This window comes from Eutrema salsugineum, unplaced genomic scaffold, assembly GCF_000478725.1.
Source record: "Eutrema salsugineum unplaced genomic scaffold, Eutsalg1_0 scaffold_12, whole genome shotgun sequence".
In the NCBI taxonomy this organism is placed as follows: Eukaryota; Viridiplantae; Streptophyta; class Magnoliopsida; order Brassicales; family Brassicaceae; genus Eutrema; species Eutrema salsugineum.
In genome coordinates, this window is record NW_006256895.1 from 8420799 (window position 1) to 8491448 (window position 70650).

The 70650-nt window shown below is 45.0% G+C and overlaps 3 protein-coding genes and 3 non-coding genes across 6 annotated transcripts; 4 read left to right on the forward strand and 2 right to left on the reverse strand.

Moving 5' to 3' along the window:
* The first annotated feature begins 5827 nt into the window (after nt 1–5827).
* LOC112089514 lies at nt 5828–5934 on the forward strand. Its single transcript, XR_002901152.1, has one exon. It is a non-coding gene; the product is annotated as a small nucleolar RNA R71 (small nucleolar RNA).
* Nucleotides 5935–18579: 12645 nt separating this feature from the next.
* LOC112089179 lies at nt 18580–23360 on the forward strand. Its single transcript, XM_024160155.1, has 6 exons — nt 18580–18864; nt 18933–19043; nt 19257–20213; nt 20292–20569; nt 20631–22383; nt 23292–23360. The coding sequence occupies exons 1-6, from the start codon at nt 18580–18582 to the stop codon at nt 23358–23360; spliced, it is 3453 nt and encodes a 1150-aa protein (XP_024015923.1).
* Nucleotides 23361–27365: 4005 nt separating this feature from the next.
* LOC112089590 lies at nt 27366–27473 on the reverse strand. Its single transcript, XR_002901223.1, has one exon. It is a non-coding gene; the product is annotated as a small nucleolar RNA R71 (small nucleolar RNA).
* Nucleotides 27474–43264: 15791 nt separating this feature from the next.
* LOC112089180 (uncharacterized protein At3g60930, chloroplastic-like) lies at nt 43265–44463 on the reverse strand. The gene is made up of 2 exons (XM_024160156.1): nt 43965–44463; nt 43265–43875 (listed from the first exon to the last, which is right to left on the reverse strand). Exons 1-2 carry the CDS (start codon nt 44461–44463, stop codon nt 43265–43267), a joined length of 1110 nt encoding a protein of 369 aa, XP_024015924.1.
* A 12177-nt stretch (nt 44464–56640) lies between these two features.
* LOC112089444 lies at nt 56641–56747 on the forward strand. The gene has a single exon (XR_002901082.1). It is a non-coding gene; the product is annotated as a small nucleolar RNA R71 (small nucleolar RNA).
* Nucleotides 56748–62503: 5756 nt separating this feature from the next.
* Nucleotides 62504–65113, forward strand: LOC112089181 (uncharacterized protein At3g60930, chloroplastic-like). Its single transcript, XM_024160157.1, has 4 exons — nt 62504–63347; nt 63484–63947; nt 63989–64270; nt 64343–65113. The coding sequence occupies exons 1-4, from the start codon at nt 62504–62506 to the stop codon at nt 65111–65113; spliced, it is 2361 nt and encodes a 786-aa protein (XP_024015925.1).
* The last annotated feature ends 5537 nt before the right edge of the window (nt 65114–70650 follow it).

The following is a 70650-nucleotide window of genomic DNA, read 5'->3' on the forward strand; positions in this document are numbered from 1 at the left end:
ATTAAAATGATCCATAAAAATGGTCAAAATCCGGTGTTATCAACTCCCCCAGACTTAGTCTTTTGTTTGTCCTCAAACAAAACAAGGCTAAATCTTGGCGAGAGGTTTGAAAACGTAGGAACTAAACAAAATCTCAGAGACCAAACTTCTAGACCAATATCAATCAGTATGCATCAATCGGGAATAGCCTAGAAAATTCTCACTAGCAATACAGGCATAACTAGTCCGTTAATCCGTCATGCAGAAATCTATGCACTAAGATCTAACTTCCAGTCAACTAGCTCTTAACATTCATTAAAAATCTCTGTGGTTCTCATCAAAGAAAATCTAGGCAAGGCGATCTAGGCTAGGTGTCAAGAAGGATTATTTTGGGGGGTAAGGCTTAAAGTGTTTATGGGTTACCTGAAGATTTGGAGGATGCAGGATATTATGCAAAAACGCAAGAGAGAGTGAAGCTGTTGGTATCCACAGTTTTCAGTCACTTTCTTCTTGACATAGATTCATGGTCTTCTTCCTCAGGTTCTCTCCAAACTCCCCCAGACTTAGAGTTTTGTAAATATTTCAAAACAATAGCTCCTTAAACGAATAGTGGTTGCTCATTGCTCCACAAATTTCGACAATCTAAGACTCATTAGGCTTTTTGTTTCCCTTTCTCTTTTCACGTTTTTTTTTTTTTTTTTTTTTTTTTAGAGAAAGGGAACACCTTTAGATATAGAGTCTTAGAGAACACAAATTTACCAGTTAATATCTGTCTTGTAAAGCTTTATTATGTTTCTGATACTCTTCCTTCCCAATTCCATTCAGTCTCCTTTGTGAGTGACTGAAAACTGCGTCGCTCCTCTTCTCTCCGACGTTTTTGCACATATCTGCTTATATAAACTAAAGAGAGAATGCATGAGGGTTGAAAACAAGGGTTTTGGGTTTAGGGTATGGTACCAGATAAAGATAAACTGGTCATCTAGGACGACAAATAGTGGTAAAAGTGATGGTAAAAGACGTCCTAGATGTGTATGTCGATGCCTGCCTAAAATCAATGATGAGAAAATTAGATATCAATATTAAGTCCAAATAAAATGAGCTAGTATATCCTGTCAGAAAGAATCTCCATGAATAGAAGTCCTCTGGTGGGAGTTCGTAGTGCAAGTACTCTAGCTACCGCCTAGTCTAGTGCTAACCACAAATGAGCTATCATGCATAGTGTAGAAGTGTGCAGGTCTAAATCATCATAGTTTTGCGTCAAACATTCCTGAAAAATAATTAATGTCGAATAGGTTACATATTAAAATTTAAAAAGTACTTGAAATTTAAAAGCAAAGCAGGGAAATGATTAGTACGGATAGACATCCTCCCCCAGACTTAAATCACACTGTCCCCAGTGTGAAAAAGTTGGTGAGAAGATGGTGAATAAAAGCAAAATAAAATAAAATAAGATAAAAGAAAAGAAAATGATGATAGAACCGTGATGGTAGTGAAGTGCTGATCAATCACTCATCCTCCGAAGTGTCGTCTGCGAACTGGTGCTGCTCCTGTAAGAAGGTGACAACGCGCTCAAAGCGTCGTCCCTGTCTCTCAACTCTGCGCTCCAGATCGGAATGAGTGTGTGATGATGTAGATGATGAGGTGTGGCCAGTCGAAATAGATGGCTGAAAATGAGCACGGGCCGCAGCTGCATCACGCTTCGCCTTGGCCACTATGTATTGGCAAATGGTGAATGGTAGATGAGGTACAGATGGCAGAAAATCATCGGATACCGGAGTCCATCGTGGGCATCCTTCATTGCAAAATCTCGGGATATATGCTGAAGGTAAGCGGACTCGGTGCTCCTCGGTGCCAGTGCAATACTTGTAACCAAACCTTTCTGGATCGAAAGCGGCACGAGAAATAGTGTGATCACGAGAGAGATAAAGTAGATCATACCAGACATCGGGAAGTGGATCATCAGATTAGAAATCGAATCCTAGAGCCTGTAGTATCGCTGTAATAGCACTCCTGAAAGCTGGAGTAGCGTCCTCGCAACCATGTAAATCATGCTTCACCTTTACCATATTCTGCGCTATGATCCATGCGAAGCAGGCAAGTCGTGGATCATCCATAAACGGAATCTGAAGTGTGATGAGCTCAGTCTTCAAAACACTTCCCATGTTGGCTCTAGAGAAGATCATGTGTGCTAAGAGTTTGTGCACAACTCTCACTGCTGGGTGGCTAAGAAGGGCTGACTTCGATCTCCCACTATCATAGGTTCCATGACCCATCTCTCTCCACAGGTTAAGATCAGGTTCATCTTCAAGGTAAATGCCATCAGTGTATGGAAGCTTAAGAGCTTCACAAACCTCGGAAATGGTGAGAAAATAAGGCTGTCCGCGGATAGAGAATGACAAGATGCCATCTGATGCTCTGGGGTTCCTCCTCTTCGTGTGGTGGAGTGTAATAGTCGCTAAAAGCTCACGGACTAGCTCAGGATAAGTCGGAAGGTTCAGCTCCATGTAGGGTCTCAGCTTAAGTGCATCGATGTACCAGATCACATCCTCTCTGATTCCAAGCATCTCGAGTGTATGATAATCAATGCAAGGAGTGGGTTTGATGTTCAGCTTCTTGAAACGCCTTGCATAGTCCACTCTCGGGTTTGTCTCCCTTCCAATGTATCGATTTTGTGGTGGCTCGGGAGCTGCTCGTGTTTCTCTTGAGTGCTGGAGCAATCTCATCACATAGCTTCTTCTTCTTGGTCTGGCTTGGTTCAGCATGTACTCTCCTAGAGTAGCATCATCGGGAATGTCCTCGGAGCTGCAACCAGTGCGACGGCTCCTTCGGGATCTTGTTTCGTCCATTTTCTGCAAAATGAAATGATTCTTGGAAAAAGAATGAATATGGATGCTGATTTTAACACATTAAGATCTGTTATACTAATACTAGTACAAAGAGATTAATTAAAACCATGAGCAAGCAAAATTTATATTGAATTAGAGAAATCAAGTAGTTCATGACTAAATTCGGATTTTTGATGTTCTTAACATAGAAATCTTCTAAAAATCGGTTTTGATGAGCAATTTCCATGTAAATTCTAAAGATTACCCAATACTAATCACTAATCACACAAGACTAAATCAAATTCATCAATTTTGCTGTTCCAAATTCGATTTTTATTAAGCATGTAGAATCCAAATTTCAAAAATCTCAATTTCTCTTAAGCTAGGTGCTAAAATCGATTTTTAGATAACCTAAACGGATAATCTATCATTCTTAAGCTATTTCCACCATCAATAGACCAAGATTTTGGGTTTTTAAAGAAAACCCTAAGTTCAAAATCGAGTAAGAATAGTGAGTTTGAGGTTCATACCTTGCTGGAAAGAGAGAATTGATGGCAGAATTGAAATCAGTTTTGAAAAAGAGTGAGGTTTGAGCCAAAAATCTCTTAAAAAGCTTAACAATTGAAAAATGTGTTCTTTCTCCTAAATCTCTAAGTCTTTTGGAAGAGAAGAGAAGAAAGAGTTTTGATCCAAAAAGTTTGTTTCTTTTCTTTAAAAAGCGTTTTTGAAGCAAAAACGGAAAATTTCTGGAAATTTTTAAGTTTACGGGAACTTACCTTTTCTTGTTTGCACATTAGAAAAGTTTAAAACTTACGGAGGATCTTTTCGGGTTTTACCGGGAACATTTCGGGAAACACCGGGAATCACCGGGAATCACCAGGCAACACCGGGAATCACCAGGTAAACACCAGGCAACACCGAAAAGCGGCAGAAATCCGCGGCGTCACCTCAACGACCAACGGCCGCGGTCAAGAGACGCGCGACCACGGTGATTGAGGGCTCGGCCGCGGTCATGTTCACGGTGCCGCAGTCGATGCACCCTTGGCCGCGGGTCGAACGGTCGCGACCGCGACTCTTCCTCCTGCGGCCTATTGTCCAATCTTCTCGTTTTTGCCGGGCCGAGCAGCTAAAAACCTACATTTTCTTCTTGGTTTTTCTAATTTTTTGATTTTTTGTGTTTTTGTTTTATAGCATACCTAAAACTTAAAAAGAAGAAGAAAGCATGAATTGTAAAAAGGAAAAGAAAACTAAAAGAAAGAGTACCTAAATGGGTTGCCTCCCATTAAGCGCTTTTGTTTTAAGTCGTTTAGCTCGACATAAGCATTAGGAATCAGGCTGATTTAAATGGCACTCCACTTGCTGTGCCTTTATTACTTCCGGCTGCTGGAGGTTTTATTTCTTCTCCTTGAGGAGCCGTCTTCTTCCCTTTATTCTTCTTTCGGACTTTAATGTTGTTTAAAACCCTTTTTGTATTTTCGATCAGCTCCTGGATTTGGTCTTCACTAGTTTCTGTTGCATCTGGTGGAATGATGATCTTGATCTTTGCAAAAGCTTTCGGCTTCTCCTTTTCTTTCTCTTTTGGCCTGTTTCCTTTGCTTGGAAATTCATCTAAGATAGTAGGATAGTACCTTTTTCTGTCCACATTGAGGAAAACAGCATGCCGGTTTGCGTGATCGATAGTTGCTCCTACTGTAGCTAGGAATGGTCTCCCGAAAATGAGTGGCCTCTCCTTGTCTTTATCCATCTCCAGGACTTGGAATTCTGCTGGAACAATCTTATCTCCCACTAGAACTTGTAGATCATGAATCGCCCCTTCAGTATCTTTTTGAGATGAATCTCCAAAGATAACCTTAACCGTCCATGTCCTTAAGGTTTTTATGCCCAATTTTTTGGCAAATGCCTTAGACATGATGTTAACATTGGCTCCGGAATCGCACAAGCAGTCTGTAAACTTGATTCCTGAAATGAAACACTGGAAAACAAAACGTCCCGGATCGTCGGCTTTGGTAAGCCTTTGAAACGGTGATCGTTCAGGTACCTTAAACGGTGGCTGCTTGGGATCGATATCCTTGTACAGTGGTACAAAGATTGGGGTTTCTTCTTTCTTTCCATCGGTTCCGGCCTCTTCTTCGGGCAATGTGGTTATGGCGTTGCAAAACTTCTTAGGGTTATCTTCAACTCTTCCTGGAAGAACTCCACTTTGCCTCTTCATAGAGTCGGCTGTTTGAGCGACTTGCACATCTAACTTTTTTACGTGCGAAGATAAAGATTCAAACTTACCATTCAGATCATTGTACATGCAGTCCATTTTCACGTTCACGTCTTTAGATGCTTTTTCGTTCGTCATAACAAGCTGTTGGATTGACTGTTCAAGTCTACCGATTTGTGAAGCTAGCTGGTTCGTCGTGACTCCCTGCTGTTGTACAAATTGATTGTTAAAACCCGTACCTTGGTAGTTATATGGCTGTCGCGGTTGATATGGTACTATTCCCCCAAAGTTTCCACCTTGAAACTAGTTTTGGAAGGATTTTTGCTGAGGTGGGTAGTACTGATCTTGAGGATTCTCCACATTTGGATTGCGGTAAGAGAGATTGTTGTAATTTGCATTCCGGAAGTTGTTGTTGAAGTTGTTGTTGGAGCGATTTTGGTATGGCACCAATGCTCCTACGTAGTTCACATCTTCTTCTTGAAATGCTTGATTAATGTGATCGATATCACTAGGTCCTTCATCTTCTGCGCCATTGTTGGTTTCACAGGCATGGATCGGGCGATTGGTACTCTTCAGAAGATGGCTCACCATGTTCTTCAACTCGGTTATGTCCTTGTTGTCTGTTCCGGCTTGCTTCATCGATCGATCGTATTCAGGACAGTCATTGCTATTGGCTTGAGCCAAATTTTCGATGAAAGCTCTTCCTTGGGTTATCGTCTTTTGCCCAAAATCTCCATTGCTAGCTGTATCAAGTGAAAGTTTGTATTTTGGTTGCAAACCTCGATAAAATGTGCTCAGCAGGCTTGATCCATGAAATCCATGGTGAGGGCAATCACGTTCATACTCCTTAAAACATTCCCAAGCTTCATAGAAAGATTCAGTTGGCCCTTGTTGAAAGGTTGAGATCTTCGTTCTCAAATTGTTCGACCTTGACTTAGTGTAGAAGTGGTTTAGGAAAGCAGTTCTACATTCTTCCCAATTGGTAATCGATCCTGCAGGCAAAGACTTCAACCAACGGTGAGCTTTATATGCTAATGAAAAAGGGAACAACTTACACTTTAAATAGTCAGGTGGAACTTGGTTTGTTCTCATCATGCTGCAAATTTCTTCAAAAAGCTCGATATGGTGCATTGGGTGCTCAGAAGGAACTCCATGGAACTGGTTTTGCTTCACCAATGAGATGATTTGAGGCTTGACTTCAAACTCATTCCGGTTTGGAAATGGTACTTGAATTGCAGATCGATTCTGAAAATTTTGAGTAGGTGCATCAAAATCAGCTATGCGATGGTTCCTGGCTTGTCTTCGGTGTTGATTTGCTGGCGGAATGGGGCGGTGAATGCGTTCATTCGGCTGCATTGCTGGGTGGTCACCATCGGCTGCATTGATGGGTGGATCAAGGTCTTCACGTCCTTCTCTCTCCCGGTTCTGGTGGTTTCTGGGAAGAACCTCATCCTCCTCTCCATCTTGTCGAGCATGATCACCTTCTATGTGATCATTCTCTTCGTTTTCTCCATGTTGGGACCTGTCTTGGTCCATATTTAAAGTTCGATTAATAGGATCTCCAGGCTGGTCGTCGTTGGCCATTCCTTGCGTTCGTCTAAGTCTTCGAAGTTCTCTTTCGTGTCTGTCTATCTCGTCTAGAATTGGAATGTCTCCTGCAGGTCTACGCCTGGTATTCATGCAATTCAGAGAAAAACAAAAGAAGGGAAAGATATTTCAGAAAAACTTTAAGAAAGAACTAGAGATCAGGTGTCTAGAACAGAAGTTAAAACAAGAAAAATAGCAAAAGGCAGTGAAACAAATCCCCGGCAACGGCGCCAAAAACTTGATGGTCGTGTCAACTGCGTGAGGGAACAAGTTTTACCCTTAACAAAACAAATGAAAGCCGCAAGTGCACAGCTGATCAGTTGCAGTATTTAGGGATCGAATCCACAGAGATTTGTGTGCCTGGTATTCTTCTACGGTTTTTTTTTAACTTTATGTCTAGACTAAATTGGTTTTAAAGGTTGGTTGTTTTTCTTGCGAATTAAACTAAAACAAAAGAAACCAAATCAATCTATCCTAAAAAGCATGTAAGAAAATCGAATGAAATGCAATTAGAATAAGCAAATATCGAATGAAAGACTAATAAGGCAAGTAAAATATCGCATGAAAGGTAAATAAAGCAAGTAAAAATCGATGGAATTGTAAACTATGGCTAAAAACGCTGAGCTTTTGGGAACTCTAAGGGATCATAATCGGTTTTAACACTAAGGTAGATAGATTGGGATTGACGGATAACGATATATGGGTTCTAGAGCTAGAGTACGGCGGTATGACTACGTCACTGTCGTGATCATAACCAACTGTTTCTCGCAACCTTGACCAATAGGTTTCCACTCTGGCCCTGGAAGGGAGAGAACGCAAGAGCTGCACAAGACTCGTCAATACTCACGATCTCGCCGCAGGTAGGTTTCCACTCCTACGGAAAAATCGCCTGTTTCATTCTAGGACTGATACTTAATGAAAACTTTCGCAACACTAACTATCTAGATCAGATACTAGGTGATCAATCAAGCATACATGCAATAAGAACAAGAATAAACAGAGAACAGGTCGAAATCCCATATCTATAAACCTAGATGTCTTAATCGATTATGATAGCCCCTTTCGGGAACCCTAAGCCCAACTCGGGATCTACTCAGACATGGCTGAGTTCGACATCATCATTGGTTTTAATAAAAGTAATGAAAAACAGTAAAGAAAAGAGATAAAGAAAGCTTCTCTATTGAAGAACTCGGACTTGAACAATCTTCTACAAAAATCTCATAAAAACGGCTAAAGGAAAAAGGGTTTCTGTAAAGTATGAAGGGTTTTCTCTAAAAACGACCTAAATGACATGTATTTATAGTCTCCAATACTCCATGGTCTCTAGGGTTCCGGAATTGAGGCTGAGAATGACTTTGGGCTTCAGATAAGTGGGCTTTAACTCGGAGATTGATTGCCGCGGTCGGGAGTGTTGTGACCGCGGCAATTAGCTTGTTGGCCGCGGTCGGGAAGCTTCTGACCGCGGCAAATAGCTTGTTGGCCGCGGTCGCGTGAGTTGCTAACCGACTTCGAATGTCTCCAACCGGGGCTAATAGAATATCTTGAGATCCAACCATTGGAATGTCTCCAAACCAAGTGCATTTGAAAGCTGATTGATTCTTCTATAAGTTGTCCAAATTTGAGGGTGATCAGACGGTGAGAAGGTCTTTGTCTCTCTATGAGAGTTCTGATGGTCTGCATTTATCCAAAAGAGTCTTTTTGTTCCATTTTGTGTCTCTTTATCCCAAATTACCTGAAAAGTCTTTTAAAATCCGGAAACATAGAAATCCTTTGAAAACCTTTGAAAATGGAGTAAAAACACCTGTAAAAGATATTAAAATGATCCATAAAAATGGTCAAAATCCGGTGTTATCAGTATCTTATGCAGGTGTTTTAACTCTGTTTTCAATGGTTTTTAAAGTGTTTTCAATGTTTTAGAGTTTCAAAAGACTTTACAGGAAACTTGGGCAAAAGATATGCAATTTGGAACAAATGAGCAATTTTGGATAAATGCAGACCGTCAGAAGTATGACAAGCGATGAAAACCTTCTCACTGTCTGATCACCCCCAAAGGTTGAGACAACATAGAGGATCCAACCAGCTTTCTAATGCACTTGGTTTGGAGACAATCCAACGGTTAGATCTTTAGATACTCCCGGTGCAAAAATGATAGATAATGCAGTTCCGGAAGAGAGCCATGTGCTGGGACCGCGGCCAACCCCTGTTTTCCCGTGGGTAGAGCCACCGCGACTGCGGAACTTGGTCGTTCACTTTCCAGACGACTTAATTAAAGCTCAGATCAATTCCTTTCGTTATTTTCGAAGCCCTAAGTGTCCAAGACCACTGCAGAAAGTATAAATACCCTCTTTAGGTCATTCTAAAGATGAGAGACTGAAACTTAGACAACTTAGAGAGAGAGAGAGATTTTCGTGGGAGCAACCCTAGAGGCCGCCGCCGTCTCAGAAGGAGGAGCCACCGCTGGAGGAAGCGATCGCGCCTCCGTCTGCTTCTCCGTTCTTCGTTCTTCTTCCCTCTTTTCTTTAATTTCCTGCAACTTTCAATACTCTGTGATGATTGTTTACAATATGTTTGAGTGGTTACCCATTTGGGTTTAAAGGGATTGTTAAAAGGGAATTTCATGTGTCTTTGCTTATGAATCGATAGATTTAGGATTTATAATCTTCTAGATGTTCTTCGTTTGCCTTTAATGTTACTGCGTGATTCTCTACTGGCCACTTAGAAGCCGATCTGATATGATATGTTGCGAAAGTTTTCATTGATTGTCTGAACTAGGGTGAAACGAGCAATTCTTCTATAGGAGTGGAAACCTACCTGTAGTTGAGTTGTGAATGTTGATGAGTCTTGTTCTGCTATTGCATCTACTCCCTTCCAGGATCAGAGTGGAAACCTACTGATCAGGGTTGCGAGAGATAGTTGTTTAGTGCTGCGAAAGTAGGCTATTCATACTTCTGTGCCTCGAGTTCTAGAACATACGTAGTTGATTACCTTTATCACTTGTTTAAAATCGACATAGCTTAGTCCATGAACCCCTGCGAAACCCCTTGATGCCCAACGTTTGTCTTTCATTGCTTACAACCTTCGATTTTATTTGCTCATCATTCGCCCTTGGTTTAATCGCTTTTTACTTGCTTTTATTTGCTTTCGTTTTCAATTGCTTTTATTTGCTTTGCTTTCTAGTTTAGATTTCGTGACAACCAAAACCCAAAACCAAAACCCAAACCATATTAGTTATAGTTTGATTTAAGCATTGCCGTGAATTCGTACTGAAACAACTAAGTCTCTGTGGATCGATACCCTAAGTACTACAGCGCACATCTGTGCATTTGCAGACATTTAGGGGTTATAAATTTAAAACCTGGAGCTTAGTAAAAACGAAAACAACAATCATGCTTTACAATCGCATCAGAAGGACGCTTATATGTTGGATTGTTAAGCGGAGAGTTTTTAGCGGAAGATTTTTGCGAGGTCAGCCTATTCCTTCGCGTAGTAAAGTAAATATCTGCTCGGCTCAGGTGAGATTTACCGCGTAAGTTTGTTCTTCGTTTCTGAGGAACCAAGCCGAACCAAATACTCATTGTTCCTACTTTCCGAGCTGAACCGAATGCTTGTTGATTCTATATCTCCGAGCTGTGATCGAACTTATGTCATCAAAGAATTCCTTCGAGCCGAGCTCCTTGGAGAACGTTTCAAGGCGTTTTTGAGAAAAGGTGATGTCGTCGAAGCGGGTTCGTGAGGAGGCGATGCCGAGCCAAATTTATCGAACTAGTATCTTTTGTAGTTCCAGTTCGTTGGTTCGGGTTACTGTTAAGCTTATACTTTTTTCGCGTAGGTACGCAAGATGGGATATTTGAATCTTTACGCGCATGACTGTTATTGCTTGGGGGCCCGCATGTATTTGCTACTTCTCGGGGTTACACGGATTTCACGTGCTCATGTGGGACCCATGCGCACCAAACCCTCTATATATATTCGAACTATTCTTCTCCATTCTTCACAATTCACTACTCCAAAAATTCACCAAAGGTAGAAACTCTCTCCTATCTTTTTTTATTTTTTATCTGTTTAACACCGGCTAGGGTTCCTCAGTCTGTTTGCTGTGCCATTCAAGAGATTCTGGCGAACCTTTGAATTTTCTGACCCACCTTTAAAGATTTCAATCCGTTTTTGATGATTTTCGGTTGATCTCCAATGATTTTCTCAAGTTTCTGAACTCAGATCTGGGTTAGATCTTCTCTTCTATTTCTTCAGCCGTTTTGGTCAGTTTCTTCGTTCCTCCGCGTTCATCATGTCTTCCAAGCGGACATTTACGCCGATCCGCTTGATAATTTATATTGAAGCGAAAAGGATGATTATGCGAGCTGTTCGGCTGGTTCGGACAGCTTCCGAGGCGAGAGTGAAGTGTCCTCATCTTATATAGAGACCGAGGTAATTCGTTTGGAGCCTCAAAGTGATTTCAAAGATTCGTCGCCCTCACAAGTTGCCGAGGAGAACTTTGTTGATGAATCCGCCAAAGTGAAACCCGTAAAAGAGGATTGGACTTTGATCCACTTGTGGCGAGGCGAGACTTAGAGCATATGATGTCCGAGCCAGACCCTCCAAGAGACGTTCCTTAAGGAAGCGAGAGAGACCGGATCCTCTCGGTTCTACCCTATCGACGTTCGCAACTCTTCAAGCGTTGAGGCATCGTTTTGGGATCTCCAAAGCGGTGGAGTTTGTAATGCCCAACTCTTCTGATCGGGCAATAACCCTCCTCCGAACCACCTAACGCTGTATGAGAGCTTTCCAAGCTGTGTTTCCTCTGGTTCCCGATTCCCGAACCAATCCTGCGGCTCCTTTGCAAATTGAATATTTCCATTGGAAAGATTTTGCCTCGGGGACTTTGACATTTGATTGGCATTTCGGTCCGGAGTTATGAATGCGAAGTGGAGGTGGGCGTTGATCATTTGATGAACTTCCTCGAAATTAGCCGTAGTCGAGAGGCTGGGAAATACTATACTTCCAAAAAGAAAATATGGAGGATCATTCAAGGTTTACCGACCAAAGATAGCTTATGGGAAGAGCGATTCTTTTATGTCTTAGTAAACAAGGCAACAGTCAGGCACGACCTTCTCGACCTAACCAAGACGGATTGGGGGACCCTTGGTAGCCGACCTCTCGTGCCCAATGCACTGATGGAACAAATGTTCCTGAAATGTCTGAGCGTGATCCCTTTCTAGATTCGGAGACGCGTGAGAGAGCTCCTTTGGCTGCCTCAGAAGTTTCCGCATATGGCGAACTGGTTTCGGCGTTACCGCGCAATGCAAGACCCATTGAGTCGTCCCTGTCGAAGCATACGGATACGACAAGCAAGAAACGCCCCGCTTGGGCTGACAACAAAGACAAGGGAAATGGACTTGCCAAGGACAATCTCACGCCGAAGAAGAAGCGCACTACTCTCGTCACTGAGTCAAACTTTACAATTCCAGTGGTTGACGATGCGACAGCGTCTGCACTCCTAGTCGCCTTGGTGACAGGTGCGAATGCCCAGCCTCTTCTTCTGGAGGACCTAGCTAAGTCGAAGAAATGTGATGGGATGTCGCAACGTAATACTAAGGTACGATGATCTCTTGCAATTTTGTGCAAATATTGTTGTAATTTCTGGCTGATTGACTAAAAACTATTTATGGTGCTTATAGTTTTTGGCTTCGATCAACGATGTCATTGCGAATTAGGACTCCAAGGCATGCAGGGATCAGCGTCGCATTGATGATGCTAGAAAGGAGGCTATGTTTCTTAAGACAAAGTTTAAAGAGGCGAAGAAAAAACACTCGAATGAAATTGCTAAGGCGGTGGCTCGGGTCAAGTCTGTCGAATGCGAGAAGAAGCTACTTGGAGAGGAACTGGATCGGGCTTCCGCCTTTTCAGATCGTTTTGACGAGCAGAAAACCAAGAACCTGGCTGAGAATGCTTCGCTGACGAGGCGTCTCGAAGAAAAGGAAACAATGTTCATTGTGGCAAAGCGGCAAAGCGTGAAGCAGCCGTAATACCAAGAGCGGTTTAAGAGAATCGAGCAGAAGATGGCCGAGCTATGAGAGGCCAAGGAAAAAGAGCTTGATCTCGCTCAAGCCGAAGAAAACTTTCAGCTGATCGCCGTTCTTCGTAACGAGAAAGAGCCTGCTTCTCTCGACGCGGAGCAGACAAAGGTTAAGAGCTGGACTATCGGACTGGAAGGAGCTGATGCTGAGTTTGATAGGATTGCCACTTGTTTACGAGAGGACCTAGTCGTGAGTCCGGTCTCATCAGATTCAGTGGGTGTCTGCCTTGGTGATATTTTGGTCGAATCAGCTGGTGTTGGAGCTGGATTGACCGACCAGTCTGGTATCAAACTTGGAATGCCCATAGCTAAGGCCTTGATTGAAGGAGGTTGTATTGAGGTGTCGGTGACAAACCATACCAACACCTGATTAGTTTTTTTTTTTGTATATTGATGTCTGAACGTACCTTGTCTCTCTTTTCTCTTCTTGAATTTATGCCTGGATGGATTTATCCGTACTGTCTTTCTATTGTCTTTTTAGACCTTATGCCTTGATAAATTTTTCGCTTCGCCTATTGTCTGCGTAATGCTCGGAATCCAGTCTTAGCACATTGAGGGGTTTTGAACACCAATTCTTTGGTAACGAGGTGAATCTTTTCTGTGATATATTAAGTCTATTCTGGGCGAGAATATAAGTAAATTTTGATATGAGTAGGATATATTATTCTCTTTGAAATATGACTAAGGATCGACGTTTTCGAGCTGGTATGTATGTTTAGCCGGGTTTTTATAATTCACTTCGATCTTTAGAGAATGCGATGTAGTCTCGACTTACAATCTCGTATACGATAGTGAATTGATGCGACCGATGCATTTTGGTCTAAAATTTATATAACACGCTTCATTTTTATCCGTAGAGGATGTAAATTGTGCCCTCGTCCTAAAAAAGATGGTTAAAACCCATTTAGAAAACTTTGTGGATGTTGTCCCGCTGTGGCCAGCAACGAGACGAGGTGTATAGTCTGTGAATGTTTTGATGCTGAAGCGAGATAGTAACGCGGTTTTGCCATAGCAGAAGTAGTGAATAATTTTGCTGAAGCACAAGATAATAAAGAACCCTGAAATAAGCAAAAAGTTAGCTGAAGCAAAGATCAAGCTAGTAACGGCTAGGTCAATGAGCCGAAATTCCAATGAAAATGTGTAAGTATAATGTATATGTACCTATTCCCCCTCCCCCCCCCCTTTTTAGGAGATGAACTTGAACCCATCCGACGATGGGCTGCCAACGTACTCTTTGCAGGGATCAAACCGTCCCATAGTTCGTGTTGTTCGAGGTGCGTTATTAGTGATAGTCCTTCTTTAAGTGAATGGCGTTCCAAGATCTTGGGATTGCTTCTTACTAAGTAATTTTGTAATGTTCTTCCCAATTCGCTCTGAGGTTTCCTGCATTCTTTTCGGCAGTGTTCTGGAATACTTTCCTTAGAATAAGCTCTCCTTCCTAGAATCTTCAGCTTCGAACGTTCTTGTTGTAGTATCTTGCCGTTGCTTGCTGATAATTCTGAATCCGAATCAAGACTTGGTCGCACTTCTCGTTGATTAACTCGAGCACGTCCAACATCATAAAATGTTTCAAGCCTTCCTGTCCGGGCAAGAGTCTCCATCTTATTTCAGGGAAATCCACCTCAGGAGGAATTACTCACTCAGTTCCATAAACTAGGGTGAATGGCATTTTTCCAGTGGTTCGGCGCAGAGTTGTTCGGTGCGAACAAAGTAATTCTTCTAGCTCGTCTTCTCATCGTCCGTTCTTAGCATCGAGGCATTTTATCAATCCGTCAAAGATTGTCTTGTTGGCTGCTTCGGCCTGTCCGTTCCCTTGAGGATACTTTGGCGTGGACTTATTTAGGCAAATTTTCCATTTCTCGCAGAAAGTTTTGACCTGTTGTCAATGATTATTTCATATGGAATCCTGTGCTGGTAGATGATGTTCTTCCAAACGAAGTGTTCGACTTGGGCGTTCTTTATGCTTGCACCCACTTAGAGATGTAATCACTAAGCACCAGCAGGAATCGTTTCTGCTTCGATCTGTGAAGGGGTCTGACGATATCCATTGACCATCTCAAGAAGGGGTGAGGTGATCAGATTGACGACAACAGCTCAGTTGGTTGGTGTATTGTCGGCGCGTGTCACTGATATTTTTTGCACTTCATAGTGAATTTATCGCAATCTTTTACCATCGTTGGCCAGTAGTAGTCGTGCCGTTTTATTTTGATCGCAAGGGACCTTCTTCCGAAGTGATTGCCACATGCACTGCTGTGTACTTCGTGCATAATTTTCCTCGCCTTGGCTCCTTCTACACATGTCATCAGTGGTCCCGAGAACCTCCATCAGTGGAAAAGCTTAACAAAATGGATAGAAGACCAGATTTTCAGCTCAGAGTCAAAACGTCAGAAGTTCACCCCCAATTGAAGGTCTTCTCACCGTCTGATCCAGCTCAAATTTGGAGATCTCAAAGATGGAAGTATTAGCTTTCTAGCACACTTTACAGCTTGGCAATCCAACGGTTCAATCAAAAGATACGCTAAGAGCAAGATGTCCCGTAAACCAGCTGGCAAGCATTTCCACCTGCGGCCAACAGCCATTTCACCACGGTCAGAGGCTTCCCGACTGCGGCCAGCCAACTCCGAGTTCGATGGCCCATTTCCGAAGCCCATATCGTTTTCTTAGCCTCAATTCCGGAACCCTAGACACCAGAGAGCATTGGAGACTATAAATACTTATCATTTAGGTCATTTTTAATAAGAGAAGAGGAGAGACGAAATACTTTACAAGAAATTTTACTTTAAGCTTTTTTTTTAGGTTTTAGGGAGAGAAAGATTTGTCTCTTGAACCCTTGTTCTTTCTTTTCCAATTTTGACTATTGCTTTACTTTTTAATACTATGTTTTTGATTTCGTCCATCATGTCTGAGTAGTTTTATTGTTGGATCTAAGGGATTTTCGATGGGGATACATATGTTCGATGAGGATTCCATGAGCTATTGAAACCGAATCTTAGAACTTTTTCTTTTGAATTTATTTTTACTGCATGAGAGTAGCGTCATGAACTACAATCTGATCCAGATGCTTGGTGACACGAAAGTGTTCATCCGGTGTCAGATCTAGTTTGGGAGGGCAAAACAAACATAGGAGTGGAAACCTACCTATGGGCGATTTGTGAATGCTGATGAATCTTAAACATAATGCATATTTTCTCTTCCAGGGCCAGAGTGGAAACTTACTGGTCATGGTTGAGACAGATAGTTGTCTATGATCACGACAGTGGCGTATTCATACGTCAGTGACTCTAGTTCAAAAAGTTGAAGCTAAGATCTTATCAAATTTACTCTTTAGCAATATTTTGAATCGTTCATACCCTAGAGAAAACTTCCCTGAAACCCAGCACTTCTTTTCTATAGATTTACACCGATTTTATTTCAAGCTTTAGTTCATCCTTTTCATTCTCTTAATCGATTTTCATTTAAGCAATTAGGTTTAGCCGTTTTTCTCGTTTTTAGTCGATTTCATTAAGTTTAGTTATTAGGTCTTTTTAATTCTCGTATTTTCTCGTTAAGATTAGTTTTTACGTTTTAAAGACACCACCAAAACCTTTACAAAAATCGCCTGGTTCTAGACTTCCTTACTTTATATTTCTTTCGAAGGCTTTTGCAGGAAAGATGCTCCTTCCCTGTGGATTCGATCCCTAAGTACTACAATCGATCAGCTGTGCACTAGCGACTATTGACTTCATTTAGGGTAAAAGTTGGCACTCTCACCATAGCACACATCAAGTTTTTGGCATCGTTGCCGGGGAAGGCACATGTTTTCTTTTCCGCAAAACTCTAAGAAAGGTTGGTAAATCGACTCTAGAACCCTTTTTCTGCATATTTCCATTTTTCGGTTCTTTTTTTTCCATTCTCGAAGCAATAGATCCTATAAATCGAAATCCCTACTATGAGGGAGGTTTTTACAACACTCCTCAAACCACCAGACGCAGAGAAGAGCAATACCTACGCGATCTCTACGACAAAGTTCGAACCTCAAACTACCGAACGTTCCTGAACGAGCCCTACGTGCCTCCAATGGTAAACCCTAGACCACCTATGTATTGCCTACCTCACCAGGTTCTCCAGCAAGATGAGAACGTCCAGCTCAGTAATCGATTGAGTCAGCTTGAAATGGTGATCATGCAATTCATCGCAGTTCAAGTCGTGTCAAGAGCCGCCCTTCACGAGAAAATTGACAACATGTCGACTCACTTTAACAAAAAGCTTGAAGATCTTTCTGCTCAAGTTAAAACCATTGAGACTCAAGCGAACAAAGACGCCGAGACTATCAAGGAGAGGATTGAAACGGTTGAAGGACGAGTCGGAGAGATTGAAGTCAGCATTCGCAGAGTTAATGAAAACATCCACACATCCACACCTTAGAGATCAAACTCGATGAAGCAGAAGAAACTATCAATGATCATAACAACCAAACCTACTCCTATGTGGAAGAGATTTGGGATGAAGTACACAAGGTTCGAGACAAAGCAGAAGAGATCGAATCGACCATGGACAAAGTAGTCTATGCCCTTGATGAAGTCGAAGAGAAGGTTGAAAAACTTATGCAAGGACGTGAAACGCATGGTTTGACGCTTCCCATCAAAGATCTTGACCTAAAAGAAGAGGAAATAGAGTTGGAAGATCCAAAAATCAGTTTAGATGGCAAAAGAGAAGATGAAACAACTGAACCATCTTGGAGTCTCTCTCCCACGGTCGCAACTCCCGCGACTGCGGCCAACAACCCTCCAGCCGTGGTCATGAGTCTCCTACCCGCGACAAATAGCACTCCCCCCACGGTCGTGTGTCCTCTACCCGCGGCAATCCATCGGTCCGATTCGCATCAGCCTTATTCGATTCTCACAGGTCAGTGTTCATTAGATGCATGATATACTCATATTTTGTCATGTTTACGATTGCATTTTTGTCCAAATATTGAGTCTCATGCATACATTTAGGTAGTTTTACATATATTTGTCTTTGCTTTTGTCTTTAGTTAGGAGATTGCATTAGGTCCAAGAGAGTTTTGCATGTTTTGGAGTGTTAAACAGGTGCTTTTGGAGTTTATTTGGAGTGGAGGACGTGATTCAGATGAAGAAATGGAGTTGAAATTATCAAAAATGGTGAAAAGGAGCAATTTTGGGTTTCTCGGCAAAATGATGTACTGATGGCCGAAGATTCTCGGCCAAAATCCTTCCTGCGGGTAGCTCTCTCGGCCAAAAACACGAACCACTTCGGGATTACATGGCAAGGTTCAAGGCGGTCGTATCCAAAATTGAAGGAATAAGCGACAAGGCTGCACTCGAGGCTCTGAAACGGTCTTTGTGGTACAATTCCGAATTCCGACGAGAAATGGCACTCAACACGCCACAAACGATTCAAGATGCCTTGCATCGGTCATCAGAATTCGTCGTAAACGAGGAAGAGATGAAGAATCTGGATGAGCAGTACGAAGCAACGAAAGCAGCGATCCGAAGCTCAATTTTGACACGCCCCCCGAAGAAAGGCAACCCATCAAACAATGCAACAACGCAAAGCTCAGACGAACCTAGAAGCGGAGGTGCCCATAACTACCAAGTAGGCACTGGACGCGGAAGAGGAGAGTCGCACAACAACACTTGGGTAAGAAAGCCCACCAACTACGACGAAAAGGCATTCTGCGAGTATCACCAGACCTACGGGTATTCAACGGCACAATGCCGAACTCTAAGAGCAAAACTCGCAGCTAAGATGGCGGCGGGAGAGCTCCAGAACGCGGTTAACCTCAAAGACCTCGTCCCTAATGAACCAAAAGAAGGAGCCGAGCCGAGCGGCGCGATAACAACAAGTGCGATAGGAGAGGCGAACCCGAAGAGCGACCCGAGCCGAGGCAAAGGATCAACATGATAATGGGTGGATCTCAATATTACCAAGACACGGTGTCCTCCATCAAAGCTTATCAGCGCCAAGCCGAAGCGAAGGAAAATTGGACAGAACCGACCGATATCCAGAATACAGTGATCTCCTTCGCCGAGGAGGAAACAGCAGGAATTGATAGACCACATAACGATCCACTGGTGATCAAATTAACGATCAGAGATCACGATGTAGCGAGAGTGCTCATCGATACTGGGAGCTCGGTAAACGTCATTTTCAGGGAGACACTCAGAAGGATGGGAATCGATCTCTCCGAGGTGACAGCGATCCCCAAACCTCTAACCGGATTTTCAGGAGAAACAACGATGACTATGGGAACAATTAGGCTCCCGTGGTAGCTTGTGGAGTCAATAGGATCGTCAAATTCTGCGTCACCGATCACCCAACAATCTACAATGTGATTATGGGAACTCCATGGATCAACGCGATGAGGGCGGTCCCTTCCACCTATCACCTCTGCCTCAAATTCCCGACTCCAGCAGGCATCAAAACAATCTAAGGAAATCAGAAGGAGTCTCGAATGTGCTGCTTAGTGGAGCACAAGCTGAGGAACCTCGTCACCGACGCACGAGCAGACATAGATCACAAAAAGATGAAGACAGACCGAGAGCCTGTGAACGAGCTCTCGAAACTCTTATAGCTATTACAGATTGCGGAGAGCCGCGAAACGCGCACCGAGCTGGTATGTGATGCAGTGGACTCGGTGTGCATAGACAAAGCGCGTCCAGAACGATGCGTCAAAATCGGAGCAAAACTAGAAGAGCCTCTGAGAAGCAAACTTCTTTCCCTCCTCAAAGAGAACATCAACACTTTTGCCTGGACAGCGGAAGATATGCCGGGCATAAGCATCGACGTGACCTGTCACGAGCTGAACGTGGACCCAACCTTCAAACCAATCAAGCAAAAAAGAAGGAAGCTCGGACCCGAACGAGCTAAAGCAGTTAACGACGAAGTGGAGAGATTGCTCAAAGTAGGATCAATCGCCGAGGCCAAATATCCAGACTGGCTTTCGAATCCAGTGGTTGTGAAGAAGAAGAACGGCAAGTGGCGGGTCTGTGTAGATTTCACTGACCTCAACAAGGCGTGCCCGAAAGACAGTTTCCCCCTGCCGCACATCGATCGGCTCGTCGAAGCCACTGCGGGAAATAGGCTGTTAACATTTATGGACGCGTTCTACGGCTACAACCAAATCCTGATGCATCCTGTTGATCGGGAAAAAACAGCATTTATAACTGATCGTGAGATATACTGCTACAAAGTCATGCCGTTCGGACTCAAGAACGCAGGGGCAACATATCAACGACTCGGCAATAAAATATTCGCGGATCAGCTCGGAAAAACCATGGAGGTATACATCGATGATATGTTAGTCAAATCACTCGAAGAGAAAGATCATATCGCGCACCTACGAGAATGTTTCGAGCAGTTGAACAAACACAACATCAAACTGAACCCGGCGAAGTGCAGATTTGTGGTCACCTCGGGAGAGTTTCTCGGCTATCTGGTAACTCACCGAGGCATTGAAGCGAATCCTAAACAGATCAAGGCATTAATCAAGATGCCCTCTCCAAGGACGAAGCGAGAAGTGCAAAGGCTCACGGGAAGGGTCGCTGCGCTAAACAGGTTCATTTCCCGTTCCACCGACAAGTGACTGCCTTTCTATGACACCCTCCGGGGAAATAAGAAATTCGAGTGGGACGAGCGATGCGAAGCAGCTTTCCATGAATTGAAGAGTTATCTAGCAAGCCCGCCGATCTTGGCGAAACCAGTTGAAGGAGAGCCTCTCTTCCTCTACATTGCCGTATCTGCTACAGCTGTGAGTGGGGTGCTTATAAGAAAAGAACGAGCCGAGCGAAAACCCATTTTCTACGTCAGCCAGACACTGACCGACGCCGAGACCCGCTACCCCCAGATTGAGAAAGTCGCCCTAGCCGTCGTAGTCTCGGCTCGCAAGCTGCGTCCGTATTTTTAATCACTCGATTGTTGTGCTCGCTACACTTTCGCTGCGCTCGATCCTACACAGCCTGAGCCAATCCGGCCGGCTCGCCAAGTGGGCCATAGAGTTGAGGGAGTACGACATCGAGTATCGGAAAAGGTCGTCTGCAAAATCACAGGTGCTCGCAGATTTTCTTATCGAACTTCTGGCCGAAACGACGAACGAGCAAACCCCAGACGAAGTATGGATGCTGCACGTCGACGGCTCGTCGTCTAAACACGGCTCGGGAATAGGAATCCGTCTCACCTCTCCCACCGGAGAAATATTGGAGCAGTCTTTTCGCCTGAACTTCCACGCCTCGAACAACGAAGCAGAATACAAAGCGCTGATCGCCGGCATACGACTAGCACAGGGAATCGGAGTTCGAAAGATAAGAACCTTTTGCGATTCACAATACGAGGCGAAAGACGGACGAATGGGAGCTTACCTCAAGGTGGTCAGAGAATTGGTGCAAAAGTTCGACGAGTTCGAGCTCACACGAATACCCCGAGGCAAAAACACCTCGGCTGACGCCTTGGTAGCACTTGCTTCGACTTCAGACCCGGATCTCCGACGGAAAATTCCAGTCGAATTCTTCGAACGTCTTAGCATCGAAGAGGTAGAAGGAGTTCGGCTGATAAATCCTCCCGAGCAGGAACCAGAGAACGACGAAGCAATCGCTATGGATGAAGATGCCTCACCAGCCGAGCTGGAGTATGGCTGTGAAAAAGAATGGCTCGGAGCCTTCCGAGTGTATATCGCCGATGGAGAAGTACTAACCAACAAGTGGGAAGCCCGCAAATTAAAGGCTCAGGCCGCACGATATGTCCTCGTCGACGGTGAAGTGTTTAAATGGAGATTTTCAGGACCGCTCATGACATGCGTCGAAGGACCGGAGGCAAGAAATATCATGCACGAAGTGAAAAGCAGCGCGTGCGAAAACCATTCTAGCGGAAGGTCGCTCGCGATCAAGATAAAACGACACGGTTACTTCTGGCCTACGATGGTCATGGACTGCGAGAAGTTTACGGCGAAGTTCGAGAAGTGTCAACGGCACGCGCCAACAATTCACCAACCTACCGAGCTGCTGTCATCGATCTCGTCACCTTATCCTTTCATGAGATGGTCGATGGATATAGTCGGACCTCTAAATCGATCGAAGAAGAAGCGCTTTCTGCTCGTCCTCACGGATTATTTTTCTAAGTGGGTCGAGGCCGATTCTTACGCGAGCATAAAGGATGCTCAAGTCGAACACTTCGTCTGGAAAAATATCATCTGCAGACACGGGGTTCCCTATGACATAGTCACCGATAACGGATCCCAGTTCATCTCAACGCGTTTTGAAGCTTTCTGCGAGAAATGGAAAATCCGTTTGAGCAAATCTACGCCAAGATATCCTCAAGGGACTGGACAAGCTGAAGCAGCCAACAAGACGATCCTAGACGGTCTGAAAAAGAGGCTCGACGCCAAGAAAGGACGATGGGCAGATGAGCTCGAAGGAGTCCTTTGGTCGCATCGGACAACTCCGCGCCGAGCCACCGGAGAAACTCCATTCGCTCTAGTCTATGGAGCGGAATGCGTAATCCCCCCCGAGGTGGATTTCCCTGGTATCCGACGAAGACTTCTGCCGGGACAAGAAGGGTTGAATCACTTAATGATGCTGGACGAACTCGATTTGGTCAACGAAAGGCGCGACCAGGCTCTAATCAGAATTCAGAACTACCAACAAGCAACGGCGAGATATTACAACAAAAATGTCCGCAGTCGAAGATTTAAAGAAGGAGAGCTCGTCCTTCGAAAAGTTTTCCAAAAACACTGCCGAGAAGAATGCAGGAAAGCTCGGAGCAAATTGGGAAGGTCCTTACAAGATTACAAAAATAGTTCGCCCAGGAGTCTACGAACTTGCGACGGTAGCTGACGAATCAATTCCAAGATCGTGGAATGCAATGCACCTGAAGAAGTATTATCACTAAGGCTACAACACGGTCAACATGAACTACGCGACGGCTTGATCCCTGCAAAGGGTACGTAGGCAGCCCGTCCTCGGACGGGTTCAGCTGTCCCCTCTCCTAAAAAGGGGGGGGGGAGTGGGTACGTATACACATACATTTATTTAACTCTACAATTTTAGCTCATCTGCCGTCTCTAGGAACATTGCCACTTCGGCCAATTTTCTGTTTGTTTTAAATCAGCTACTTATTTCATGTTCATTGCGGAATTTTAATTCGTTCATTGTCGCTTCGGCTAGTTTCTCATTCTTTTTAAATCGGCTACTTTTTTCATGTTTGCCTTGGATTTTTAATTCGTTGATCACTTCGGCAAGTTATTATCACTTCGACAAGTTGTCATGACTTGATCGCCTCAGACTTTTACTTATCCTTGTATTCACTTCGGCAAACTAAGTCTCCAAACGCCTCGCCTCGTTGCTGGCCACAGCGAGGCAACATTCACAAAGTTCTCTAAATGGACTTTTAACCACCTTTCCTAGGACGAGGGTGCAAGTTACATCCTCTATGGATTAAAATAAAGCGCGCTATATAAATTTAAGACCAAAAACGTATTGATCACCACAGTTCGTCATTGCGCACGAGATTATAAGTCGGGACTACATCGCTTTCTCTAAAACCGAAATGAACTCTTAAAACCCGGCTAAACACGTTCACCCTCTCGGGAACGCCGGTCTATAATCAAACTTTGATATCGTCTCAGGACGTAGACCTCGGCAACAAGAGATCCAAACTTAGCGCTTCAAACGGCCAAAGACCAAATCCGATCTGAATTGCCTCGCACTTTTTTCTCTTTCCTAACTCAAACGCCTCGGCACTAACGGTGGAAGGCACAAAGAAACTTTAGTTTCTTTTAAGAGCTACCTAAAACGAAGACGCTCCACGAATCAACTCCTAGCTCGGATTTAGACTTAAACAGAACCTTTAACAGCTTATCCCTTAGCCCATTTTTCGTAAACAGTTCGGCTAGGGAAGCAATCAAAAGCATTCCCAACACAGCTCGACAACGATAACTCGTTCCAAACAAACAGTTTTCATCAAAAATTCATCAAAGACAAACGCATCAAATCCAACAAAAAACGACTAAGGAAAAGATGATTATAACCATAGCTAAATCAATAAGTCAGGTGGATAAAGCCGTCCAGGCATCAGTTACATAAAAAGTTCGAGAAACGGATAAAGTCATCCAAACTTTAAGTACAAAAACATATAAGACAGAAGATAAGGGAAAGAGGAGAGAATCAAGCCGCGGACTGCATTTCACGCTCGGCAAGGAGGTTCGAGATGGCTGGCGTACCCGCATTCAATCCGATCGGGTCTACGACACCCAAGTTGGCCGCTGTCTCTTCGAGCGGCTCGTTACCAAGGCTGGTGTCTACAGAGTCTGGCGACACGGGTGAGAAGACCAGCTCACCTCGGATCTCGGAGGCAATGCGCTCATACGCCTCGTCGTCGGCGTACTCGCTCTCCCAGCTCTTTAGATTCGCCTCCTCCTCGTCGAGCATTGGGCCGTCTGGTTTCCTCAGATCGGCGATCATCGCAAGGTTGCCCTTGATTTGTCCCAGCTCGTTCTCATCGGTTTTGGCCTTCTCGAGCTTGGAAAAACCTTCCTCCACCTTGGCAAGGCGTTCCTGAAACTTAGCCGTCAGCTCTCGCCTCGCTTCTTTCTTCGCATGCTTGACCTTGGCGTTAAACAAGGCATCCTTGGCCTCGATACGCCTTTTGAGCAACACCACCTCGGCGCTTTTAGCTCTCCTAGCTTCCTCGAGGCAAATGACCGAGGCGGAAACCTTGTCGACAACGGCACGAAAAACTATCTTCTCCTCTTCTAGCCTCGACACCATGGTCATCGCCTCGTTCAGCTTCCCCTTTGTCGCCGCGGTCTCATTCCGAGCCTCGTCCAGCTTCCCCTTCGCTGCCGCGGCCTCGTTACGAGCCTCGTCCAGGCGACGTTTGACCTTGGACAGATCCGCCTCGTATTCAGCCATCAGCTCGTTGATGGCCGCTACAAACTGCAAAGAATAGTATGCGTTAAACACTTAGTAAGAATTTGATAAAATAAGGAGAGTAAACAGAACATACCTTGGTACCGCGCTGTGCCATCGCGCCATACGACCTCGGTCTCCTCAGCTTCTCAGGAGGAGGAAGACGCGTGTTCGCATTGTTAACACGTGCAAACATCATTGTCGAGGCGTCAGGGTCGTCGACGACCAGTTTGCGTGAAGCGGGATCACCGGGCGCCTGCTTGCGTTTCTTCTTGGCCGGCTCGTCCTTTTGGATAGCTACGCCCTTCCCCTTATCAGCGGCCAAACGTTTTTGGCCAGAATCATGCTTCTGCAAAAGCGAAGTCGGGGGTCTCAATGACTTAGGAAGAGCCAGAATAGCCGAGTTGGAAGGAGTTTTACTCCACGCCGCAGAGTCATCTTTGGACGCCTCGGAATAATTTCGCCCGGTTCCACCTCGGGCGCTACTTCTTTCTCGGTCGCCTCGGCAACATTTGCCTCTACGGCTCGGACCGTGCCTTTGATAACACCGTATTTTGACCACTTTTATGGATTATAATTGTATCTTTTGCAGGTGTTTTAACTCTGTTTTCAATGGTTTTTAAAGTGTTTCAATGTTTTAGAGTTTCAAGAGACTTTACAGGAAAATTGGGCTAAAGATATGCAATTTTGAACAAATGAGCAATTTTAGATAAATGCAGACCGTCAGAAGTATGATAAGCGATGAAGACCTTTTCACTGTCTGATCACCCCCAAAATTTAAGACAACATAGAGGATCCAACCAGCTTTCTAATACACTTGGTGTGGAGACAATCCAACGGTTAGATCTTCAGATAATCCCGATGCAAGAATGACAGAAAATGCAGTTCCGGAAGAGAGCAAGTGCCGGGACCGCGGCCAACACCCATTTTCCCGCGGGTAGAGCCACCGCGACCGCGGACTTTGGTCGTTCACTTTTCCGACGACTTAATTAAAGATCAATTCCTCTCGTTATTTTTGAAGCCCTAAGTGTCCAGAACCACCCCAGAAGCTATAAATACCCCCTTTAGGTCATTCTAAAGAGAAAGAACCGAAAATTAGCCAACTTAGAGAGAGAGATTTTCATGGGATCAACTCTAGAGAGCCGCCGCCGTCTCGGAAGAAGGAGCCGCCGCTGGAGAAAGCGATCGCGCCTCCATCGGCTTCTCCGTTCTTCGTTTTTCTTCCTTATTCTCTTTAATTTCGTGCACTTTCAATACTCTGTGATGATTGTTTACAATATGTTTGAGTAGTTACCCAGTTGGGTTTAAAAGGATTGTTCAAAGGGAATTTCATGTGTCTTTGCTTATGAATCGATAGATCTAGGATTATTAATCTTCCAGACGTTCTTCGTTTGCCTTTAATCTTACTGCGTGATTCTTTGCTGGCCACTTAGAAGCCGATCTGATATGATATGTTGCGAAAGCTTTCATTGATTGTCTGAACTAGGGTGAAACGAGCAATTCTTCTATAGGAGTGGAAACCTACCTGTAGTTGAGTTGTGAATATTGATGAGTCTTGTTCTGCTATTGCATCTTCTCCCTTCCAGAATCAGAGTGCAAACCTACTGATTAGGGTTGCGAGAGATAGTTGTTTAGTGCTGCGAAAGTAGGTTATTCATACTTCCGTGCCTCGAGTTCTAGAGCATACATAGTTGATTACCTTTATCACTTGTTTAAAATCGACATAGCTCAGTCCATGAACCCCTGCGAAACCCCTTGAGCCCCAACGTTTGTCTTTAATTGCTTACAACCTTTGCTTCTTATTCGATTTTTTCTGCTTTCAATTTGTCTTTGATTTATTCGCTTATTACCTACTTTCATTAGCCTTAGTTTAATCGCTTTTTTTACTTGTTTTAATTGCCTTCAATTGCTTTTGTTTTCTTTGCTTTCTAGTTTAGTTTTAGTGACAACCAAAACCCAAAACCAAAACCAAAACCTTTTTAGTTCTAATCTGATTTAAGCGTTGCAGTGAATTCGTACTGAAACAACTAAGTCTCTGTGGATCGATACCCTAAGTACTACAGCGCACATCTGTGCACTTGCAGACATTTAGGGGTTATAAATTTAAAACCTGAAGCTTAGTAAAACGAAAACAACCAACCCCGCTTTTGCTCGCAATCAAGTTTTTGGCACCGTTGCCAGGGACTTTGATTTGTTTCGTTGCGAATCCCAGCTTAAATCCATTAGAAAACTTGTTTATTTTTACTTTTTCTTTTGAATTTTTTAGGTTTCTCTGAGATGGGAGACCGGAAACATGTTCCCGGAACTCTTGGTGATCCACCAAATCGTGTGGATGGTGATCCAATCGACGACGAAGACCTGACTGATGATGAGTTTGAAGAACCAATTTATGATGACAATGAGCTAATCGGATCGGTCAAACACAAAGATGATGATGAACTGATTGGAAGTTTCGATTCACTCGAAAAGTTCATGGGAGATCGAAGAGCTATTCAACCAGCCTTACCAGAGGATGGCAAAACCGAAATTAAGGTACCCCATATCCATTTAGTTCAACAAAATCAATTCTCTGGTTATTCATTCGAAAATCCAATAGACCATATCGAGACTTTCGAAGAATTATGTGCAACCATTACAGCAAATGGGGATTACCACAAGTGTAGTCTTTTCCCATTCTCTCTTAGAGATAAGGCCAGCAAATGGCTAAAATCTTTGCCACCTGCTTCACTAAAAACGTGGGCAGCGTGTAGAACTGCTTTCCTAAATCGTTTTTACACTAGAAATCGTTCAAATCTCTTAAGAAAGAAGATAAGAACTTTTAAACAAAAAGAAGATGAAGATCTTTTAGATACTTGGGAAAGGTTTTGGGAATACCAAAGAGATTGTCCACACCATGGATATGCCGAGGAATACCTGCTAGGTATCTTCTATCGCAGTATAACTCCAGAGTTGCGACACTTTTTTGATATAGCAAGTAATGGAGATTTAACAACTAGATCTGTAGAAGATGCTCACGTTTTCATTAAAAATTTAGGAAACAGCATCCGAAATCAAGTAACCTTTGGTAATTCTGTACTTCCTGAGAAGAAAGAAGAAATTCCGGAAGTTATAAAGTGTCTCCGTCACATAATGAGTCATCTTGGACTGCAACAACCAAATAGGGTACACAATACGTGTAACTTTGATGGCTGGGACAACCCAATGGATTCTTATGGTCAAGGGATGGTTAACACTGCAGAAGTCTATCAAATTCAAGATTTTCCATTCGTTTCTGATCACTGCGGGTCTATTCATCCGGACCGCAGCCAAGCAAGGTTTCACCGCGGTCGTAGCTGTTCTGACCGCGGCCAAGACATGTTTCACCGCGGTCGCGAGCCCTCTGACCGCGGGAAATTGCCTTCCGAACTTGGTTGGAAACCACCTTCCGAACCAATCTTGGGTATTCAATCTAATCCTGTTTCCTATCCAAGTTTTCCCCTCTTCTGAAGCTGAAAACCTAAACAAAAAGAAATTAGAGCTTGAAAAATCTATGTCTCAAGAGATTAGTGATCTTAGATCTGAACTAAAAGAGATGCAGAAGGATTTCGATACCCTCCTTAGCCTGATGGTCAAAACTAATTCTAAAAACTTAGAAAATTCTGAAGAAGAGCTAAGTGAAAATTCTTCCGAAAGCTCAAGTGAAGCAGATCCCTCCGATCATGTGAAAGCTATCACACTTAGGAGTGGATTAGCTTACAAAGAGCCTGAATTTCCTAAAGATCCCAAAGATGAGGAAAAGGGTAAGGAAAAGGAGAAAGAAAAAGAAAGAATCACGAATGAAGATGTTGAAAAGGAAGTGGTAGGAGAAAAGGATGGAGAAGAAGTAAGAGAAGATTCATCCCGGGAAATCCTTGGAGAAGACCCGATTCCTCCTCCACCAACTCGTGTCTACAAATCTAAACCTCCATATCCTAGAGCCTTAAGAGCCCCTAAGAAAGAAAAAGAAAAAGCTAAGCTGAAAGAGTTGATTGATCAGTTAAATGTGAGATTACCTTTTGTAGAAGCTTGTGCTATGATTCCTGCTTTAAGAAAATACATGAAGGGTATTCTAACAAATTCTTTAACTCTTTAAGAAGGCGTTATGATGATAACCCATGAATGTAGTTCTATCCTGCAAAGCCGAATCCCTGAAAAGAAAAACGATCCTGGAATCTTTGTACTTTCATGCACCATCAATGATGTAGCTTTTGAGTGTGCTCTCTGTGATATAGGATCTAGCATAAACATGATGCCTCTTTCAGTAGCAAAACGTTTAGCACATCACACTTTCAAGCCCACTAAGATTTCTTTAGTACTAGCTGATCGTTCCGTTAGACAACCTGTAGGTATCTTAGTAGATGTTCCCGTCGAAATCGAAAAATGTTTCATACCAACCGATTTCGTAATTCTAGAACTAGAAAAAGAACCTAAGGATCCACTTATTCTTGGACGGCCATTCCTATCTACAGCCGGAGCCATAATCAATGTTCCTGAAGGAAAAATTGACCTTCATCTAGCCGGTTCAGTTATACAGTTTGACATGAACAAAAGTTTCAATAAACCAACTTTGGATGGCAAAATTTGATGGGTTGATGAGTTAGATGGAATTATTGAGGAAGTCTATGAAGATCTGCTTCTAGACGACCCTTTAAGTGTCACGCTTTCACCCGCAAAAGATGAACGCAATTTCCTTGAAGGAATTTCGAGTGAATGCGCACATATGCTTGATAAGTCCGAAACTTATAGGAAACCTCTACACTATCTAGATCTTAAGGACCAAACAAACATTCCTACACCTCCTAAAGACACTGCTGCAGCAATTAACGATCCTTGGAGCGAGCTTAAAGCCCCCAAAGTTGAGCTTAAACCTCTTCCTGTCGGACTTAGGTACGCCTTCCTTGGACCAAATTCTACTTATCCTGTCAAAATAAACTCTAGTTTGACGGAAGAAGAAACCACAATGCTGTTGACTGAGCTGAGAAAGCATAGAAAAGCCTTAGGATATTCACTTGATGACATACCTGGAATATCTCCAGATCTTTGTATGCACAAGATAAATCTAGAGGATAATGCTAAAAACTCAATCGAAAGTAAAAGGAGACTGAACCCAAATCTCATGGATGTTGTCAAGAAGGAGATTATGAAGCTTTTGGAAGCTGGAATAATCTTTCCTATCTCAGATAGCACTTGGGTTAGCCCAGTTCATGTTGTCCCGAAGAAAAGAGGAGTCACTGTCATAAAAATGATAAAGATGAAATGATCGCTACAAGAACAGTAACTGGACATCGTATGTGCATCGATTACCGGAAACTGAATGCAGCAACTAGGAAAGATCATTTTCCACTTCCATTCATAGATCAAATGCTAGAAAGATTAGCTAATCACCCTTACTATTGCTTCCTTGATGGATACTCCGGATTTTTCCAAATTCCTATTGATACGATCCTAGATGATCGACTCTGAAGGAAAGGCAACAGACAACGCGAGATCGCGATTTGAAGGGATAGATGCGATGAAAACGGTTTAAGGAACAGTGATGGTGGTGCGACGAAGATGCGATGGTATCGTGTAGGTGTTATAGTGATCGCGACGATGTATCGAGATGGTGGTTATGCGGATCGAGTTGAAGACTCGATATGGTTGTGTGTGGCTCGTCGCAAAGGGATCGATGATGGTGATGAAGGAGAGATCGATTCGATGGGGTGGTGGTGGTAGTGTGATAATCGAACGGATGATGATGGATAGATAGAAGAATCTCTTGTAAACTGATCAGTTTTTAAGAGATTCGAATTTCAGAGTTTTTAGTTCTCAGAAATCAAAGAGAGAAGAACACGTTAAAAGTTTGATCAAAATTCTTCACTGAATATGACTTAGGCGATTTTCTCTTTTTTATAGACTAAGAGAGAAAATCGCAGCCCTAATAACAAAACAACATGGAGTTTGAAATAAAACAACAAGAAGTTTAATTTAAAAATAAAACAGCGAGGCGTCCCTTCTAAACCTAAGTGGTGCGCCTAAAACAACTAGTGCACAAGTCATTGTGACTTTGCACGTTATTACCCATTAGTAACAACTTCTAAGTAACTCGACGTAGCAATGATTTCTGCCTCGTTAAAAACCTTGGAGAAGAACCTCCTTGCCTTCCAAAATCCTCACCAAGGAAAAGAGTACAGAATCATCACCTAAGTTACCTAGTCATTGTTACAGGGTTCTTCATTCTTCAAGATAGAGATGTTGAAGATGTGAGCTCCAGCCTCCTGGTGATCGCTGTCCTCCATGGCAATGAGTGCGTGAGCCTCCTTAGCCATCTCTCTAGCTCTGGAACGAGTGATCCTGCCAGCTACCTCTGGTTCCTCCTCCTCTGAGCTGGTCACGATCATATCATCCTCTCCCTCTTGAAAAGGATTTGTCCTCAAATCTGAATCTGCAACATAAGGAAGCAAGTCAAAAACATTGAAAGCATCAGAAACGTCATACTTACCTTGAAGATCAATCTGATAGGCGTTGTTGTTGATTCTTTTGATGACTGCGAATGGTCCATCCACTCTGGGCATTAGCTTGTTCTTTCGTTCAGCTGGAAATCGCTCCTTCCTCAGATGGATCCACACCAGATCGCCTTCTTCAAAAATCAGCTCCTTTCGTCCTTTGTTGGCATGCTTCTCATACTGCCTTGTCTTTTTCTCGATATTCTCCTTAGCCTTAGCATGAATTCTTCTGACCTGTTCAGCTTTCTCCTTGCCATTCAAACTGCACTTTCCACTTAAAGGCAAAGGGATCAAGTCTAGAGGTGATTGTGGATTAAACCCATATACAATTTCAAAAGGAGAAAAGAGAGTAGCAGAATGCTTAGCGTGATTGTAAGCAAACTCGACATGAGGCAGGCACTCTTCCCATGTCTTGAGGTTACTTTTCACCAAAGTCCTTAGAAGTGTGGACAACGTTCTATTCACCACCTCGGTCTGTCCATCGGTCTGAGGATGACACGTAGTTGAGAATGAGAGCTTTGTTCCCAGCTTAGCCCAAAGCGTTCGCCAAAAGTGTCCTAAGAACTTCGTGTCTCGATCTGAAACGATAACCTGTGGCATTCCATGCAGTCGTACTACTTCCCTGAAAAACAAGTTAGCTACATTCACAGCATCATCTGTCTTGTGGCTAGCGATGAAGTGAGCCATCTTGCTAAACCTGTCAACAACTACAAAAATAGAATCTCTACCATTTCTGGTGCGAGGTAAGCCAACTACAAAATCCATAGAGATATTAGTCCAAGGTTGAGAAGGAATAGGCAAAGGAGTATACAAACCGTGAGGCTGAACTTTACTCTTAGCCATCTTACATACGACACATCTAGAGCAGATTTTCTCAACGTCCTTCTTCATGTTCGGCCAGTAGAAGTGCTCTTGTAGCCCAAGAAGTGTCTTTGTGACGCCGAAATGTCCAGCTAATCCACCTCCATGAGCTTCTCGTACCAGTAACTCTCGAATAGATCCTCGTGGTATGCACAATCGGTTACTGAAGAACAAGTATCCATCCTGTCTATAAAATTTCTCACAGGCAAACTTATGACATTTCGCATAGCTCTCAGAAAAGTCAGTGTCAGATTCATAAAGATCTATAATATGCTCAAATCCAATCAACTTTGATGTTAAAGTCGAAACAAGAGTGTACCTCCGGGATAATGCGTCTGTGACCACATTATCTTTACCTTTTTTGTACTTAACAATGTAGGGGAATGTCTCAATGAACTCAATCCATCGCCCATGTCTTTTGTTAAGTTTCTGCTGACCCTTGAGGTGCTTCAGAGACTCGTGATCGGTATGAATGACGAATTCCTTAGGCCATAAGTAATGCTGCCACGTCTGGAGAGCTCGAACCAATGCGTATAACTCCTTGTCATACGTGGGATAATTCAGCGTTGATCCTCCTAACTTTTCGCTGAAGTAAGCGACGGGCTTCTTATCCTGCATAAGAACTGCTCCAATACCTACACCAGAAGCATCGCATTCAATCTCAAAAGTCTTAGTAAAATCAGGAAGTACTAGTAAGGGCGAATTGATAAGCTTCTCTTTAAGGGCTGTAAAAGCCTGTTCTTGCGCCTCTCCCCACTTGAACCCCACGTCTTTCTTGATTACTTCGGTTAAAGGCGCGGCTATGGTGCTGAAATCACGAACAAAACGCCTGTAGAATCCTGCTAAGCCATGGAAACTTCGGACTTCTCCAATATTCTTGGGGGTTGGCCACTCCTTGATAGCTTTTATCTTCTCTTCATCTACTTTAACTCCTCCTGCACCTGTAGAATCCTGCTAAGCCATGGAAACTTTGGACTTTTCCAATATTCTTGGGGGTTGGCCACTCCTTGATAGCTTTTATCAACATCAAGAACCGATCTGATGTGATCTAGATGTTCTTCCAAACCTTTACTGTAGATGAGGATATCGACGAAATAAACCACTACGAACACGCCAATGAATGGTCTCAGGGCATGGTTCATTAGTCTCATGAAGGTGCTGGGAGCATTGGTGAGGCCAAACGGCATAACTAGCCACTCGTAGAGTCCTTGCTTTGTCTTGAATGCCGTTTTCCACTCATCCCCTTCCTTCATTCTGATCTGATGATATCCACTCTTCAAGTCGATCTTAGAGAAGATTGTCGACCCACAGAGCTCATCCAGCATATCATCTAGCCTTGGGATCGGATGCCGATACTTCACAGTGATGTTGTTGATAGCTCGGCAGTCTACACACATCCTCCAGGAACCATCCTTCTTTGGCACCAACAGAACTGGAACCGCACATGGACTCAAGCTTTCTCGGATATGGCCTTTGCTCATCAGCTCCTCCACTTGCTTTTGCAGCTCCTTAGTCTCTACAGGATTGGTTCGGTATGCTGGCCTGTTAGGTAAGGCTGATCCTGGTACCAAGTCAATCTGATGCTCTATCCCGCGAATTGGAGGTAGCCCTGGTGGAATTTCTACTGGAAAAACGTCCTTGTATTCCTGCAAAATCTCAAACATAGCACTAGGAAGCTCCTGTGAAGGGTTAGTACTAACAAGGGATTCCTTGTACACAAACATAAAAGTAGTCATTTCAGGATCAAAGAGTTTAGAAAATTCACTGTGGTTTATGTAGAGGCTGTTGGCGACTTTCTCCTTCTCCTTGAGCTTCATTTGAACTTGATCTTGATAAATCTCGGTAGGCGTGAGAGGTAGGAGGGTAATTTTGCGACCTTTGAACTCGAATGAGTGCTTGTTGGTGTAACCGTCGTGTATCACCCTACGATCTGATTGCCACGGTCTGCCTAGCAACACATGACTCGAACCCATGGGAATGACGTCACATAGAATCTCATCTTCATACTTCCCAATGGATAGAGAAACCATCACTTGCTGAGATACGGTCAAGGCTCCACTGTCATTCAACCACTGAAGCTTATACGGCCTTGGATGAGGAATAGTCTTGAGCTGGAGCTTCTTAACCATCTCTTCGCTTGCAGCATTAGTACAACTTCCTCCATCTATGATCAGGCTACAAACTTTTCCTTGAATGAAGCATCTCGTATGGAACAGGTTCTCTCGCTGACAAGTCTCTTCAGGTTGACTCTGAACACTCAAAGTCCTTCTGGCAACCAGCATCTCGCCCACAGCAGCAGCTTCTTCCTCTTCCTCTAATTCATATTCGGCCTCTGAATCCTCTTGAGGAACTATCTCTCCTCCCTCATGTAACAAGAAAACCTTCTTGTTTGGGCAATCTCGAGAGTAATGTCCCATTCCTTGACATTTGAAACACCTCACATTGCTGATAGAAGTGCCACCTCGAGGCTTGAACTCAGCTTTAGCTTCTTCTTTAACTCCAGTAGATGGCGGTTTGATGTCTCTGGAGTAAGCTGGCTTGCTGATCTCCTTAGGCTTCGGCACACTAGGCGTAAATGTGGACTTGAAATTTCGCCTCTTGACTTGAGATTCCACCAATTCAGCCTTATGCACCATCTCTTGTATATCTGCGAAATCCTGAAGTTCCACCTTGTCTTGAATTTCTCGGTTAAGTCCTCCAAGAAATCTCGACATTACCATCTCTTCGCCTTCTCGTAAATCTGCACGAATGAGCAAAGTTTCCAATTCTTGATAATAATCTCGAACAGACTTCGTACCTTGGACAAGGCGCCTAAGTTTGTTGAGTATCTCGCGCTGATGATGGGCTGGAACGAACCGCTTCCTCATCTGTATAACAAGCTGATCCCAAGTAGTAATCGGAAGTTCCCTCAGGCGATTTCTGGTGACTCCCAACTGCTCCCACCATAGAAGTGCGTACCCATGAAATTCTGAGACTGCAATCTTCACCTTGTTGAGCTCATAAGTTCCTTGGACCAGAAAATTAGACTCCATCTTCCTTTCCCAATCTAGATAAGCTTCGGGATCATTGGTTCCATGGAAAGGAGGATACTGGATTTTGATATGACGCAGTAGAGGATCATAATCTCGAGCATGTCCTCGGCCTCGATCTCGTCTCACAGTTTCTCTGCTATGATCAGAAGCTTCGTCCTCCTCATAGTATTCTGGATCTGATTCCAGGGTAACTCGATGCCCAGCAATATATTCCTCTCGGCGGTGCTGACGATCTACCCTTGGGCCATCTCGTTCTGCACCAGTAGGATTCCTCCTTGGATTAAACGTAGTCTCTCTGCCCCCAATCTGGCTTCGACTGGACTTAGCTTTAGTCCTGGCTTCGGAAGGTGTTGGGTGGCGTGGAAGTTTCCGAGAAGATCCTATGTGCCCTTTACCCTTTGCTAAGCGCATTGCTTCCGAAGGAGTTGGAGTTTGAGACGACTCTTCTCCACTTGCACTGAGGTCTTTGAGCAGATCAGTCATCTTCGTCTCGAACTTGTCATTGAGTTGTTCGATTTGTTGTGTGAGCTGAGTTGCTATGGCCTGATTCGCTTCTTTAATTTGTTGAGACATTGCTCGGTTCAGAGCTTCCATCGCCTCAGCCGAAAGCTCCATGGTACCTGAAAAATTTTTTAAAAAAAAAACTCGCAGTAACTTGTTCTAGAAGAAATCACAAAACAGCAAAACTAAACTCATCATAAAAAAAAATTAACCGATCTCCACGAAATCTAAAAACAAACTCAAAGAAACTAATGAAATTTAACGAAATTTTTTTTTTTTTTTTTTTTTACCCTAAAAAAAAAATGAAAATATGAAGTCTCTTAGCAAATCTAAACAAAAACGAAATAACAAATTATCAAGCCTATCGAAATCAAAAAAAAGACGAAACCCTAGACTCGATACAATGAAGACTCGACCTGAACAACTTGAGACAAACACGATAGCAAACCGACTAACCCTAACAATAGCAAACGAACTCACGATACGAAGCAATAACGATACAATATTCAAAAGGGAACAGATCGATGCACACAAATCAAACTCGCTAAGCCCTAACAATCAAAACACGAATTCAAATCAAAAATCGCGATTAGGGTTAGAGATTGCTCAGCCTTTGGTTCAGAGTTGGCTCTGATACCACGTGATACGATCCTAGATGATCGACTCTGAAGGAAAGGCAACAGACAACGCGAGATCGCGATTTGAAGGGATAGATGCGATGAAAACGGTTTAAGGAACAGTGATGGTGGTGCGACGAAGATGCGATGGTATCGTGTAGGTGTTATAGTGATCGCGACGATGTATCGAGATGGTGGTTATGCGGATCGAGTTGAAGACTCGATATGGTTGTGTGTGGCTCGTCGCAAAGGGATCGATGATGGTGATGAAGGAGAGATCGATTCGATGGGGTGGTGGTGGTAGTGTGATAATCGAACGGATGATGATGGATAGATAGAAGAATCTCTTGTAAACTGATCAGTTTTTAAGAGATTCGAATTTCAGAGTTTTTAGTTCTCAGAAATCAAAGAGAGAAGAACACGTTAAAAGTTTGATCAAAATTCTTCACTGAATATGACTTAGGCGATTTTCTCTTTTTTATAGACTAAGAGAGAAAATCGCAGCCCTAATAACAAAACAACATGGAGTTTGAAATAAAACAACAAGAAGTTTAATTTAAAAATAAAACAGCGAGGCGTCCCTTCTAAACCTAAGTGGTGCGCCTAAAACAACTAGTGCACAAGTCATTGTGACTTTGCACGTTATTACCCATTAGTAACAACTTCTAAGTAACTCGACGTAGCAATGATTTCTGCCTCGTTAAAAACCTTGGAGAAGAACCTCCTTGCCTTCCAAAATCCTCACCAAGGAAAAGAGTACAGAATCATCACCTAAGTTACCTAGTCATTGTTACTGGGTTCTTCATTCTTCAAGATAGAGATGTTGAAGATGTGAGCTCCAGCCTCCTGGTGATCGCTGTCCTCCGTGGCAATGAGTGTGTGAGCCTCCTTCGCCATCTCTCTAGCTCTGGAACGAGTGATCCTGCCAGCTACCTCTGGTTCCTCCTCCTCTGAGCTGGTCACGATCATATCACCTATTCGCCCGGAGGATCAATAAAAAACGACGTTTACTTGTCCATATGGCACGTTTGCTTACAGACGTATGCCTTTTGGATTGTGTAATGCACCTGCTACCTTCCAGCGGTGCATGATGTCGATCTTCACAGATTTTATTGAGGATTTCATGGAAATATTCATGGACGATTTCTCTATCTATGGATCTTCTTTTGAAAAATGCCTAGGCAACCTTGGTAAAGTTTTGCAAAGATGTGAAGATAAGCATTTAGTATTAAATTGGGAAAAATGTCACTTCATGGTACGAGACGGAATCGTGCTTGGGCACAGAATTTCGGGAAAAGGAATTGAAGTTGACAAAGCTAAAATTGAAGTCATGACCAGCCTACAACCACCCACAAACGTAAAAGGCATCCGTAGTTTCTTAGGACACGCAGGATTCTATAGGCGATTCATAAAAGATTTTTCTCAAATAGCTAGACCTCTTACGCGTTTGCTTTGCAAGGAAACGAACTTCGAGTTCGATGATGAGTGCTTAGCCGCGTTTCATAAGATCAAAGAAGCTCTTGTCTCCGCTCCAGTCGTGCAAGCACCTGATTGGGAACTCCCGTTTGAAATCATGTGTGATGCAAGTGACTATGCAGTCGGAGCAGTGCTTGGCCAACGAAAAGATAAGAAACTGCACGTAATCTACTACGCAAGCAGAACTCTTGACGAAGCTCAATGTAATTATGCTACAACAGAGAAAGAACTTCTAGCTGTCGTATTTGCATTTGAGAAATTCCGTTCTTATCTCGTAGGATCTAAGGTCATAGTTCATACTGATCATGCTGCAATCAAGTATTTAATGTCTAAGAAAGACGCTAAACCTCGGTTGATAAGATGGATCCTCCTACTGCAAGAATTCGATATCGAAATTCGAGATCGGAAAGGAGCAGATAATGGAGTTGCAGACCATCTTTCATGAATTCGAGTTGAAGAAAGATTGCCCTTAAATGATAGTTTGCCAGAAGAAAACATCTATGCAACAGATACTACCCCCACCAATGCCAATACCGTACCAGCATGTCCACTCATGCGAAGATCAGATGCTTTCAACACCCCATGGTTTACCTTGCAGCTGATGTAGAACCACCACAATTCTTTGGTTATAGGAAGAAAAAGTTTCTGAAAGAAATAAGACATTATTTTTGGGATGAACCCTATCTCTATAAGAGATGTGCTGATGGGTTATTCCGAAGATGCGTGGCTGAAGAACAGATGGAAGAAATTTTATTCGGATGCCAAAGCTCGTCTTACGCAGGACACTTTGCGACTTTTAAAACTGCTTCAAAGATCTTACAAGCAGGTTTTTGGTGGCCTACTTTCTTCAAAGATACTCAAGCTTATATATCGCGATGCGATAAATGACAAAGAATGGGCAACATAAGCAAAAGGAATGAGATGCCTCAAAATTTTATTCTCGAAGTCGAAATTTTCGTTGTCTGGAGAATAGATTTTATGGGACCCTTTCCAACTTCTTTTGGAAACCAATACATTTTAGTAGCAGTAGACTACGTCTCTAAGTGGGTAGAAGCAGTCGCTAGTCCCACCAATGATGCAAAAGTTGTCATGAAGCTGTTTAAATCTGTTATATTCCCGCGTTTTGGAGTTCTTAGAATTGTGATAAGCGACGGAGGATCACATTTCATCAACAGAGTTTTCGAGAACCTTCTTAGAAAGAATGGAGTTACACATAAAGTTGCTTCTCCATACCATCCCCAAACCAGCGGTCAAGTAGAAATCTCAAACAGAGATATCAAGTCGATTTTGCAGAAAACTACTGGAGTTCATCGCAAAGATTGGTCTATCAAGCTTGACGATGCATTATAGGCATATCGAACAGCATTCAAGACGCCATTAGGAACAACACCATTTAACCTAGTTTACGGAAAAGCATGTCACCTTCCAGTAGACAGAATGACAGAAAATGCAGTTCCGGAAGAGAGCAAGTGCCGGGACCGCGGCCAACACCCATTTTCCCGCGGGTAGAGCCACCGCGACCGCGGACTTTGGTCGTTCACTTTTCCGACGACTTAATTAAAGCCCAGATCAATTCCTCTCGTTATTTTTGAAGCCCTAAGTGTCCAGAACCACCCCAGAAGCTATAAATACCCACTTTAGGTCATTCTAAAGAGAAAGAACCGAAACTTAGCCAACTTAGAGAGAGAGAGATTTTCGTGAGATCAACCCTAGAGAGCCGCCGCCGTCTCGGAAGAAGGAGCCGCCGCTGGAGGATGCCATCGCGCCTCCATCTGCTTCTCCGTTCTTCGTTTTTCTTCCTTATTCTCTTTAATTTCGTGCACTTTCAATACTCTGTGATGATTGTTTACAATATGTTTGAGTGGTTACCCAGTTGGGTTTAAAGGGATTGTTCAAAGGGAATTTCATGTGTCTTCGCTTATGAATCGATAGATTTAGGATTATTAATCTTCTAGATGTTCTTCGTTTGCCTTTAATCTTACTGCGTGATTCTTTGCTGGCCACTTAGAAGCCGATCTGATATGATATGTTGCGAAAACTTTCATTGATTGTCTGAACTAGGGTGAAACGAGCAATTCTTCTTTAGGAGTGGAAACCTACATGTATTTGAGTTGTGAGTATTGATGAGTCTTGTTCTGCTATTGCATCTTCTCCCTTCCAGAATCAGAGTGGAAACCTACTGATTAGGGTTGCGAGAGATAGTTGTTTAGTGCTGCGAAAGTAGGCTATTCATACTTCTGTGCCTCGAGTTCTAGAGCATACGTAGTTGATTACCTTTATCACTTGTTTAAAATCGACATAGCTTAGTCCTGGAACCCCTGCGAAACCCCTTGTGCCCCAACGTTTGTCTTTAATTGCTTACAACCTTTGCTTCTTATTCAATTTTTCCTGCTTTCAATTTGTCTTTGATTTATTCGCTTATTACCTACTTTCATTGGCCTTAGTTTAATCGCTTTTTTTACTTGTTTTAATTGCCTGCAATTGCTTTTGTTTTCTTTGATTTCTAGTTTAGATTTAGTAACAACGAAAACTCAAAACCAAAACCAAAACCTTTTTAGTTCTAATCTGATTTAAGCGTTGCAGTGAATTCGTACTGAAACAACTAATTCTCTGTGGATCGGTACCCTAAGTACTACAGCGCACATCTGTGCACTTCCAGACATTTAGGGGTTATAAATTTAAAACCTGAAGCTTAGTAAAACGAAAACAACCAACCCCGCTTTTGCTCGCAATCAGCCTTCACCTTCACAGCTCGGCGGATCGTCCTGAGGGACAGCCTCGTCGTCGGCGTACTCGCTCTCCCAGCTCTTTAGCTTCGCCTCCTCGTCGTCGAGCGTTGGGCCGTCTGGTTTCCTCAGATCGGCGATCATTGCAAGGTTGCCCTTGATTTGCCCCAGCTCGTTCTCATCGGTTTTGGCCTTCTCAAGCTTGGCCAAACCTTCCTCCACCTTGGCAAGGCGTTCCTGAAACTTAGCCGTCAGCTCTCGCCTCGCTTCTTTCTTCGCACGCTTGACCTTGGCGTTAAACAAGGCATCCTTGGCCTCGATACGCTTTTGGAGCAACGCCACTTCGGCGCTTTTGGCTCTCCTAGCTTCCTCGAGGCGAATAACCGAGGCGGAAACCTTGCCGACATCGGCACAAAGAACTATCTTCTCCTCTTCTAGCCTCGACACCATGGTCATCGCCTCGTCCAGCTTCCCCTTTGCCACCGCGGTCTCATTCCGAGCCTCGTCCAGCTTCCCCTTCGCTGCCGCGGCCTCATTCCGAGCCTCGTCCAGGCGACGTTTGACCTTGGACAGGTCCGCCTCGTAATCAGCCATCAGCTCGTTGATGGCCGCTACAAACTGCAAAGAATAGTACGCGTTAAACACTTAGTAAGAATTTGATAAAATAAGGAGAGTAAACAGAACATACCTTGGTACCGCGCTGTGCCATCGCGCCATACGACCTCGGTCTCCTCAGCTTCTCAGGAGGAGGAAGACGGGTGTTCGCATTGTTAACACGTGCAAACATCATTGCCGAGGCGTCAGGGTCGTCGACGCGCCTGCTTGCGTTTCTTCTTGGCCGGCTCGTCCTTTTGGATAGCTACGCCCTTCCCCTTATCAGCTGCCAAACGTTTTCGGCCAGAATCATGCTTCTGTAAAAGCGAAGTCGGGGGTCTCGATGACTTCGGAAGATCCAGAATAGCCGAGTTGGAAGGAGTTTTACTCCTTGCCGCAGAGTCATCTTTTGACGCCTCGGGAATAATTTCGCCCGGTTCCACCTCAGGCGCTACTTCTTTCTCGGTCGCCTCGGCAACGTTTGCCTCTGCGGCTCGGACCGTGCCTTCACCTTCACGGCTCAGCGGATCGTCCTGAGGGATAGCCTCGTCGTCGGCGTACTTGCTCTCCCAGCTCTTTAGCTTCGCCTAGTCGTCGTCGAGCGTTGGGCCGTCTGGTTTCCTCAGATCGGCGATCATCGCAAGGTTGCCCTTGATTTGCCGCAGCTCGTTCTCATCGGTTTTGGCCTTCTCGAGCTTGGCCAAACATTCCTCCACCTTGGCAAGGCGTTCCTGAAACTTAGCCGTCAGCTCTCGCCTCGCTTCTTTCTTCGCACGCTTGACCTTGGCGTTAAACAAGGCATCCTTGGCCTCGATACGCCTTTTGAGCAATGCCACCTCGGTGTTTTTGGCTCTCCTAGCTTCCTCGAGGCGAATGGCCGAGGCGGAAACCTTGTCGACATCGGCACGAAGAACTATCTTCTCCTCTTCTAGCCTCGACACCACGGTCATCGCCTCGTCCAGCTTCCCCTTTGCCGCCGCGGTCTCATTCCGAGCCTCGTCCAGCTTCCCCTTCGCCGCCGCGGCCTCATTCCGAGCCTCCTCCAGGCGATGTTTGACCTTGGACAGGTCCGCCTCGTATTCAGCCATCAGCTCGTTGATGGCCGCTACAAACTGCAAAGAATAATACGCGTTAAACACTTAGTAAGAATTTGATAAAATAAGGAGAGTAAACAGAACATACCTTGGTACCGCGCTGTGCCATCGCGCCATACGACCTCGGTCTCCTCAGCTTCTCAGGAGGAGGAAGACGCGTGTTCACATTGTTAACACGTGCAAACATCATTGCCGAGGCGTCAGGGTCGTCGACGCGCCTGCTTGCGTTTCTTCTTGGCCGGCTCGTCCTTCTGGATAGCAACACCCTTCCCCTTATCAGCTGCCAAACGTTTTCGGCCAGAATCATGCTTCTGTAAAAGCGAATTCGGGGGTCTCGATGACTTCGGAAGAGCCAGAATAGCCGAGTTGGAAGGAGTTTTACTCCGCGCCGCAGATTTATCTTTTGACGCCTCGGGAATAATTTCGCCCGGTTCCACCTCGACGCTACTTCTTTCTCGGTCGCCTCAGCAACGTTTGCCTCCACGGCTCGGACCGTGCCTTCACCTTCACGGCTCGGCGGATCGTCCTGAGGGACAGCCTCGTCGTCGGCGTACTCGCTCTCCCAGCTCTTTAGCTTCGCCTCCTCGTCGTCGAGTGTTGGGCCGTCTGGTTTCCTCAGATCGGCGATCATCGCAAGGTTGCCCTTGATTTGCCCCAGCTCGTTCTCATCGGATTTGGCCTTCTCGAGCTTGGCCAAACCTTCCTCCACCTTGGCAAGGCGTTCCTGAAACTTAGCCGTCAGCTCTCGCCTCGCTTCTTTGTTCGCACGCTTGACCTTGGCGTTAAACAAGGCATCCTTGGCCTCGATACGCCTTTTGAGCAAAGCCACCTCGACGCTTTTGGCTCTCCTAGCTTCCTCGAGGCGAATGACCGAGGCGGAAACCTTGTCGACATCGGCACGAAGAACTATCTTCTCCTCTTCTAGCCTCGACACCATTGTCATTGCCTCGTCCAGCTTCCCCTTTGCCGCCGCGGTCTCATTCCGAGCCTCGTCCAGCTTCCCCTTCGCCGCCGCGGCCTCGTTCCGAGCCTCGTCCAGGTGACGTTTGACCTTGGACAGGTCCGCCTCGTATTCTGCCATCAGCTCGTTGATGGCCGCTACAAACTGCAAAGAATAGTACGTGTTAAACACTTAGTAAGAATTTGATAAAATAAGGAGAGTAAACAGAACATATCTTGGTAGCGCGTTGTGCCATCGCGCCATACGACCTCGGTCTCCTCAGCTTCTCAGGAGGAGGAAGAGGCGTGTTCGCATTGTTAACACATGCAAACATCATTGCCGAGGCATCAGGGTCGTCGACACGCCTTCTTGCGTTTCTTCTTGGCCGGCTTGTCCTTTTGGATAGCTACGCCCTTCCCCTTATCAGCGGCCAAACGTTTTCGGCCAGAATCATGCTTCTGTAAAAGCAAAGTCGGGGGTCTCGATGACTTCGGAAGAGCCAGAAAAGCCGAGTTGGAAGGAGTTTTACTCCGCGCCGCAGCGTCATCTTTCGACGCCTCGGGAATAATTTCGCCCGGTTCCACCTCGGGCGCTACTTCTTTCTCGGTTGCCTCGGCAACGTGTGCCTCCGCGGCTCGGACTGTGCCTTCACCTTCACGGCTCGGCGGATCGTTCTGAGGGACAGCCTCGGTCTCTGTTTGAGCCGCCTCAGCGGCTCGTCTCGCAGCTTCTTCTTCCTCACGCCTTTTCTTATCTCTAAGAGTAATGATCACCATTTTCTCCCTTATGTCTTGTGAGGAATTTGAAGACGAAGAGCTAACAGGAACTCCGACAAGAATGGCTCCCGCTCTTTCCACTCTCTCGAATGTAAAATGCTTCCTCCAATTAACTCTCCGAGCCGCAAGAGAATCTCGGACAACAAAGAGGTCGTCGGGAATTTGGGGAAAAATGTTCCGAACTGCAAAAACAACACGAAAACAATCAGCTCGGTAAGGGAAGATTATACGATAACAGTTCCAAGCCGAGGCAAAGCTTCGGATCGGCTACCAAGTGGTCCCGAAGCGGTCTTGGTTTTTTGAACGTAATCCTCGCCGACTGACGCCTCGTTCACCAAGACATAGAAGAAGCGCTCGGTCCAAAACTGATCCTTGCTTGGAAAACCACCTATGATCCGGCGGTTGGACTTGTTGGAGATGTAAAATCTGTCTCCCTTCAGAGCTTTTCTGATCTCCAACAAGTTTAGCAGGTGATTCAGTTCAATATCGAGCCCGCATTCAAAGCTTCGAACCAGAATACCGATCATGTGCCGCAGACCCCTCGGCATGATCTGCCCGATTGAGATCCCATGTTTCCAGAGGTACTCAAGGATAACTCCGGGGATCGGAAACAGAAGAAAACAAAGCTCAAAGAATGCCTCGTACAGAGTAAAGTGATTCTCAAGGGGTTTGTCGGCTCGGTCATTCTTCTCTGGAAGGACGAATTCTACCGCCTCGGATATCTCGAAACGACATCTCAACGCCTCGAGTGAATCAGGGGAGGAGAGCATAGAGCCGGGCGGGTCAGGTTTTTGTCTTTTCACTCGTTTTTGCTGATAACTAAGAGCTTTCAAGGCTCTTTGTAGAGGTTATCAATCCCCTGTCTTGTAGTACAAGGGGTTTATCAATCCATATGTGGTGTTAGACACTAAACTATGTGATCAGATTCTTAATTCAAGCAAACAAGAGTGGTTTTGATTAACTAATGACAACTACAAACTTAAAAACAGGATTAAAGACTAAAGAAGAACTAAACAATGACAAGTGACATGATTATGATATGATGGAGGCATGAGATTCTAGAGATGATAGTTGGTTAGGGTGCTTTGGTGCTAAACTAGAAATGCTAATGACAATGATGAGACATGATTCAAATGATTAAGAACTCTAATCTAGGTTAATCCTCTCATGAAGGTATTAACCCCTATACTAATCCATTTTCAAACCAAATCATCATTTGTGAAATATGAATCATATGCATTAATAAACAGTTCTAATGATCATTCAAGCAAATAACAATACATCATCATGCAGCAAATGCTTAAACCCCTAATACAGCTCTTTCAGGAATTTCATCAAACACTTTTGGTGCATGAAATTCCTAGAATCTAGATCTCAAGTGATATGCAAGGATCTAGCATAGAGAACAGCTGTTTAGAGAGATGAATCAATGAATCTAGCCCTAAGCACTCCTAATCTAACACTTTAGCACCCTAACCTACACATCTAGAACCTCATTAAGGTGACTACTCACTAATCATACTAATCTATCTTAAACCTTTGCAAGTTGAGAAGATTGGCATGATTAATGATGAGAAATAGAGATGGAGATGATAGATTAAGAGGAAACACTATTCAAACCGATATTAAACTCAAAAGCAAGGTATTAACAAGTGGTCTTTCACTAAAAGTAGGATAAAAGTTCTCTCCAAATTAGGTCTAAAAAGTATTTATAGAATCCTTGGACGAACCGGGTCAACCCGGAACAAACCGGGTACTGACCCGGCCTTGGTGGGTAAAGAATGAGATTGCCACGGTCTAGCAGGTTCTTGGTCAGGCCGTGGCAAGTGACCGTGTCAAGTCTTGTATCTCGTGTTCTTGGATGAATCATGGTGCCACGGTCTAGCAAGTTTGGGTCAAGCTGTGGCAGGTGGTCGTGTCAAACGTCGAAAGAACGCACAAAGTTGCCACGATCAGATGTGAAGCCATGATGCATGGCCGTGTCAAACGCCGAAAGTATGCGCAAGGTTGCCACGGCCAAGTCCTAGGCCGTGGCGTGGAGACCGTGTCAAACGCCGAGAAGTTGCACAAAGTTGCCACGGCCAAGTCTTAAACCGTGGCACAGAGATTGTGTCATGTGCCGAATGTGAGTAAAGTCCTTCCGCGGCCAAATGTTACTTTGCCACGGTCAAGTGTAGACCGTGGCATGAAGATCGTGTCAAACGCCGAAGGACTGCAATTAAGTGCCACGGTCAGGTGTGGACCGTGGCATTCCATCGTGCCATCTTTCCCTTAGCAAAATTTCAAAGCCAAGATAGGTGTTATCAATCTCGCATCGTTCAGGGCTCCTCGGACCACTTCGCGTTCAGGGAAGCGTAACCTCTAAGATATTTGTCTGAATTGTGTGCTTCCGGTTTCAGAGGACAGAAGACTCATATATCTTCAACTTTTGTGGAGGAAGCTTCGGTGCTTGGGAAGTGGAATGTTTCCTGGAGGGCTCATCTTCGCAGTGCATTTACACGATCAGAGAAAGGCGTCTAGACATGTGTCCATTCCGGAGACGTTATCTTCTTTCTCATAGCTCCGAATTGAATGATCTCGGACGTTCTGGAAAGAGGACTCAATCATCTCGGATTCTGATGAAGGCCCCGTAAACTGAATCGGTCTGGAAGTTCACCGTCCTTCGCATTCGTCGGAGCTCATCGGCTTGGTCCAAAACGGCAGCAAGACAGGAGTTTCTTCCGACGAGCTTAGCTTTCTGCTCACGCGTCCGAATTCCATGATTCCACTTGCTCTGGAACCGTGATCCAATCTTCTCCAACTTTGATGAAGCACCCGACAGCTGAATCGGACCGGAAGGTTCCCCGGACAGGCGATTTCGGAAACGTGTATGCACCCGGAGATTTTGGCCGAGAAATTCATTAGCCGGTACGCGTTTTGGCCGAGGGATCCACCCGCGGTACGTGAGAATGGCCGAGAAAACCTTCCTGCGGTACGTGAGAATGGCCGAGAACCTCCAAAAACCCATTTTTGCCATTTTTCAAACCCTGATCACCATTTCTCTTTCTGGATTCACCTCTTCAACTCCAAATAGCTCCAAATGCACCTGATAAACACTCAAAACATGCAAAGACTCATTGGGACCTAATGCATCTCCTAAGTCCTAAAACAAACCCTAAGGACCTAAAATGCATGGAATAAGATATGCTTTGGAATGAAATATGCAACCTAAATGATGCAAATTATGAACATATCAACTCCCCCACACTTTTTCTTTGCTTGTCCTCAAGCAAACAAGAACAAATGAGAGAGAGAGGTTGAATGCATGGGAGTTCACATTTCCTTTTTGAGAGACGTGATCACAATGAGAATTCAAGTTCATGCTCAATTATGCAATGCAAAGCCATACTCAGATATATATCAACTCAGCAAGGAATCTCCACAAGTTCTTCTCTCTCTCAACTCTTTCACATTCATTAAGTTTATCAGGTGAATCTCATGATGCAATGTTTAAACAAGCTGGCTTGGCTAGGGAGAGGCTATGAGATTAAAATGATCTCATCAGTGTTCAAGCGGGTTTAATGCAGCAAAGGGATCTCTCTATGAATGATCAAACTTTGGCAGAATGCTAAAGGTAAAAAGCAACCTATGCATAGAAGGGCAAAGAATCATCACACCCCACTCTCTACTCAAAGCTTTCTCACTTGTTCACTCTCTCAAGAACCTCACTTTTTACACTTATTTTCCTCTCACTAGGAGACTTACTTTTCACTTTCACTCTCAAGTCTTGGAGTTCAAACTTTACACAGCTCTTTTTCTTTTGCAACCTCTAGCCTCTTTTTCTTCTTTCTTTTGAAATTGAGCTCTTTGGCTTCATTTCTTTTCCTTTTACTTAGAGGCTAGACTCTTTCTTTTCAACACACCAGAGTGATAGATAGGACTTTTTAGGGTCTCAGGGCTATCAATCCCCTTGTCAAAGTAGCACAAAGAGGTTTATCAATCCAGTGTGGTGTTAGACACTAAACTATGTGATCAGGTTCTTAATTCAAGCAAACAAGAGTGATTTTGGGTAACTAATGACAACTACAAACTTAAACAGGATTAAAGACTAATGACAATGACAAATGATGTGAATATGATATGATGGAGGCATGAGATTCTAGACATGATAGTTGGTTAGGGTGCTTTGGTGCTAAACTAGAAATGCTAATGACAATGATGAGACATGATTCAAACGATTAAGAACTCTAATCTAGGTTAATCCTCTCATGAAGGTTTTAACCCCTATACTAATCCATTTTCAAACCAAATTCCCATTTGTGAAATATGAATCAATATGCATTAATAAACAGTTCTTAATGATCATTCAAGCAAATAACAATACATCATCATGCAGAAAATGCTTAAACCTCTAATACAGCTCTTTCAGGAATTTCATCAAACACTTTTGGTGCATGAAATTCCCAGAATCTAGATCTCAAGTGATATGCAAGGATCTAGCATAGAGAACAGCTGTTTAGAGAGATGAATCAATGAATCTAGCCCTAAGCATTCCTAATCTAACACTTTAGCACCCTAACCTACACATCTAGAATCTCATTAAGGTGACTACTCACTAATCATACTTATCTCTTTTAACCTTTGCAAGTGGAGAAGATTAGCATGATTAATGATGAGAAATGGAGATGGAGATAGTAGATTAAGAAGAAAGCAGCTTTAAAACTCAAAAATCTCTTAAACTCTATTGATTAAAAAGCCAAAAATCGATATTTCTCTTCTTGGTGGAGTCTTTTTTCACAAAAGAGTCAAGAGAGAAAGGGAATAAAGCTTGGTCCTTTCAGAAAAAACCCTAAAAAGTATTTATTCCTCTCTAAAAACGAACCGGGTCAGCCCGGAACAAACCGGGTCCTGACCCGGCTTTAATGGATAAAGTGGAATTACTGCGGGTTGGTCCAGTGTCTCCCAGGTAGCACGCCCAAGTCGCAGTAGATGAAGAACTTTGCTTGTGAGACTTAAATCGCTTGTCTTAGCCGCATGCCCAAGTAGGAGTGCTTTGCGAGTCTTGCTGCGGCTTGATCTCCTTCTTCTTCAACTCGCAGGACCAAGGCGGTTTCTGGGTAATGTGCATATGTGCGGGTTGGTTTCCATTTCACCTAGGTCGCAGGCTCAAGGCGGAGTGATTTGCGAGTGATCGTGCGGCTTAGTTCCAGGCGCAGCTAACTCGCATGCCTAAGTCGCACGATTGTGGACTTAGCATTTCTCTTGCTCGGGAGCCTCAGACCTCATCCAGTGATAGCTTACCCGCACTTCTCAACTCGCAGCATCAGCTTTCAGGCATTCGCCTTCAGGCCTGCGGGTTAACCAAGTAGCAAGACCATCTCGCAGCATTCAGAGCAGCTTGGACCACTGCGCATTCCACAGAGTGTAACTTCCACGAAACTTGTCCGAATTGAGTGATTCCGGTTGCAGAAGACAGAGGACTCATTTATCTCCAACTTTGGGGAAGGGAACTTCGGTGCTTAGGAAGTGGAAGGCTTCCTGGAGGGCACATCTTTGCAATGCATTTACACGATCAGAGAGAGGCGTCTAGACATGTGTCCATTCCGGAGACTGTATCTTCCTGCTCATAGCTCCGAATGGAATGATCTCGGACGTTCTGAAAAGAGGACTCAAGTGTCTCTGATTCTCATGAAGGCCCCGGAAACTGAATCGGCGTGGAAATGCACCGTCCTTTGCATTCTTCGGAGCTCATCGGCTCGGTCCAAAACAGCAGCGAGACAGGGGTTTCTTACGACGAGCTTAACTCTCTGCTCACGCGTCCGAATTCCATGATTCTACTCGCTATGAAACCGTGATCCAATCCTCTCCTACTTCTATGAAGCACCCGACATCTGAATCGGACCGGAAGGTTCCCCGGACAGGCGATTTCGGAAACGTGTTTGCACCCGGAGATTTTGGCCGAGAGATCCTTTAGCCGGTACGCGTTTTGGCCGATAAGATCCACCCGCGGTACGTGTTTTGGCCAATAAAATCTTTCCTGGTACGCGAGAATGGCCGAGAAAAACCTTCCTGGTCAGCGAGAATGGCCGAGAACCTCCTTTCAAGCTTTGATCACCATTTCTCTTCCGGGATTCACCTCTTCAACTCCAAATAGCTCCAAATGCACCTGATAAACACTCAAAACATGCAAAGACTCATTGGGACCTAACGCATCTCCTAAGTTCTAAAACAAACCCTAAGGACCTAAAATGCATGAATTAAAACATGATTTGGAATGAAATATGCAACCTAAATGATGCAAATTATGAACATATCACAGAGCTCACTTTCTTTAACTCAAAACTCCAAGACTGATTTCTTTTTTCTTTCATTCCCCTAGCTATTTCCACTTTCTCTTTTCCACTCATCTCACCTTTTTCCACTCACCAACAAGTCTTTTCCCCCACACTTATTCCTTGCCAACACTCTCAGTTCCTTGATGTTGGAACACAGCACTCAATGAGACCTGCCCTTGTCGCTTTAAACCTAACACTTTCTGCTAAGTTTGATCCAAGGTGGCCTTTCAATTCACACACAAACATTGGCTTGAAAGAAGGATGGGTTCAAGGTGAGGGAACTGATCCATGATGCGGATTCAGCTACTTGAGCTAAGGAAAAAGGGTGGTAAAAACAATGGTTCTAGCTCAAGTATGTATATCGGTATCCACAAGCTTTTTCAAACAATGCATCACAAGATATTTTCAAGTCAAGTTCAAGGTTCCCACTTAATTAGAGTTGAGTTCAATTCAAACTTTGCAAGTCAAGTACATCATTTTTTTGTGAAAATGTTTCTGGTTTTTCCATTTTTTTGGTTTTTTATATGCACTTAGATGAAACTACATGAATGCATGCAAGAATGTGACTCAAGACTCAAAGTGTAAAATAAGAAAAGAGAAAACATGATTAGTAAAGGATGAAACTCCTCCCCCACACTTAAATGACACAGTCCCTTGTGTTATAAAAGCATGAGAAAGGAGTTAAAGCAAAGCAAAAAAGTAAAATGCAAAAGGGAAAAGAAGATCTATATGCATATATACAGAGTTTTGAGTGTTTACCTCAATCACTGAGGTCTGATCCCAGGTAGTGGGATGGGTTGGAGGTGGAACATGATGGAGTTGAGTATCTAGGTGGGCTGCTCTCAGGTGAGTCTGGTAGGAATGCTGTGGCTGGGTTCACCCAGTCTTCTTTTCCTGGTGGTAACACAAGGTCATGAGCGGCTGAGCTTTCTCCCACATCTTCTCTTGCACCTTGTTTGGGTGAGGTGGCTGGAGCTGTGAGTTTTTTAACCTTCTTCTTAAGTTGCCTAACACAGTCAACGAGCTTGTGGATCGTTTTGTCTTGCCATTTGCACCATTTCTGAAGGCTGTTAACTCTGGAATACAGCTTCCTTGTGTGATAATCAGGCTCACCCCAAAAGTAAGGATCAAAGTGGTACCGGCCTGCTCCCATCCTTCTTTCAAAATCTCTTGGCTCCTCATTCTCACAACCGGCGGTCCCAGTTGTGCTCTGCTTTTCAACTGGCTCTTTATCCTTAGAACTTGCAGTCCTCTTGCATTTGCGAATTGGAGGGTGAATGGCTGGGTTGTAGAGCTGATCCTTTAGAACAATAAAGGGGACATTGTGCCTTTCTGTGAGAGTGGTGATGGCTGGATGTGGCAACAGAACTTGGACTTTCTCATCTTGTAAGAGCTTGAAGGTGTACAAGAAGTTTTCACCATTGCTTTCTTTTAAGAACCCAACCTTGGTGAGAGTAGCTTCATCAATCAACTCAGGCTTGATCTCAACATCATCAAAGACAAAACCCCTTGCTTTCAAAATCTTTGTCACTAACCATCCATTGTGCAACTTAGTGAGCTTCTGCCTCTTACCCTCACTCCAAGCAATGTCTTTGTATATCAGCATATGGCATGCCAAGAATGCACCACCAGTAGGGATGAAGTGTGGGAGATGAAATTCTCTCTTGCTCTTCAAATGACTGATGAGAGGATGTAGACCCATACCCAGAAGTTCCATGTCAGCTAGATGCACCACACCATCATTGTGCTTGGTAAAGAACATTGGCATAGCACTTTGTGAGCATAACGGATGGCTGGGTTTCTTATCCATGAACTCTTGCATCTTCCTCCTCTGAAGCTCCCAAAACCAATTGTATCCCACAGGTCAGTAATCATGTGATCAGGGTATGTGAACTTCAATGTCTCATCATGTGTAGGTCTTGAGAAGGCAAAGATCTCATCTAATTCCTTGAAGCTCACATGGTATTGTGTACCATTGATGGTGAACTCTATATGCCCAAGACCATTTCCCTCCATGATCCTCTGATCTCTTGGGCCATATCCACAAACTTCAAGGGATGCAAGGAACTCTTGTGTTACTCCATCATGAGCCACATCTTTCATCTCAAAGAATCCACCAAATCCCATGTTGTTAAAAATGATCTGAACCTCTTCAAGAAGCCCCATCTTTTTCAGCAGTTCCATATCAGGAAACTTGGTTTGCAGCACCTTTACATCCTTGAACATAGCAAAGTAGTCATCAAAAGTTGGTTCTTTGTCCTCAGGTTCTGGTTTTGTCTTTGCTTTCTTAACCGGCTGCAATGCTACTTCAGGATCACTCTCTGTTTCTTCTTCATCCTCAGCCACAGCCACCTCCTTTCCTTTCCTTTGAACAGCTCCAACAAGCACCAGTTCTTTACCAGAACTTCTTGAAGTGGAAGCCTTGGTTTTCTTTGGTGCAGCCACACTCTTTGCCTTCTTCTCAGCTGGATTCTTTGGCTTTCTCTGTTTCTTCTGTTTCTTGAAAACTTTATGCCCAAAAAGCATAATCTGATCCTCTGAAGCTCCAGCTTTCTCTTTTTTCGATTTCTCCATGGCTGCTGTTTTTTGTGTTCCTCCCATCCTGCATTTTCTCAAATAGCTGTGAGCACCAAAACAAGAGAATAACAAAAGTTTTCCGAAAATTCACCAAGTTCATGTGTGGCACAGATCATTTTCACTAGAAAATAATGTGTCTTAAGCTGGTTAAAAACTCAATAAACTCAAAGCAATGGCAAGAAGCAATGCACACAAAGAGTTTAGCTTGAAACACAATTTCTAAAAAAAATCGAGATACTTGATGAATTTCAAGAAATTTCTCAAAAAATTCCAAGAACAGGTTATTCTCAAGCAAGATCCATGCATTTCCTATCCATTCTACTTGCACAATATTCACAAAATGATTCCAAGGTATCAAGAGGCCTATTAAAATCGTTTCCATTTGTTTCCTGTTCATGAATAGTACACTAAGACATGGAAAAGGTGAGTTTTAACAGACTAAGTACCTTGGAATCTTCAAGTTTCGAGTGAAAAACGAATGTGCAGCAAGAAACTAGACAGGATTACGAGTTCAATGCAGTTGGAATTCCTCAATTTGGTTCATGAACGAGAGAGATATGAGTGTTTAAAGTTCAAGAAATGGTGAGAAAGGGAGCAAACTCGTGTGAAGAAGGTGGCTAGGTGGGGAACAGCTGTATGGTGCATCTTTGACCGGTCAACGTCCGTACGGTCAACGATTTTCAAAAATTTTGCCGCGCCATCGTTGACCGTGGCACGTGACCGTGTCAAAATCCGAGTATGTGAGCTTTCTTTGCCGCGGCATACTTCTCTTGTGCAGAGTCAAGTGTTCTACTGGCATAGTAGATAACATGTAACTTCTTGTCTTTCCTTTGCCCAAGTACTGCTCCAACTGCAAAATCAGATGCATCTGTCATAACCTCAAAAGGAAGGGACCAGTCTGGGGCTTGGACAATTGGTGCACTGACTAATGCATCCTTGATCATCTTGAAGGCCTCTTCACATTCAGCATCAAAGATGAAATCCACTTCTTTACACAACAGCCTTGTCAAGGGCCTGGCAATTCTTGAACAGTCTTTGATAAATCTTCTGTAAAACCCTGCATGCCCAAGGAAACTCCTTATCCCTTTGACTGAAGTGGGAGTTTGCAGAGTCACCATTACTTCCACTTTTGCTCTGTCAACCTCTATGCCCTTCTCAGATATCTTATGCCGAAGAACTATTCCTTCCTGCACCATGAAGTGGCATTTCTCCCAGTTCAACACCAAGTTATGCTGCTCACATCTCTCCAAGACCTGTGACAAATTAGAGAGACAATCCGAGAAGGAGGAGCCATAGACACTAAAGTCATCCATAAACACATCCACCTTCTCTTCAATAATGTCAGAGAAAATGTGCATCATACATCTTTGAAAAGTGGCAGGGGCATTACAGAGACCAAAAGGCATTCGCCTGTATGCAAATGTGCCATAAGGGCATGTGAATGTTGTTTTCTCTTGATCTCGGGGATCTATGGGAATTTGGAAGAACCCCAAGTACCCATCGAGAAAACAAAAGAAGGGGTGGTTTGCAAGCCTCTCTAACATCTGATCAATGAAAGGTAAAGGAAAATGATCCTTCCTAGAGGCTGCATTGAGCTTTCTATAGTCTATACACATTCTGTGTCCTGTGACAGTCCTAGTAGCTATCAGCTCATCCTTCTCGTTTTTAACCACTGTGATCCCACCCTTCTTGGGCACAACATGAACAGGAGACACCCATCTTGAGTCAGAGATTGGGTAAATTATCCCTGCCTCAAGAAGTTTTAGTATCTCCTTCTTAACCACTTCCTTAAGGTTGGGGTTAAGACGTCGTTGATGCTCAATAGAGGACATAGATTGGTCCTCTAGGTGAATCCTGTGGGTGCAAATGTCAGGAAAGATCCCTCTAATATCAGCCAAAGAATATCCTATGGCTCTCCTGAACTTTCTTATTTCACTAAGCAATGCACTCTCTTGATGCTCTAATAAGCTATCATTGATGATTACTGGATATGTGGAGTTTAAGCCTAAGAAAGCATACCTGAGCCCTGTTGGTAGAGGCTTGAGCTCAACAGGGGGTGCATCAGCCTCATTCCAATCCTGGTCCAAGCTGCTTTGGCTGGTTTCTGATCCTTTGATAGCAAAAACCTCAGAGCCACTTTGTTCCAGTTCCAAAAACCTTGTCTCAGTACCCAGCTCTCTAGCATTGTCCAAATACAACTTGTACCCTTCACTTCCTTCTGCTAAGAGCCCATTGTCTCCTTGTTCTTGAGGATCCTCAGTGTTCAGCTCCTCAAGCAACTCATCAGACAACTGATCCATTGTCTCCACATAGAAACATTGACCTTCAATGGTGGGTTTCTTCATCATCTCATTCACATCAAACTTGAGCTTTTCAGACCCAAGTTGAAGCTCTATTATCCCACCTCTCACATCAATTATGGCTCCTGCAGTGGCCAAGAATGGCCTGCCCAAGATAAGAGGATCTACTGGTTCCTCATCCATTTCCAGCACAACAAAATCTGTTGGAATCTCAAAACCACCTATCTTAACAGGTAGATCTTATAACATACCAACAGTCAATCTAACTGATCTATCTGCAAGGATAAGAGAGATCTTTGCAGGTTTGAAGACTCTAAAGCCCAGCTTCTTTGCTATGGAGAATGGCATCAAGCTGACTGATGCTCCTAGATCACAAAGACATCCAGAAAATAGAAGAGGTCCAATGGCAAAAGGAAGTGTGAAACTCCCTGGATCAGTCAACTTTCTTGGAATGGACTTCTTCTGAATGATAGCACTGCATTCATGACTTAGTACCACCATGCCTTGAAGTTCTTTTGTCTTGTTCAGAATGGCATCCTTCAAGAACTTCCCCATCTTTGGCATCATTAGAAATGCATCAATGAGAGGCATAGTGAGTGGTGTCTCATTGAGTGCTTTTTCAAATACAGCTCTTGCCTTGTCCACAAGTTGCTTCTTGAATCTCCCTGGAAATGGGAGCTTGGGTTGGTATGGAGGTGGTGGCACATATGTCTTTTCTGGTCCAGGTTCCTTTGCTACCTCATTACCCTTTTCTTTCCTTGGTTTCTCAGCAACTTGATCATCTTTTAAGGCTGCCTCCCCCTCAGTTTGATCATTTTCCTCAATGATCACATTGTTGTTCACAATACCAGGTAACTCCTTTCCACTCCTCAGTGTAATGGCCTTGGCATATTCCTTGGGGTTGGGTTCTGGTTTTCCAGGTAGGTGACCTTGGTTCCTTGAGCTTGATGCCTGGTTTTGCTTCAGTTCCTTGATTTCCTGCTGCATGACTGCATTCTGGCTTGCAAAGATCTGTTGACCCTGAAGTAGTTGTTGCAGAATACCAACCATATCTGTCCCCATCTGTGGCTGCTGAACCTGTGGTGGCTGAAACTGTTGTTGAACCGGCGCCTGCTGTTGGAACTGTGGTGGAACAAACCCTGGGGGTGCTTTTTGCTGCTGTGAACTGAAACTAGGACCTTGAAATGGTTGCTGTTGCTGACCAAAACCCTGATTCTGAGCAAACTGGTTCTTAGGTTGAAAAGACCCTTGAAAGTTGTTCTTGGGAACAAAGTTCTGTGGAGCTTGAGAATTGGGATAGACCTGGTCTTGTGGGTTAGCTACATTGGTGTTCCTGTAGGAAAGGTTTGGATTGGCATTACCATACTGATATCTCTGGAATCTCTGATTCCCAATGTAGTTGAGCTCCTCTTGGGTGAGACCCTCTTCACTTATGTTCTCAAAGATTTGAGATGGTTCCTCATACTCTCCAACAAAATGCATTGGCTTGTGAGTTACCAACTTCAACTTGTCTAATTCATTTCTCAACTTCTTAACTTCCCTAGTGAGCCTCTGTTCTGAGCTTGAACCTTCAGACCTATTTGATCTGTCATAGTCTTCACCATAAGTATCATTGCTCATTGGTAAGTTCTCCACTAGCTCTAAAGCAGCATGTATATCCTTTCCCAGAAAGTTCCCATTGGAAGCAGTATCTAGCTGGTTTCTAATCTTGGGAAGAGCTCCTCTATATAGTGTGCTGAGAAGGGAAGCCTCACTAAACCAATGGTGTGGGCATTGGTTTGTGTAGCTCCTGAATCCCTCTTATGCTTCACCAAAACTCTCATTGCTGTGCTGAGTGAAGCTAGAGATTTGGTTCCTCAGTTTTGCAGTTCTTGAGGTGGAGAAGAACTTAGATAAGAAAGCTTGCTTGCATTGCTCCCAGGTTTGAATGGAGCCTCTTGGAAGATTCTTTTCCCATTGGTGAGCTTTGTCACCAAGACTGAATGGGAATAGTCTTAGCTTGAAGTTGTCTTCTGAAACTCCATTAATCTTGGTCAGGTCACATACTTTATTAAATTGATCCAAGTGTTCCAAGGGATCTTCCATTGCTAATCCATGGAACTTTGAGTTCTAGACCATATTCAACAAGGATGCCTTCACTTCAAAGTTGTTGTTTTGCACAGGTGGTGCCTGAATTCCAGCTCCATACTGATGAGCATTGGCCCTGTCATTCTCTCCAACATAGACTTGTGGTTGCTCATATCTTCTTTGCTGGTGTTGGAAGGGCTGGGGTTGGTGGTGCACCTGTTGTACATTGGCCTGATGCCTCTGTTGATGAGCTGGAGCTTGTCCCTGGTGGACATAAGCTTGTTGGTGATGCACCTGTTCCTGATGAACATTACCCTGATTTTACCCTTGACCAACTCCATTACCAGCTCCATTACCCTGAGCCTGTTGCTCTTGAACCGGTTGTTCTATGTCCACCACGTGCTCTCTTTGTTCTGCCATATCAGCCTGATCTGTCTTCCACGTCTGTCCCTTCTCCTCCTTGGTACCAAAATATTGATGTTGTCGTTGAGAGGGAAAGGTGGACCACAGCTTCTTGATCTAGACCTGGTGTTTATACACCTGAAATCACAAACAGAACTTGAAACTAATCAGTAAAAACAAGAAAATAAGCACTTGATCTCAAGAACAGATCAGAGCTTAATGCTAAACAATCCACAATTTGGCAACGGCGCCAATTGATAACTAAGAGTTTTCAAGGCTCTTTGTAGAGGTTATCAATCCCCTGTCTTGTAGTACAAGGGGTTTATCAATCCATATGTGGTGTTAGACACTAAACTATGTGATCAGATTCTTAATTCAAGCAAACAAGAGTGGTTTTGATTAACTAATGACAAAAGAAGAACTAAACAATGACAAGTGATATGATTATGATATGATGGAGGCATGAGATTCTAGAGATGATAGTTGGTTAGGGTGCTTTGGTGCTAAACTAGAAATGCTAATGACAATGATGAGACATGATTCAAATGATTAAGAACTCTAATCTAGGTTAATCCTCTCATGAAGGTATTAACCCCTATACTAATCCATTTTCAAACCAAATCATCATTTGTGATATATGAATCAATATGCATTAATAAACAGTTCTAATGATCATTCAAACAAATAACAATACATCATCATGCAGCAAATGCTTAAACCCCTAATACAGCTCTTTCACGAATTTCATCAAACACTTTTGGTGCATGAAATTCCCAGAATCTAGATCTCAAGTGATATGCAAGGATCTAGCATAGAGAACAGCTGTTTAGAGAGATGAATCAATGAATCTAGCCCTAAGCACTCCTAATCTAACACTTTAGCACCCTAACCTACACATCTAGAACCTCATTAAGGTGACTACTCACTAATCATACTAATCTCTCTTAAACCTTTGCAAGTTGAGAAGATTGGCATGATTAATGATGAGAAATAGAGATGGAGATGATAGATTAAGAGGAAAACACTATTCAAATCGATATTAAACTCAAAAGCAAGGTATTAACAAGTGGTCTTTCACAAAAAGGGAAAAGGAGACTAAAAGTAGGATAAACGTTCTCTCCAAATTAGGTCTAAAAAGTATTTATAGAAGCCTTGGATGAACCGGGTCAACCCGGAACAAACCGGGTACTGACCCGGCCATGGTGGGTAAAGAATGAGATTGCCACGGTCTAGCAGGTTCTTGGTCAGGCCGTGGCAAGTGACCGTGTCAAGTCTTGTATCTCGTGTTCTTGGATGAATCATGGTGCCACGGTCTAGCAAGTTTGGGTCAAGCCGTGGCAGGTGGTCGTGTCAAACGCCGAAAGAACGCACAAAGTTGCCACGGTCAGATGTGAAGCTGTGATGCATGGCCGTGTCAAACGCCAAAAGCATGCGCAAGGTTGCCACGGCCAAGTCCTAGGCCGTGGCGTGGAGACCGTGTCAAACGCCGAGAAGTTGCACAAAGTTGCCACGGCCAAGTCTTAAACCGTGGCACAGAGATCGTGTCAAGTGCCGAATGTGAGTAAAGTCCTTCCGCGGCCAAATGTTACTTTGCCACGGTCAAGTGTAGACCGTGGCATGAAGATCGTGTCAAACGCCGAAGGACTGCAATTAAGTACCACGGTCAGGTGTGGACCGTGGCATTCCATCGTGCCATCTTTCCCTTAGAAAAATTTCAAAGCCAAGATAGGTGTTATCAATCTCGTATCGTTCAGGGCTCCTCGGACCACTTCGCGTTCAGGGCAATCAGATCGTGGCATTCAGATTGTGTCAACCGCTGAAGGATTGCAAATAAGTGCCAAGGCCAAGTGTGGACCGTGGCATTCCATCGCGGCATGTTTCACTTAGCTCGCATCATTCAGGGCTGTTTGGACCACTTCGCATTCCGGAGAGTGTAACTTCTAAGATAATTGTCCGAATTGTGTTCTTCCGGTTTCAAAGGACAGAGGACTCATATACCTTCAACTTTGGTGAAGGAAGCTTCGGTGCTTGGGAAGTGGAAGGCTTCCTGGAGGGCTCATATTCGCAGTGCATTTACACGATCAGAGAGAGGCGTCTAGACATGTGTCCATTCCGGAGACCGTATCTTCCTGATCATAGCTCCGAATTGAATGATCTCGGACGTTCTGGAAAGAGGACTCAAATATCTCTGATTCTCATGAAGGCCCCGGAAACCTAATCGGCCTGGAAGTGCACCGTCCTTCGCATTGTTCGGAGCTTATCGAGTTCGTCCAAAACGGCAGCGAGACAGGAGTTTCTTCCGACGAGCTTAACTTTCTGCTCACGCGTCAGAATTCCATGATTCCACTTGCCCTGGAACCGTGATCCAATCCTCCCCAACTTTTATGAAGCACCCGACAACTGAATCGGACAGGAAGGTTACCCGGATAGGCGATTTCGGAAACGTGTCTGCACCCGGAGATTTTGGCCGATAAATCCATTGGCCGGTACGCGTTTTGGCCGACAAAATCCACCCGCAGTACGTGAGAATGGCCGAGAAAAACCTTCCTGGTGCGCGAGAATGGCCGAGAACCTCCAAAAACCCAATTTCACCATTTTTCAAGCCTTGATCACCATTCCACATCCTGGATTCATCTTTTCAGCTCCAAATAGCTCTAAATACACCTGATAAACACTCAAAACATGCGAAGACTCATTGGGACCTAATGCATCTCCTAAGTTCTAAAACAAACCCTAAGGACCTAAAATGTATGAAATAAAACATGATTTGGAATGAAATATGCAACCTAAATGATGCAAATTATGAACATATCAACTCCCCCACACTTATCCTTTGCTTGTCCTCAAGCAAAAAGAACAAATGAGAGAGAGAGGTTGAATGCATTGGGAGTTCATATTTCCTTTTTGAGAGAAGTGATCACAATGAGAATTCAAGTTCATGCTCAATTATGCAATGCAAAGCCACACTCAGATATATATCAACTCAGCAAGGAATCTCCACAAGTTCTTCTCTCTCTCAACTCTTTCACATTCATTAAGCTTTTTACCAAGTGGATCAAATGATGCATTGTCTAAACAAACATAGTTTGGCTAGGGTGAGGTTATGAGACTAAAATGATCTCATCAATGCTTGAGTGGGTTCAATGCAGCAAAAGGATCTCTCTATGAACGACCAAACTTTGGCAGAATGCTAAAGGTAAAAGGCAACCTATGCATACAAGGGCAAGGACTCATCCCACCCACACTCTACTCAAAGTTTCCTCACTTGCTTACTTTTCACACTCATTCTTCTCTCACTAGGGGATTCTCTTTTCCTTTTCATACACAAGTGTGTGAGCCAGAACTCGCACAGCCAGAAATTTGTTTAAGGAAAACTAAGGGATCGGAAACTTCTAGGGTTTATCGTCAAGAACAGTAAGATCGAAAGAAAGTTTTTCTTGCTGTAAAAGTGTTTAGCTCTTATTGCTTAGGGTTGCAAAAGTTCCCGAATGAATTGTATACATCGTCTATTTATACTAACTCTCTGAACCGCCTAGCCGAGAATCTCGGGAGAGATTTTCGGAATATTTCCTTATCGCCTCGTGCGGCTCACCACCTTTGTATTTCGCCGAGGGTTTTTATGAGCTTCGTCTCCCAAGGCCACGGTTCGTCCCATCATTCTCCTTCTCCACGGCTCGGCCCATCTAAGCTTCTCCACGGCTCGGGACATCTAAGCTCTTCCACGGCTCGGCCCATCTAAAATTCTCCACGGCTCGGGACGTTTGCCATTTGAGTCGAGACGTGAGCTGGTCCACCTCACCGAAGCGCGGCTCGGCCCAGGCGTGTTGGAGAGGGGCTCGGCCCATTTCTTGTGATATGGCTCGGCCCATCTCTCTTTTCCTCACGGCTCTCCCTACTGGCCTATCTTCACGGCTCTCCCACTTGGTGAGAACGGCTCTCCCACTTGTCTTGGTGAGAACGGCTCTCCCACTTGTCTTGGTGAGAACGGCTCTCCCACTTGTCTTGGTGAGAACGGCTCTCCCACTTGTCTTTCTTCTATACTTAGTCATTTTGAGATGGTCTTATCTACGTGGGGTGAAAACCGACCCCAACAGTTAGCCCCCCAGCTCGTCAGTTTCGGAGGCGAGAGTGACGAGGTCCATTACTCCTGACCGTAGGATAAACCATCGAGTCAAGCTGTTATGACATAAGCCCAGATGAGGTGTTTTTGGAATGATGACGCCGAGGCGTTTCCAGGGAGTGCCGAGGGTGCCGAGGCAAGTTTAAGGACGAGGCGATTTTGTTTGGTAATGATGAGCCGAGGCGATTTGAGAAGGTTATGCCGAGCCGAACAAAGTGCGAGGCGTTTCGAGGAAAGTTCGTGCCGAGCCGTTTTTGTTAACGACGAGGCGTTTTAAGAGAGGGAGTTAACGCCGAGCCGTTTTCTTAACGACGAGGCATTTCGAGAGGAAGTTCGTGCCGAGACGTTTCGTTAACGACGAGGCGTTCCGAGAGAAAAGTTAACGCCGAGCCGTCTCGTTAACGACGAGGCGTTTCGAGAGGAAGTTAATGCCGAGCCATCTCGTTAACAACGAGGCGTTTCGAGAGCAAAAGTTAGCACCGAGCCGTTTCGTTAACGACGAGGCGTTTCAAGAGCAAGGGTTAGCGCCGAGCCATTTCGTTAACGACGATGCGTTTCAAGAGCAAGAGTTAGCGCCGAGCCGTTTCGTTAACGACGTTCAAGAGCAAGCGTTAACGCCGAGCCGTTTCGTTAACGACGAGGCATTTTCTTTGGTGAGACACCGGATGAAAACTTGGATATCCCAACTGTTGGTCTTCCGAGAGAAGATTCCTGATTTATTGGCGCGTGCGACCGACGCAATTCGATCTAGCCATTTCACTGCGGATTCCACGCGCTGTTTGGAAGGTTTCCCGAGGTTTACGCGGAATTCACCCGCTTCGGTTTTCCTATAAATGGGTGAGCTCCTTCATTCTTCCTCATTATCTTCAGACTCACTCGTTTTTACTAAAGGTAGCTCTCCCTTCTCTCTTCTTTCTCTCTCTAGTTTATTTATTTTCCAGCTAGAGTTTCCGAAGTCTCCGCCGTTCCAGATCTTTTTCCGGTAGAGACTCGCCGAATTGTGCTGTAACTCTTGTAAAAGTCGTAAATTATGTCGAGCTGCTCCGACGATTCATTGGATTCACTTTTTCATTACGAGCCGAGCCGCGTAGATGCCGAGGCGAGAGGTACGGCGGAATCCTCCGAGGCGTCTGTTTCGCCGAGCCCCTCCAATCGCTCATCTGACGAAGCGTCAAACCAGGCAAGCCCATCAGATGTTGGCTCTCCGGATGGCGAGCCGTCGGTTTCGACGAGCCATCCCCAGGATCCCGTTCCTGATGAGGAAATTAACCGCGCCGCACTCAAGGCCAAGGAGGAGGCATTTCCCTTTGACCTTTTCGAGGCAAAGCTTGAATTGGAACGTCTCATGGCGTCTCGAGGCGCTTCCACGTCTGGGCGAGGGCCAAGAGTTAAGAGACAAAAACCTGACCCGCCTGGATCTACACTCTGCTCCCTTGAGTCGCTCGAGGAGTTGAGGCATCGCTTCGGGATATCCGAGGCGGTGGAGTTCGTCGTTCCAGAGAAGAGCGACCGAGCCGACAACCCTCCAGAGAATCATTTCACTCTGTACGAGGCGTTCTTCGAGCTTTGCTTCCTCTGGTTCCCGATCCCCGGAGTGATCCTCAAATATCTCTGGAAGCACGGGATCTCGATTGGGCAAATCATGCCGAGGGGATTACGGCATATGATCGGCATCTTAGTTCGAAGCTTCGAATGCGGAATTGATATCGAGCTGAATCACCTGCTGAACTTGCTGGAAGTCAGGAAAGCTCCGAAGGGAAATAGATTCTATATTTCCAACAAGGCGAAGCGACGGATCATCGGCGGTTTTCCCAGCAAGGATCAGTTTTGGACCGAACGCTTCTTTTACGTCTTGGTGAACGAGGCGTCGATCGGCGAGAATTACGTTCAAAGAACCAAGACCGCTTAGGGACCACTTGGTAGCCGATCCGAAGCTTTGCCTCGGCTCGAAACTATTTTTGGTATCTTCTACCTTTTCTGAAATTTTTTCTTTTTTGCTTTGTTTTGCAGTTCGGTGCTTTCTTCCCCCGATTCCTGACGACCTCTTTACTGTTCGAGACTCTCTTTCGGCGCGGAAGGTTAATTGGAGAAAGAACTTCACCCTCAAAAGAGTAGAAAAAGCGCGAGCCATCCTCGCCGGAGTCCCCGTCAGCTCTTCATCCTCAAGTTCTTCAAGAGATACCCGGGAGAAGATGGTGATAATTGCTCTCAGAGAAAGGAAGAGGCGCGAGGAAGAGGAGGCCGCTAGACGAGCTGCCGAGGCGGCTCATGCGCAAACCGAGGCGGTTCAAGCCGAGGCGGTTTCAGCGCAAGCCGAGGCCGTCCCTCAACCCGACCCGCCGAGCCGGGAAGGGGATGTAATGGACCGAGTCGCAGAAGGCAACACTGCCGAGGCGGCTGAAAAAGATGCAGCGCCCGAGGTGGAACCGGGCGAAATTATCCCGAGGTGTCTGGAGAAGGCTCGGCGGCGCGGAGTAAGACTCCTTTGCACTCCGCCATCTTGGCCCTCCTGAAGTCGACGAGGCCACCGACTTCTGTTGTTCAGAAGCATGACTCTAGCCGAAAACGTTCGGCTACTGACAAAGGGAAGGGCATCGCCGTTCAGAAAGACGAGCTGTCCAAGAAGAGGCGGAAGCCGACGCCCGAGGACCCTGCCGCGCGTAAGTTGGTCGTGGACGACCCCGACGCCTCTGCCGTCATGTTCTCGCGTGTAAAAAACGCGAGCACGTGCCTTCCTCCTCCGGAGAAGCTGAGAAGGCCGAGGTCGTACGGCGCGATGGCACAGCGCGGTACCAAGGTATGTTATATTTGTTTTCCTTTATTTCCGCTAACTTTTACTAAGTTTTTAACGCGAGTTTGTTCTTTGCAGTTTGTTGCGGCCATTAACGACCTGATGGCCGAATACGAAGCGGACTTGTCTAAGGTCGAACGTCGCTTAGACGAGGCCCGAGGCGAGACCGCGGCATCAAAGGCGAAGCTGGAAGAGGCCCAGAACGAGGCCGCGGTGGCGAAGGGGAAATTCGACAAGGCGATGTCCAGAGTGTCGAGGCTGGAAGAGGAGAAAATAGTTCTCCGCGCCAACGTTGACAAAGTTTCCGCCTCGGTGATTCGCCTGGAGGAGGCAAGAGGAGCCAAAAGCGCCGAGGTGGCATTGCTGAAGAGGCGTATCAAGGCCAAGGACGCCTTGTTTGACGTCAAGGTCAAGCGGGCGAAAAAGGAGGCGAGGCGAGAGCTTACGGCGAAGTTTCAGGAACTCCTCGCCAAGGTGGAGGAGGGTTTGGCCAAGCTCGAGAAGGCCAAAAACGACGAGAACGATCTGGGGCAAATCAAGGGCAACCTTGCGATGATTGCCATCCTGAAGAGACCAGACGCCCCGACGCTCGATGATGAGGAGGCGCAGCTAAAGAGCTGGGAGAGCGAATATGCTGACGACGACGTGTATGAGCGCGTTGCCTTCGAGATTCAAGGCGAGCTGGTTTTCTCGCCCGTATTGCCGGATTCGGTCGACACCAACCTAGGTAACGAGCCGCTCGAAGAGACAGCGGCCAACTTAGGCGTCGTTGATCCGAACAGATCGAACGCGGGCACGCCGGTCCTCTCGAACCTCCTTGCCGAGCGTGAAACGCAGTCCGCGGCCTGATATTCTCTGCTTTTCTTTTGTTTTGTCTTTCTATACTTAGGATTTTTATCTGCTTTCCGAACTTTTTATGCAATTTTTGCCTGGACGGCTTTATCCCCCTGACATTTATTTTCGCTTATGGATATATTCTCTTTCCCTTTGCCGTTTTAGGATTTGAAGCATTTATTTTTAACGATCTGTACGAAAATCTATGAAAACCGTTGGCTTAGAGAAAATTGTCGAGGATGAAAACTGCCGCATAAAAAATGATTTTGATCGTTTTCCTTGGCCAAATCGATAGAAATATGAGCTAAGGGTCGAGTCGTTTAAGGATCTCGTTTGGATTCTTAATCCCGAGCTGGAAGTTAGTTTTGTGGAACATCTTTTAGGTGGTGCTGGAAAGTCGAGGCAAATTTTTGCTGTCAATGCCGAGCCGTGTAAACGACGAGGCGTTTTTCGCATTGCATGGTGCCGAGCCCTGTAGACGACGAGGCGTTTTTCTCGTTGCGTAGTGCCGAGCCGTGTAAACAGCGAGGCGTTTTTCTCGTTGCGTGGTGCCGAGCCGTGCAAACGACGAGGCGTTTTTCTCGTTGCGTGGTGCCGAGCCGTGTAAACGACGAGGCGTTTTTCTCGTTGCGTGGTGCCGAGCCGTGTAAACGACGAGGCGTTTTGTTTTTGTTGACCGAGGATGATTCGGTAGTCTTATTGATTTTGACTATGGACCGGCGTTTCCGAGAGGATGAGTATGTGTGTCCGGGTTTCAAGAGTTTACTTCGGTTTTAGAGAAAGCGATGTAGTCTCGACTTATAATCTCGTGTGCGATAGTAAACCGTGGCGACCTGATACGTTTTTGGTCTGATATTTGTATAGCGCGCTTAATTTTTATCCATAGAGGATGTAACTTGCACCCTCGTCCTAGGAAAGGTGGTAAAAGTCCGTTTAGAGAACTTTGTATTTGTTGCCCCGTTGTGGCCAGCAACGAGACAAGGCGTTCGGTGGCTTAGTTTGCCGAACTGAAACTGAGGACCATTTAAGGTCCGAGGTAACCAGGTCATGATTATTCGCCGAAGTGATGAGTGAAAGAATTAAAAAACCCGAATTTGTTACAATAAGTTGCTGATTTAGAAAGAATGAGAAACTAGCCGAAGCGATAATGAACAGACGTGAAATAAGTAGATGGTTTAAAACGAACTGAGAATGTGCCGAAGTGGCGATGTTCCTAAGTGAGCAAGCTAAAATTGTAGAGTTAAAAGAGGTATGTATACGTACCCACTCCCCCCCCTTTTTAGGAGGGGGGACAGCTGAACCCGTTCGATGACGGGCTGCCTACGTACCCTTTGCAGGGATCAAGCCGTCCCGTAGTTCGTGTTGGTCGTGCTGTATCCTTAGTGCTAGTATTTCTTCAGGTGCATTGCGTTCCATGATCTTGGAATCGCCTCGTCAGCTAGTGTCGCGAGTTCGTAGACTCCTGGACGAACCACTTTTGTGACCTTGTAAGGACCTTCCCAATTTGCTCCGAGCTTTCCTGCGTTCTTCTCGGCAGTATTTTGGAAGACCTTCCGGAGGACGAGCTCCCCTGCTTTGAATCTTCGGCTACGAACGTTTTTCTCGTAGTATCGCGCCGTTGCTTGTTGATAGTTCTGTATTCGAATTAAGGCTTGGTCGCGCTTTTCGTTGATTAGGTCGAGCTCATCTAGCATCATTAAGTGGTTCAAGCCCTCCTGTCCTGGTAGAAGTCTTCGTCGAATACCTGGGAAATCCACCTCGGCGGGAATTACGTACTCCGATCCGTAGACTAAAGCGAATGGAGTTTCCCCGGTGGCTCGGCGCGGAGTTCTTCGTTGAGACCAAAGGACTCCTTCGAGTTCGTCTGCCCACCGTCCCTCCTTGGCGTCGAGCCTCTTTTTCAGACCGTCGAGGATCGTCTTGTTGGCTGCTTCGGCTTGTCCGTTCCCTTGAGGGTATCTTGGCATAGATTTGCTGAGGCGGATTTTTCACTTCTCACAGAAGTCTTCGAAGCGTGTTGAGATGAACTGGGATCCGTTGTCGGTGACTATCTCGTAGGGGACCCCGTGTCGGCAGATGATATTTTTCCAGACGAAGTGTTCGACTTGAACATCCTTTATGCTTGCGTAGGAATCGGCTTCGACCCATTTGGAAAAGTAATCCGTGAGGACGAGCAGGAAACGCTTCTGCTTTGAGTGATTTAGAGGTCCGACGATGTCCATCGACCATCTCATGAACGGATAAGGTGATGAAATTGACGAGAGCAACTCGGTGGGTTGATGAATTGTTGGAGCGTGCCGCTGACACTTCTCGCACTTCGCTGTAAATTTCTCGCAGTCTTTGACCATCGTGGGCCAGAAGTAGCCGTGCCGTTTAATCTTGATAGCGAGCGACCTTCCGCTGGAATGGTTCCCGCACGCGCCGCTGTGCACCTCGTGCATGATCTTTCTTGCCTCCGGTCCTTCGACGCATGTCATGAGAGGCCCTGAAAATCTCCACTTAAACACCTCGCCATCGACGAGGACATACCGCACGGCCTGAGCTTTTAGTTTGCGGGCTTCCCATTTGTCGGTTGGCACCTCTCCATCGGTGATATACATTCGGATAGCTCCGAGCCATTCTTTGTCGCAGTCGTACTCCGGCTCGGCCGGTGAGGCGTCTTCGTCCATAGGAAAGGCTTCGTCGTCCTCTGGTTCTTGTTCAGGAGGATTTATCAGCCGAACTCCTTCCACCTCTTCGATGCTAGGACGTTCGATGAATTCGACTGGGATCGTTCGCTGGAGGTCTGGGTCCGAGGTGTTTTCTCCTCGGGGAATGCGAGTGAGTAGCGAGTCTCGGCGTCGCTCAATGCAGTTTCCGAGCCGAGACTACGACGGCTAGGGCAACCTTCTCGATCTGGGGGTAGCGAGTCTCGGCGTCGCTCAATGTCTGACTGATCTAGAAAATGAGCTTTTGCTCGGATCGTTCTTCTCTGATAAGCACTCCGCTTACAGCTGTAGCAGACACTGCGATGTAGAGGAAGAGCGGCTCTCCTTCGACTGGTTTTGCTAAGATTGGTGGGCTCGCCAGATAATCCTTCAATTCCTGGAAAGCCGTCTCGCATCGTTCGTCCCACTCAAATTTTTTTTTTCTTCGGAGGGTGTCGTAGAAGGGCAGGCATTTGTCTGTGGAACGGGAAATAAACCTGTTTAGCGCGGCGACTCTTCCTGTGAGCCTCTGCACTTCGCGCTTCGTCCTTGGAGAGGGCATCTCAATTAAAGCTTTGATCTGCTTGGGGTTTGCTTCTATGCCTCAGTGAGTTACCAGATAGCCGAGGAATTCTCCCGAGGTGACCGCGAACCTGCACTTTGCCGGGTTTAGTTTCATGTTGTGCTTGTTCAATTGTTCGAAGCATTCCCGTAGATGCGCGACGTGGTCTTCCTCCTTGAGTGATTTGACTAACATGTCGTCGATGTATACCTCCATAGTTTTTCCGAGCTGAGCTGCGAACATTTTATTGACGAGCCGTTGATACGTTGCTCCTGCGTTCTTGAGCCCGAACGGCATGACTTTGTAACAGTATATCCCGCGATCAGTTATGAATGCCGTTTTTTGTCGATCATCAGGATGCATTAGGATCTGATTGTAGCTAGAGAACGCATCCATAAATGTTAACAGTCTATTCCCTGCAGTGGCTTCGACGAGCCGGTCTATGTGTGGCAAGGGAAAGCTGTCTTTTGGGCACGCCTTGTTGAGGTCGGTAAAATCCACACATACTCGCCACTTGCCGTTCTTCTTCTTCACGACCACCGGATTTGCGAGCCAGTCCGGATATTTGGCCTCGGCGATTGATCCTACTTTGAGTAATCTTTCGACTTCGTCGTTAACTGCTTTGGCTTGTTCGGGGCTGAGCTTCCTTCTTTTCTGCTTCACTGGTTACGTCGATGCTTATGCCTGGCATATCTTCTGCTGTCCAGGCGAAAGTGTTGATGTTTTCCTTGAGGAGGGAAAGGAGTTCGCTTCTCAGAGGCTCTTCCAGTTTTGTTCCTATTTCGACGCATCGCTCAGGGCGCGCCTCATCTATACATACCGAGTCCACTGCGTCGCATACTGGCTCAGCGCGTGTTTCGCGGCTCTCCGTGATCTGTAATTGCTATAGGAGTTTCGAGAGCTCGTTCGCGGGCTCTCGGTCTGTCTTCATCTTTTTGCGGTCGAGGTCTGCTCGTGCGTCGGTGACGGGGTTCCTTAGCTTATGCTCGGCTAGGCAGCACATTCGTGACCCCTTCTGACTCCCCCCAGATCGTTTTAACACCTGCTGGGGTTTGGAATTTGAGGCAGAGATGATTAGGTAGAGGGTACCGCCCTCATCCCGTTGATCCACGGAGTTCCCATGATCACATTGTATATTGCTGGGTGATCGGTGACGCAGAATTCGACGATCTTAGTGACTCCGCCAGCTACCACAGGAAGCCTGATCGTTCCCATAGTCATCGTCGTTTCTCCTGAAAATCCGGTTAGAGGTTTTGGGATTGCTTCGACCTCGGAGAGGTCGATTCCCATTCTTCTGAGTGTTTCCCTGAAGATGACGTTCACCGAGCTTCCAGTATCGATGAGTACCCTTGCTACGTCATGATCCCTGATCGTTAACTCAATTACCAATGGATCGTTATGAGGTCGATCAATTCCTGTCGTTTCCTCCTCGGCGAAGGAGATCACTGTGTTTGGGATGTCGGTTGGTTCTGTCCAATTCTCCTTCGCTTCGGCTCGGCACTGATAGGCTTTGATGGAGGATACGGTATCTTGGTAGTATTGGGATCCTCCCATGATCATATTGATCCTTTTCCTCGGCTCGGGTCGCTCTTCAGGTTCGCCTCTCCTGTCACGCTTGGGGTTATCACCTCGTCAGGGAGGATTCGCGGGTTCCGCCGCGCCGCTCGGCTCGGCTCTCTCTTGTTGTTCGTTAGGGAAAAGGTCTTTGAGGCTGACCGCGTTTTGGAGCTCTCCCGCTGCCATCTTTGCTGTGAGCTTTGCTCCTAAAGTTCGACATTGAGTCGTTGAATGCCCGTAGGTCTGGTGATACTCGCAGAAAGCCTTCTCGTCGTAGTTGGCGGACTTTCTCACCCAAGTGTTGTTCCGCGGCTCTCCTCTTCCGCGTCCGGTGCCTACCTGGTAATTATGGGCGCCTCCGCTTCTAGGTTCATCCGAGCTCTGCGTTGTTGTGTTGCTCGATGGGTTGCCCTTCTTCGCGGGGCGCGGCAAAATTGAGCTTCGGATTGCCGCTTTCGTTGCTTCGTACTGCTCGTCCAAGTTTTTCATTTCCTCCTCGTTTACGACGAAGTCTGATGACCGGTGCAAAGCGTCTTGGATTGTTTGCGGCGTGTTTAGAGCCATCTCCCGTCGAAACTCGGATTTGTACCACAAAGATCGCTTCAGAGCCTCGAGCGCAGCCTTGTCGCTTATCCCTTCTATTTTGGATACGGCTGCCTTGAATCTTGCCATGTAATCCCGAAGCGGTTCGTTCGGTCCTTGGGATAATGTCCACAGGTCGGCATCAGATGTTCCTCTGTCCATAA

Excerpts from the sequence above, each read along its gene's own strand:
- LOC112089179 (XM_024160155.1), top strand. The coding sequence starts at position 18,580 with ATGGGTGGATCTCAATATTACCAAGACACGGTGTCCTCCATCAAAGCT. Across the intron at positions 18,865-18,932 it reads TGGGAATCGATCTCTCCGAG|GCTCCCGTGGTAGCTTGTGG; the intron begins GTGACAGCGATC and ends GGGAACAATTAG. Across the intron at positions 22,384-23,291 it reads GAGAGCTCGTCCTTCGAAAA|GACGTAGACCTCGGCAACAA; the intron begins GTTTTCCAAAAA and ends ATATCGTCTCAG.
- LOC112089180 (XM_024160156.1), bottom strand. The coding sequence starts at position 44,463 with ATGCTCTCCTCCCCTGATTCACTCGAGGCGTTGAGATGTCGTTTCGAG. Across the intron at positions 43,876-43,964 it reads GACCGCTTCGGGACCACTTG|TTCGGAACATTTTTCCCCAA; the intron begins GTAGCCGATCCG and ends TTGTTTTTGCAG.
- LOC112089181 (XM_024160157.1), top strand. The coding sequence starts at position 62,504 with ATGTCGAGCTGCTCCGACGATTCATTGGATTCACTTTTTCATTACGAG. Across the intron at positions 63,948-63,988 it reads AGAAGGCTCGGCGGCGCGGA|TCGACGAGGCCACCGACTTC; the intron begins GTAAGACTCCTT and ends GCCCTCCTGAAG. Across the intron at positions 64,271-64,342 it reads TGGCACAGCGCGGTACCAAG|TTTGTTGCGGCCATTAACGA; the intron begins GTATGTTATATT and ends TGTTCTTTGCAG.